The sequence below is a fragment of the Cibotium barometz genome, chromosome 23, assembly GCF_041138505.1.
Source record: "Cibotium barometz isolate CiBa-2024 chromosome 23, ASM4113850v1, whole genome shotgun sequence".
NCBI lineage: Eukaryota > Viridiplantae > Streptophyta > Polypodiopsida > Cyatheales > Cibotiaceae > Cibotium > Cibotium barometz.
Window position 1 is genome coordinate 38,671,287 of NC_141068.1, and position 72,089 is coordinate 38,743,375.

Below are 72,089 nucleotides of genomic sequence, written 5' to 3' on the forward strand. Positions count from 1 at the left end.
GCTATGCATAAACTATTCATACCCTATGTATAAGGCATATTGTATAGCCTATGCACATAAACCCTATGCATAAACCTTTTGCATAGCCTATGCATAAGGCAACTCATAGAGCCCTATTGCATAAACTCTATGCATAATGCTATGCGTAAACATATTGCATAGGGCTTATGCACATAAGCCCTATGCATGTCCTATTGCAAGAGGCCTATTGCATAAGGCCTATGCTTAGCCTGTGCATAGCCTATGCATAAGCCCTATGCATAAGGCTATGCATAAAGCCTATTGCCTATTGACCTAACCCTAATCCTTGGCATCCAAGGGTGAAAAAATACAAAGACAAGAAGCATAACTGTATGAGAGGCTATGCCCAAACTCTTGCTCACTTGAATAAACTTACAAAAAAGAAACATAATAAATAAATAATTTAGTCCTCACATTAACACATTAGTAAGCAAGAAGAACAAGAGAAAAAAGAGGTGAGTACCCTAAACCCTACTCTTAATGCATAAAAGTGAATGAAAAAATAAGTTTATGTTAAGCCTAAACCCTAGCTCTATGCATAGAATGCTTAATAGAAAGCTTTGATGGTGGAGAGCTCTCCATCAAAGCTCTCTATTAGAGCTCTATGCTTTAGGCTAGGGTTAGGAAAAGGAAAGGGACAAAGGGGAAGGAAAGAGAGAGGAAGGGGAAGAAAAGCTCACATTGAGCTATGTCCAAGTTTTCCATGAAAGCTTGGAAGAAGACAAAGATTGAAGAAAACCATGAAAGCTTGAAGAAAGCAAGAAAGGGCTTACCTTGGAGAGGGATACTTGATTGATGCAAAACCCTTCAGAGAAGTGGTGTGGTGGGAGAAATAGTCGGGCTGCTGGGGAGGTGTAGGCTGTGCATGTGTAAGATAGGGGGGTAGGTAGGTATTGACACCCATCGCTAGCGATTTAGGAGGGAGTCATAGCTCGCAGGTCACTGCTTACCATTGAAATTTCGCTACTAGCTCATCGCTGTTGAGCAGGGGATTTCTGCTGCTCGGCAATGAAAAAATGCTGTTGTAGTCGTTTTGTAGCAACGAAACCCTAGGTAATTTTTTGTTTGCAATTTTGGATGTTGTTTTGTGTTTTGTATGAACCCTAATTTATTAATTTTGGCCAGGTTAAAGATGTCTAACAACGATCATCAAGGGCTGGAAGTTGGTTCTGAGGCATGGTTGAGAGAAACAATTTGATGTGTGTGTGATTGATGCAAGGGCCATTATATACGACAATGTTGTATAATAATTAAGCATTTCCGAACATATGATCTTCATGAGGCACTAACATGACCAAGCGCGGATGATGACATGGAGGAGAACCATAGGAGAGTGCTAGGTAACATGCCACATCATTCGGTGCCATTGGGTAGAGTGCCGAAGGTGGCAAGACTTCATATGGCAAACATGGCTGAGACTCATCTTACCAGTTATAGGATACCTATTCTTAATGAAAGCCTTCTTCAAATACGAGTAATCCACACACATTAAAAAGGATCCATTCTTCTTCTTCACAAGAAGCACCGGCGATGCAAAAGGTGATTGATTTGGTTCCACCCATTCCATTTCCATCAGTTCTTGCACTTGTTTCACCACCTCATCTCTCTCCACTTTGGACAATCTATATGGTAGCTTGATGAGACGAGCCCAGCATTAGGCTGAAGCTGTATCCCATGATCAATGTATCTTTTTGGTGGTAAACATTTAGGCATTTTAAATACATCCTTTTATTCATCCAACAACTTTTGCATGCCCTTGTGCACTTCCTTCTTGATGGAATCATTGCTCTCATCCTTGCAAAGCTGTAATACATATGCATAACCCATCTTCTTGAGCTCTCTCTTAAGTTGTGCTTTCGTCCTGACGAAACACAACCTAAAAAAAAGAACCACAAAATATTTAAAAGAAAAAATATATAATACCTTCCTTCTATCTATAGATTCATCAAAATTGAAAATCAAGTGTACACATGTTCACAATGTTGTGGTAGAATGTATGTGTCTCTTGAATCTTGCCATAATTTAGTTAAGTCAATTGCAAAAAATCCACTTTGATGCTTTTTGACAGTTGCCTGAGTACCTCTATATACCACTTTGAACTACTTAGCATCAAAGATGAACACTTTGAAAGATCTAAATTCAAACTCTAATATGTCTTGATTATTCCACAATGTTCAAGTTTCTCTGCTATAGTATTGTTTTCTCTTTTAGTAGCTCAACTTTCTTGAAAAAAACTTGTAATTGCACCACAATCATATGTGAATCTCTTGGAGTCCACACGTTGAGTGTGGAAATGTCGACCTTCTGACCACATTGCATTATCCAATTTGGTATTCAACATTATATATCTTAGCAAAATATCTTTACTTACATGGTAGTCGCATCCCCTTGCATACTCCTATTATTCTCTTGTAATCTCTTCTCCCGTCCTTTTGGCTTTCTCTGGGGAAGATCTAAGCCATTCAATATTGCAATCCTTTGGAGAGCCTTAAGGTTTGGTGGGTATGCCATGTGAGTTTGTGTTGATCTCTTAAATGCTCATCTATTAGGAACTCAATGGAGTCTTTTTGGGCCCTTTAATTTGCCATGAGGTTATGGAAACGTTTAACTTTTTGACAAATAGGAGCCCGCCATGTAAGCAAAAACCATGGGTTTGTAAGAGAGGTGTAAGAGTGGTCAAAGGGTGCACTTTTCTCCCCAAAAAGGGGAGAGGGCAATTTTACAATTTTCGGACCTCCATAACTTCTACATAAAAGCTCCGATTTGAGCGGAGATTATAGATCCGTGATCTACGCATCAAGAGCTTTCCATAGATATGTTACATGATATGGTTTTATCCGCTAGATTTTAAATTTCATTTTTTCCCCAAAATTTAAATTCGAATAAAGTAGCCGTTTTGAAGCTTCAAATTAGAAAACGTTTCTTCTTAAGAGAAAAGGTTTGACTCCCTTAAACTGCCAAATAAAAGGGCCCAAGAAGACTCCATTGAGTTCCTAATGCTCTCCTCTATCCTTATCTTTATTGCATATTCATAATTTTCAATCCACTTTTCCATCAGAGAAGTGTTAAGAAGACAAAATATAATGAAATTTTTGTGCATAGACTACTCATCCATCTTTCGAATGCATCCTTTTCCATGTGGCGAATGTGACATCGTTCGTTCATCCTTATTGTTATACATGAATCTAGGCATAGATAGATAAATTTGTTTCAAAATTTCAGAGATGTATATATACGAGGTATTCTTGCACCAACCATCTCTCTACCACACTTCCTTCTCGCCTTTCCCTTTTCCTCACAAATCCCTTCAAGGTTTTCATGAAGTGCTCAAGAAAGAACATCAACTGGCTATGAACAATGCCACATATAGCTATCTCATCCACCAAATGTACTAGAAGGTGCAATCGAGTTGTGAGTATGCGTCTTGGAAAGCTTTCTTCAACTATACACACTGCCTCAATTGACTCAACTCGAGCCTTATTAATGGAATCTAGATGAATATCCTTGGACACTATCCACCTATTCAACAAAGGAAGAAAGGATAAATTAAAGAAGAATATATAATTTCAAAGCTACATGTTATATCTAATTCACAAATCTATAGTTTTGATTGGACTTCACCTTACCAATCCACCCAATTTATAGATGGTATTCCAAGCTTTCTCTTCTCCACACCCACAAATTGATATTGGAAGTATAAACTAGTGAAATTAATTTTTGAAAATAATAAACGATCAATATAGAGTCCACACAACATAAACCTAGGGGTGTCCAAAAAATAGATATATTTATGTACGTACCTGCATCATCTTATACATATCATGTGATTTGAGACCATACAATTGATGCTCACCATTCTCTTTTGTTATTGTAAATGCATCCTTTAATGGGTGCATTACACCGATTGGTTAACAAAAAGATGAAATTTGATTCTTGGAGTTCTTTTCATCTTGCCTTGTCAACCTCCATGGTTCCTTTGGTAAAACCACCTTGTCATTGACTACCCTTGGTCATGCATTTTCCATGCGTCCAATATCCTTTAGGTTATCCCTTATTGCTGCATGAGTGTCTTTTTTACCAAGTAGATGGTCCAAATCATTGATATCACATTCTAAAAAATGTGCATTGGATCCAAAAAATGATTTGTTCTTAACTCTTTCCAATATGGTAGATGATACAAGATTGAGTACCTTTTCATGCCCGCCGCGAGTGCTATGATGGGAGTCACCCTACATCTCTCGTCCCACTCTCCATCTTTCCACCTTCCTGCCCCAATGGCATTGTAGGAGGTGAATGCCACATGGCTTCCCAATCTACCCCTCTTACCATATAATTAGGGTGGTTTGGAGGAATATGGTGATCATACATCACTTTCTTTAGTGCATGTGCTTGTTTGGATACAAGTCATGGACCACAAATTGGACATGCATTATATCTTATAGTTGTGACACCTAAAAAATTGGCATGTAAGAATTGAAAGTTAATAGACATTACAATACATTAGAGTTATAAATAAATCATTTGTGCATGCTTAGATAAGAATAAAATTATGAGTACAATGTACTTGAGCACTCGGTATAGCTCAAAAAATCATGCATAGTCCACATCAAGATAACCTTTACCATTGCATTGTGGCATAAAATTGGACGAGAAACATCATGCACCCTTATGCCTCTCCATAATTACTGGAGCTCATCAATCAAGGGCTCAAGGTATACATCCATATTCTTTACCTTGTGCTTACCGGGCACAAGAATTACAAGCATCACATGACCCTTCTTGATGGACATCCATGGAGGAATATTGTAATTCACAAAAACAATGGGCCATGTGGACCATGATGTAGACCTCAATCCAAATGGGTTCACCCCATCCATACCCAATCCAAGCAATAAATTATAGGGCTCATCTTTGAACTCTGGCCATCAATCTTCAATGTGAGCCCAATCCGGTGAGTTGGTGGGAATCCTCATCATGCCATCGGTTGAACGATGGTTCACATAACATGTCATTAACTCCGCAAATGGATTGACACCAGAAAATATGTTGAATGCAAGGTATAATAGGAAAGTGCCTCTATACCTTTTGTGGAATTTTTGCACGATGTATATCCTTCCTGTAATGATCCTCTCCACAAATTGGACATTTCATGACATTGGCAAAGGCACCTAGAGAATAGTACACAATCATTTTACGACGTGAATGAATTCGAGTGCAATTCATACTAATCTTGGTAATTATTTTTTGAGCATCACTTCTTGCACAAGCATTAAATTGTTTGTTGGGAGCATCTTCTTTAATAACCCAAGTAGGTTATTCACACTATTATAGCTCCATCCATATGTTGTTTTTTGCAAGTTGAGAATTTCCAAACATGCCTGCAAAGTTGAGTATTTTGCACCCTCCTACAATAGTGTGTTAGCCTCCTTGTGTAACACATCCTCTCTTTCAAAAGTTTCAAAGTTAGAAGTCTCTTTCTCACCCTTGATTTGAAAAAAGTGTGTGATCATCTCCTCCCTGATATCCTCTTCATCTATCTCATGTGGAGAAAATCTTGGGTCTTTCCAAGTTCTCCTTTTTACGACGTTTGTACTCCTTCATCAATTTTCCACCGATGATGATAGAATAATGAGGCATACTATGAAGTACTTGTGCATAAATGTCCATTCCCTTCTCATTGTTGAGATTTCAATCTCAACATGAGCTGAGACGACTCACAAGGCACATGCATGATCGTTCGATATTTACATCACTTATGAGTTTGGTAGCTGGCACCGACATATCTTCGCCAAAGATTCTACAGCTGGGCTACACCGAATAGTCCACATCTACCCACTCCTCTTAGCGTGTTCACATTATGGACCGCTTGTATATACTCTATTATGTGAGTCACTTTTTCTTTGTAGACCTTTTTTGTTGTGTGAAGAAGGAGAAGAATTTTCAACCTCTCACCTTGTGTGTTCTCTTCTAGGGTTTGTGTAAGTGTGTATGTGCTTGTAAGAGCTCAAGCTCTCTTCTCCCGTGCATCTTTTCATGGTATTAAAGCTTGGTTCATGTTAAGGGTTGAGCGGCAAGTAGGAGAAGCACAGGAAGTGGTACAAGGGTAAGAGTCTCATCTACTCTTCTCCCTTTGTGTTAGCTACTACACCCTTGCCGGGAGCTCTTCCGGAGGCATCGGCAAACAAACTTTGATTGAGGAGATTTCTTCATGAGAGGAGAGCTAAAGGGTAACTATATTGTTTGTTGGATACTATTTTTTGGGTCAAAAATGCGTTTCGGGTGCATCTGGACCTCTGTTTTTTCAGTTCATCGACATTCAATAAGTTTCAATTCTCTATAGAACTCTATTGTTAGCAGTACAGGAAGGGTGATTGGTTATGCAAAAAACGTGTGTGCTGCAAAGCGGTCTTAAAGTTGCCATTGGGTGTATGTATACAAATTGAGGTCACTGGTTGTGATAGTTTGGGTGCAGTAGAGTACCGCCGCCTACTACAGAGAATACAACAGTTTGTGTAGGTCAAACAAGAGTGTTATTTTTTGGTAAATTTGTGATGTAGACAAGATGTCAAATGATGGAATTAACCACATTGTTGCACAAAAATTTGACAAGAACAAATTCCATGCTTAGAGGTTTAAATTGACCAATTTTTCGATGGAGAAAGGTTACTGGGACTACATTGAAGGTGAACATGAGGAGGCACCAGAGATGCCAAAGATTAATCCAAATGCTGTAGATATAAAAGAATTCAAGGATTGGAATCAAGGAGCAAGGAAAGTCATGTAGTGGCTTTCTATCAACATATACAAGACACTATGATTGGGCATATATAGGATGCCAAGTCACCTAAGGAGGCATGGGACACCTTGGTGAAGCTCTATAAAACTAACACCAAGGCACGAAAGATTCAGTTGAAGAATGAGATTCATACTATGGAGAAGAAAAATATGTCTGTGAATGATTACGCTTTGAAGATCAAGGGTATTGTGGAATCCTTTGCATCAGTTAAGGTTTCTGTTGATGATAATGAGATAGGTGGAAGTGTGTCTATATGGTCTCGGGCCACAATACAAGGTATTCAAGACGTCTATTCAGACTCGGGAGAACATTCCCAACTTCACAAATTTGGTGTCAAAGAGCTAATCATTGAAGAGAAGAATTTGGGTGAAGATCAACAGTCTTCACAAAACAAAAACAGTTTAGAGCAGTAAGCCTTCTACTACACAACTTCAGGTAGAGGAAGAGGTAGAGGTAATGGATGTGGCCAAGGTGGTGGCGGAACAAGTAATCAAAATTATGGTCAGCAGCATCAGCAAACAGTCCTAGGATTCAAAACAATAACGCACATCTGGAAGAGGCCAGCTTAGAGGCAAGGGGAGTCAAAGAGGTCATGGTAATTAGTAAAGAAAGCATAATGATACACGAGGTTATTTTTATTGTGGTAAGCCTGGACATGTGTAGGTGTTTAGACTCAAGTTCAATTAGGTTACAAGATGGAAACTTGTACTTATAAAAAGACTTGAGATGTTGTGCTTGTATTCAAATGCTTCAAATGCCCTCCTTTTATATGAGGAAAGTACAACAAAGCTATGATAACTCATTTGGAATAACTTGGCTAGGTGACTTGGCACTCTAGCATCACTCATTTCAAAATCCCCCCTTTATGCTAGATTGGGTACAATTTTTTAGGCTTTCACTCTTCCTCTCTCTCCCCTTGCGCTAGGCTAATTTGCCCTTTATACTACTTTGGCATTATAGCTACTTTGGCTAATGAATTTTAGCTTGAGCGCATCATATGGCCTCAGAGGGTGATTACATCACACTTTTTGTAGAGACAAGAGGGGTGAAAAGTACAATGGTTCTTTCTCTAGAAGAGCATGTCTTCAGCTGAGGGATAGCTTTGGCCTTGATGTAATTTGCCTACTTCATTTTTTGATAGCAATCTTCTTCTAGGTGATCATTTTTTCCACAAAAGTCACAAACAATCTTTGGTTTATCTTTATTGCGACATTCATTCTTGGTATGACCAAGTTTTCCACAGTGATAGCATCTTGGAAGTTGAGATGTTGATTGATTTCTCCTTTGAAATCTCCCACCCTTTGTATGCAGTGCTTACCTCACTTGAATGTGATTTTAATGACTCTTTTTCTTTGAATTTGGATTCTTGTTCAAGTAGAGATAATTCTACATCTTGAAGTTTAGTGTTGGGTACATTTTTAAGTGTAGCAATAATTGATTCATAGGGTTCTTTCTCAACACTTTTTAGCAATACAACAATAGATTCATCTTCCTCAATGAATTTCTTTAATGCACTAATTTGTTGCTTGATACCTTTGAATTTATTGATGTGTTGTGCCATGGTCTCTGTCTCCTTCTTTTCGAGCTTGTAGAACTGCATGAGAAGGTTGATCTTTGAGCTCTTTGAGTCGGTGCTGAAAATCTTGTTAAGTTCCTGCCATGCTTAGCATCCTTGATTCCAATAATATGACTAATCACATCATCACCAAGAATTTGAGGGATGAGGCCCAATGCTTTGTTGCTTTGAAGTGGCTCAACCACCACTTCTTCATCCTCAATAAGGTGCCAAAGCCCCTTACACATAAGAAAATACATGGTCTTGCTTTGCCATGTGAAAAAAACCATCACCATTAAATCTTGAGATGACTTTTACATGCTCCATGGTTGGAAGGGGGTTTTACCTTGAGTCTTGATTTTAGTGTTCATGCGCAGTGTCTAACCCTTTTACAAGTGATTGTAAATTATATGCTAGAGATAAACTCAATGCGGTGCAAAAATCACTTAAGTTGAGAAATGCAAGTGGTTAAGATGGATTTTGATACAACATAGAGTTTTCCACAATGGAATAGCACTCTAATCTTTCAATTTTGAATTTTGGTTGGCCCAATTTCTACTAATATTACACTAATGATAATGATTAGTACTTGATCACAATGATAAAGAGAGCTGAAATTTGGAGCCTTCAATTGAGCACGAGGAAGCAAGCATTGAAGGGGATTTTTACTTTAGCTCTTTTCCCTTGATGAGAAGATAAGAAGCACAAGGAAAATCCAGCTCAAAAAACCAACAAAATAGGTGGATTTATGCTTCTTCTTTCGACTGGTTTTTTGCTTGATTTGGCTTAACTCGTGGTCGATTCGGGCCCATATTTGAACTATGGCTAGCTTACGCTATGTCTAATCTTTCCCCTAAGATTGCTTGACTCAATTTGGATTAGGTGTAATGAATTCGTCAAAAGACCAATCGTCCAACTGCAGTGCATATTTCGGGTTGCAGAGATCAAAATCATCGAATTTCTTTGAACTGTAGACGCACCTAGGGTTGGATAACTTGTTCCTAAAATTTCAAGGGAAATGTTGGCTTGGTGGAGGAGAACAAGCTCTTGTAATTTTGGACCACGAGAAGGGAGAAGTGGATAAGATTGATATAAGTGGATAATTAGATGAGTAATAGTGGGATTAAGCAAAAAGGAGATTAGATAAGTCTAGAGCTAAGCTAAAGAGGAGATTAAACCAAGCTCTGATACCATGATGAAATTCATGGATTAAGCTTCCTAATGACAATCAATGAACAATACTCATGGTGATGAGTGTGTGCTAATTAAGTTTAGACTCAAGTTCAGTTAGATTACAAGATGGAAACTTGTACTCATAAAAAAACTTGATATGTTGTGCTTGTATTCTAATGCTTCAAATGTCCTCCTTTTATATGAGGAAAGTACAACAAAGCTATGATAGCTCATGTGGGATAACTTGGCTAGGTGAACTGGCACTCTAGCATCACTCATTTCAATAAAAACCAGCAAAAAGACCAAGATCAACAAGTGGGGCAACAAAAAGAAGATTCCTTTAAAGATCTAGAACATGCAAAACTCCTCGCAATATTCTGGTAGAGGAAAGGGTGCCAAGATATAGATCACAACCACCCATGACTTGACAAGTAATGTCATCAGAAGATACACCAATTTCTTAATTGGAAGAGCATGATAATTATGAAGCCATTGAGATCGGTAAGTCATATTACCAGTAGCACCAGGATTAATAATAAAAAGAGAACCATCCTGAATAAGAAGTACTCTTCCATGAGAAATATCATGATGAACACAGTTTACCTCCTTATGATTATGTTCATCACTACTTGTATGTTGAGCAACATATGCGCGATTGCAATCTTGATCATCACCTTTTGAAACAATGATCAGATGGATGATCTGTACGACCACAATAGTCACAAGGAGTACAATTTTTGGAGGAATTCGAATGAGGTTGGTTGGTGGTAATGCCATGTTCCTTATCATATTGAGGTTCCCAACAATCAAAGATAGTATGACCATTCTTATCACAATAGGAGCAATGTTTATTGCAATAGGAAAGTTGAGAAGAATTTCCCCAAGAAGTAAATCCGAGCACAAGATGTGTACAATAAAGAGTAAAAAACCTTAGAGAAATTGGAAAAACCTTGATGACGAAATGGAAACCAAAAGCAAAGGCAACAAGAGAAAAACCAAAGTCAACGAGAAGTTTGAGAAGGCAAAAAAGACAGAAAGACATGGTGGACAAGGAGGTACCAAAATTGGCATGCAAATAACAAAGTAAAAGAGAAGAAGGTGATTAAGGGAGAACAAGAGAAGATCAAGAATGCCATAAAGAGAAGAAGAGATGTTGGACAAGGAGGTACTGAAATTAGCACGCAAGCAAACAAAGAAAAAGAGGTAAAAAGAGGAAGAGGTTGGGCATAAAAAGGAGGAGGAGGCAAAAGAGGTGGATGAGGAGGAGGAAGTGAAGGGAAACATTTTTTAAAACCTCTAAAAACTTGAAAATTCTTAAATGTGCTTGTAATTCTCTAAGAAGAAGATGAAACTAAGCAAGTTTCGTGAATATAATGAAGCGCTTATCCATGAAAAGAAAGGAAATGGAGATAATTAATTTAAACCATCATGGGATTTAAGGCAAACTTAGAGAGGTCCTCTTTGTTAAGTGAGGAAGAAGAGAATAAGAGAAAAATGTATTTTGTTCATATATAATTTTCTCCTTGAAAAGAACTTACACTGGAAGAGATGACTAGTGGCCTTGCAATACTAGACATACTAATGACCTTTAGAGTTTGCATTACCTGCTTCCCTTAAATGGAAATAAGAGGGTTCCTTTCGTACATTGAACGTTCCCTCTCCTTGTTAACAATTTAAAAATGATATAAGAAACTCTTTTTAATAGTCTCCTATATTGCCTTTTAAGATTTGGCTTATATGTTAAGACAAGATATAAATTAAGGCGAGAATCCCTTGTCCTTTAAGCACCCTTGTACAACTTATGACAAGATTCTCTTGTCCTTCGAGTACTCTCAAGATTCTCTTGTTATTCAATCATCAGTTTCCTATTGAATTCAAAAAACAATATTTGAAAAAAGCCACAATTCTATGTCGATTGTAACAAGGCTTCACTTTTAAACAAACCAAAAATCACCCATACTGGACTTTTAGAAGGATTTTGGGTTTCTTTATGTTCAACACATGCATATGATTTTTTAAAAAATTATTTTTTAAGACATGTGAGTATGGACCCATTTCAAGTAGATGAGCCAATTGTTGACGTCCCTTTTCCATTGTAAGCTATTCTATACCCATAACCATGGTATTTACAATGTTGCATTCCACACTCACTAGTCTAAGCATCTCTATTAAATTTTTGATTATAAAATCCTTCATGAAAAATACATATCAATTAATGCTACTATTTTGTGTTTGTATACATACACATATAGATATGCATATATGTACACGTGTGTGAGAGAGAGAGAGAGAGAGGGGGAGGGGGGAAAGAAGCCTCTAAAGTTAGAAGCTCTTAAAGAGCTATCAATCCCATGATTCATCTATGGAGAAGGAATATTAGTTCTTCTTTGACTATATTAAGCTTGTGTAAAATCTCTTTTAAGACTTTGAAGCTACTTGTAAGGGCCTTTACACACCGTCCAATCTCACCAAATTCGTGCTTATGGTCTGGGCATGAGTTGGTAGTCTTCAATGGGCAAGGGGTTTACACACCGCCCAAGCCAGAAAAGGCTAGTATTCAATGCATTATTGATAAAAGACTACAATTGTACTTGAATTTGATTGGTGGGATAAGTGGGTGCCCAAGTTTGGGCAGCCAATTTGCGCTTATCATGGGCGCCAATCAGCGCCCACCTCACCTTTTGAAGTCTGCCCAAGTTTGATTGTATGTAACAAGGGTGCGCCCATCCAGCCCAATTTAAGCATCCGATTGACTCCCAGCATTAACGGTGGGCAGGCAAACCTTGGTGTGTAAAAGCCAGCCGTTAGTTTTGATACCACCATTATGTTCTATCTTTCAATGGTGTTTGGCCGTGTGTTGGAGCTTGTTCGGTCACCTACTTGTTCTATGTTCATAGTTGAAGCTTGTCCGGTCACTCGTCCAGTTATGTTTATGTTTATGACAGAATCTAAATACGAGCTTTTTGTACAGAGTTTTTTCAGTGCGTCACGAGCATCTTGAGCTGAGCGCAATCTCGTGAGTCGTGAGTATGGGATCTTATAGTAAGCCCGTGAGTGGTCCTTGCTCTGCAACAGAAACATTAAACATATTAAGCTCAAGGTGCAGGGGGCACTGGCTAAGAAGAGCCCTAAGAAATCGCTCACTGCATACATAATTGAGCCCTAAGGCCACGCTCTCTGCATATATAAGAAGCATATGGCGGTAACGCGCAGGAAAAAAATTGTACACAAACAGCGAATGCTATCGAAGGCCTCGGCAAGTCTATAAATGGGCTGCATGTACGCAGCAGCTAGAATGCAAAAAGTCTGCTCCTCTTGCACTGTTTGATCGAGAATTACAAGCGCCTAGACAGCTTAACGAGTTTGAGTGAGCATTGCCTCAGGAGCAGGCTTTTTGTATTGCTAGCTGCTGCAAACCACGCACTTTCTTTCTCCTTCAATCTACGCCAGGCTTTGGAACTTATTGTTTAATTCGTCTCCCAACTATATTTCCTTAATCACCTTTGGCTTGGTTGTTCAATGGAAAGCAAAAGGCTAAGGCTGCAGGTCATCTAGCTAGTGAAGACTAATCCTTGTGGCAGGTACACTTCCTAGAAAGAACCCCATCTCCCTCTTCCTCTTCTTCAATGCGTCCCTAGAGATTCACTAAATCATCTACAAAATGGTATTCCTTTCTTTCTTCTTCTTTTTTAATGGTTAAATTAGAGAAAGATAATTATGTCTCTTGAGGTTTATAAAGCTAGGCCTTATTTACTTGATTCCATGTTTGAGAATAGCCATATGGCTAGTTATAGGGACAGTAGATAAGACAGTTTTTCATCTTCTTGGTGGAGAAAATTAATCTTTTTGTTTTGAAGGTGCGAGTCAATATGGTTATTTTTCTACATTCTCAAAAATTATAGTATGTAAATATGGGGCCCAAAATTTTATACATCCTCAAAAATTATAGTATGCAAGTATCTAAATATGCCTTAGAGCTCCGCCGCAGCCAAAACAAACGGAAAGGAGCGCACAGACGGAGAGGAGCGCACCCAAAAAAAAAAAAAAAAAGAGACAGAGCAGGCGATTTCTCTCTCAGCGAAACGAGCGCAAACAGATTTTTGTTTTTTTTCTCTCTGCAATCGCAGTCGCTCTCTCCTTCAGACGATTTCAGGTTATAAGTATGTTCGCATCTCTCTCTAGGCTTCGCCCCACACCCAACATGCTTAGAATCTTCCTCAAATTTAAAATTTAAGAATTTTTATTTTTTTAAAGGCTCCCCTCCCAATACCTTTCATTTTCAAAACCTAAGGTTCAAACGACAAACTAATTAATTAATGTGCAAACAAAAATTTGGCCCCATATTATGTTGGATTTTTGGGTTATTGAAGTCCTAAGGCTCACATATAGGTAAATTCGACCCGACGCCCATTGTGGGTAGGGCAATTCCTCTCCGAAAACCCGCCGCGTTTGCAGAGTTTTTAGTGGGTGAGCCTAACGGCAAGTCTCACAGTACCAAGGCTCCTTAGGGAGTTCTTGGTCGCTGTCGTGCCCAGTTTTTGAGTCTTCCGAGGTCATGCCTTAAAGAAGTAGCGAAACCATCCTCACGACCGAGATGACGAAGCTAATGACAAAAGCGTTTCTCTTCTCGAGTCTCAGAGATGAGCATGCTCGTCTCTGACCCCGGCTCGAAAAACAAAAATATATAGGTAAAATTAATCTATGAGAAACATTTATGATTTCTTTACTTGAGTTTGTGAGAAAAATACCTATAAACTGCTTACTATGAACTATTTCGAACTTAAGACTAGGTCTTCTTCTGAAAAAAATGCAGGTCGGGATTGTAAAGTCAAATTTTAGACTTAGATTTATCTAAGCCTAGAGTAGTATGTTAATATATTATAGTCTTAATGAGTATGACATGGTCATAGTCTAGTTTCATTTTGAATTGGTTTAGCATAAAGAATGCATTTAATTTTGCTCCAAATTAAGTCTTTAAATTTGCATATGTTAGAGAATGTGAGTTGGTATAAAATAATATTCTTATCTATAGTTTCATGATTTTTTATGGATCCTTTTATAAATATCTTTGTTTGACTAAAATCTTACACATTCATGTATGTAGTTGAAACAAGTAAATGAATTTTTTAGTTCAATGATTTTTTATGGATTCTTTTATAAATATCTTTGTTTGACTAAAGTCTTACACATTCATATATGTAGTAATTGAAAGAAATAAATGAATGCTGATACTTAGGAGTTTTGAAGATTTTATCCAAGATTAGTGAAGAAAGTGAACCGTGTGCATATGTCCATTGTTGTTCAATTTCTTAGTGAAGTTCTTTGGGGAGTAGGGCAATGAAATGAAACCAAACTTAGACATTAGTGACTATCTTTGGGGAGCAGCCAGATGAACCCAAACTTAGACATGTGCGCTAGTTCTAAGATTACTCAATGAATTGAACCATGTGCATGTGTCCATTGTTCAATGTCTTAGTGAAGATATTTAGGGAGTAGAGCAATGAAATCAACCCAAGCTTAAATATTTGCACTAGTTCCTAGACATAGACATGAGACTTTAGCTCCTTGAAAATTATTTCTCAAATCAAATTAAGGGTTTCTCTAAGGAATATTCTTTTCTTGTAAGGAACCTAAAGATTTATAATGAAGACTTTGTCTCGCAAGGATGGATCCCCAAATAAATTTGGGAATATTCTTTTCTTGTAAGGAACCTAAAGATTTATAATGAAGACTTTGTCTCGCAAGGATGGATCCCCAAATAAATTAAAGATGTAGAAAAATAATAAAGGAATGGTTTAAGATTATGATTTGAATTGCATTGTTTATATTCTCGAATGAAGTATCCAATGGATGGGCACCACTGTCCATGTGTAATTGTGACCCAAATTGAATACCTCTAACTTAGACAAGATGACAAGAAGAGGGGTCATGGCATGATTCCCTCCGTGGGTCCCTACTATACGGACCAGGTCTTAATGATGTTGGACCATGAAATAGTTGTGACCCATGACCCATAGAAGAGTCTGAAAGTGGAATAATTAGAAATATGAGGAAAATTTTGGGTATTGGACCCACATAGATGTACCAAGGTCGTAAACTCAAGTATATGGAGATGAGATCCAATATTGGGCAACCAACAATCTACACAACAATGAGTATTATGCCTTAAAGTGTAGGAATTCCAACAACATAAATTGAATTTTGAAATGGCTGCTTGAAATGTTTTGCCTTTTCCTTTACAATGGGAAATGAATGTAAAGGAAAAATAAATAAATCCATCCATAGGGACCAAGTGGTAGGTGGTGGCTTAACTATATGGGAAGGTCAAATCCAAACTTGAGTCTCCTCCCTCATTTCACCAATGGAAGTGGTAGGCTTTAGGATTTAGATGTTTTATTCCATTGCTTAATAAAAGTGTTAATTTGACCATGATTGTGTTAAAATCTCTTGGGTTTGAAGAAAATAAATGTATGGATGCCAAGAAAGTCTCACTGAGTTCGCAATGAGATTGGTGCCAATAGGAGGGAACTAGGCAGGGACACACAATTGGTATTAGAGCAGCATATCTTATTGCTAAATTAAGGAGAAACTAAAGTCTATAGCTAGATGTTTATGTTAATCTCTTATAAGGCACAAACAGAAAGCTATGTATAGCTCTATTTATGTTCTAATGATCAGAGAGTTATGCATGCTCCGTTTGTGCATACGTAGAGCGTACATATCTCTACACATGCACACATAGACATTCCATAGTATGCATAGATCAATGCATGCATAAATTAATCTCCACTACGTACAAGACAAACAACATGGAGAAAGATGTTACATGCGAAGGATGAGTTTACATATGGGACATAGATGATAAATAACATGTAGCAAGATGTTACATGTACAAAAGAAGTAGGTATCCCTGTAGTCTTTATAAATTATATTACCTCAAAGTATATTTTATCTTTTAAGATAAAACCATCATCTTAAAACAATTAAAGATTAATATTCATTTGAATGTATGCATGAAGCTTAGTCCCCTACATAGCATGAATATGATTGGAATTACAACGAGGTTCAGAAGCTCTCTCTAAAAGAGTGCACTAAAGAAAAATGGATTACTATTTATGAAGGATGACATACTTGAAAAGCATGGCAGTAACTCCTAAACCTATAACCTCTTTGTTATTCTAAATTGTGTTTCACTTATGCTGGTTTTATTATGTTTTAGGATCATGTTACTACAAACCATGGCCATGTATAACTGTAAAGTAATGGAAATGTTCCACCTCAAAATGATAGAAATGTTAGGGTTCAGGATAAAACAGTAAACAAGGGAGGGAAATAAATCAATATCTGTGAGAAGAGAAAGGAATTAGAAGAGTGTGATCAATAGTGTTGATATTATTCTCTCCTAGTGTGTAGCTTGTCATTTGGTAATCTTAGATAATATTATATTTTTGTCAACATGTTTTACGGTTTTAAGTAAAATTTTTATGGTATTATGCTATTTTATTCTATTTTTATGCTTATGCTATATGATTAGAATCGAGAAGTAAACTTTGCATCTCTATCCCTCACAATTGTAGGAGGTAATCCATGTAAACAAAATATCTCTTGCAAGAATATCCTCACAGTATATCTGAGGCAGTGAAGGTCTTCTTTACTAGGATAGGATGTGCAGCCTTGGTGAGTCTATAAATAACTATGAATATGGAATCATATCAGAAACTAGAAGGATATATGGTGATAAAATCCATAGTAATGCACTCCCATTTAATCGTTAGAATATCCAAAGGATGTAGTTTCCTATGTAATTTGACACTTTTGGCCTTAATCTTTGACAAATAAGGTATTGGACATAATTCAATACATCCTTTTTCATTCATGGCCAAAGAAGCTCTCCTTGATTGTTTAAAAAAAGGTATTCAAATAACCAAGATGTCCTACAATTGGGCTATCATGAGTCTCAACTAAGATATGATTCTTGAAATTCCCATTGTTTGGGATGACACATAAGTGACTGTTGTAGTATGGGCATCCATCTTTAAGTTTGTATCCTTATACTTTGTTTATTTCTTGAATAGTTTTACTTTGATATATCAACAAGGCAATAACTAGAGCAAAGAATACATATGTCCTAATCTTCTCCTAAATTTTTATAAAGATTGGATTTGGTATAACCATTATGGCAAGTAAGGATACTTTCGAACTAAGGAAATTTGTAGCAACATTTTCTTTTCCAAACTTGTACTCGATTTTAGAATTAATCTCTTACAATATTTGCATCCATCTCCTTCACACATATTTAGGTCTTTCTATGTAAATATTCACTTCAAACATCTATAACCTGTTACCAAAGTAATGTTGGAGCTCTATATATGGCTCACTCTACCTAACTTGGTCTCACCTATATATATGTATCTTGTCCTCAATATGAATCAGTCTTTGGGAGTGTACATGATGTGTCTCTTGTCTCGTCTCTTTCTCTCTACATTTCAACATGGTATCAGAGCATCTATAAGGGAAGCATCTATGTCTTCTTGTTAAATTCATGATTATAATTTCATGTCTTACAAGATTGTTCTTTGATTATGTGTTGTCTACATGATTTTATAGCTTAACTTGTTGTAATTAGAGTTGTTTCTTAATCGCGTCTTTAAATCGGTGCAGGTGCGTAGATTGTATTGTGCTGGTGAATCCTATCAAAAAAGTTTGTCAAACGGAGTTGTGAGTCAAAAGTTATGATAGTTCAGGCAAACTGCATCTGTAACAGCAGCAAAATAGGTTCTTTGAATAAGCAAACAGGTTCTTTGTGTGAGCACATAGGTTTCGTCTTCGTCAAGCGTCTTTGTGAGCACACAAGCGTCTTTAGCAAACCGCCCATGTGTGTGATGATGAATCTTCTTCTATAGAGTAACTTTCCTCTTCACAACCATCTAAAGAGCAACTTTCCTCTTCACAACCATTGATTCTGAATGCTATCATTGATGATGTTGACATGGAAGCAATGGCAAGAGGCTATGGAAGCAGAGTATGATTCTCTTATCTCTAAAGGTACATGGATACTCACTGAGCTGCCTCCTGGCCGTACTGCCATTAAGTGTAAGTGGGTATATAAGACAAAATTTAAAGCAGATGGATCCTTTGACAAATTCAAGGCACGTTTAGTTGCCAAAGGTTATTCTCAAGTTGCTGGCATTGATTATCATGAAACCTTTTCACCAGTTGTTCGCATTACTAGTATTCGGGTTTTATTGGCATTTGTTGTTCAATTTGACTTAGAAATTCATCAGATGGACGTGCGCACAGCTTTCTTGAATGGAGATTTGAATGAAGAAATTTACATGGAACAGCCAGAAGGATTTGTTATTGCAGGTAAGGAAGATCTTGCTGCTCATCTTCATAGGGCTTTATATGGTCTTAAACAAGCTTCACGGGCCTGGTACATCAAGTTTGATCTTTTTCTTACCTCCCATGGCTTTCTCTCTTGCTCTTCTGATCCCAACTAATTTACCAAACACCAAAATGGTAGTTTTGTAATCCTTGCCCTTTATGTGGATGATACAATCCTTGTTTCCAATGATTTGGGATTTCTACACCAAAGTAAGCAGTTGTTATCTTCGACATTTGATATGGTGGATCTTGGAGAGCTTCACTCGTGTCTTGGCATTCAGATTCAAAGGAATCGCAGCAAAGGTATTTTATTACTTCGACAGTCAAAGTTTATTGAAGATACTATTAAGAAGTTTGGTTTGGAATCTGTACATTCAGCAACTACTCCTTGTCTTGCGAGCTCCATGAAAAACACTTCTGATGGATGTGGCCAGCTTGTTACAAATCAACCATATGCTAATTTGGTTGGATGTCTTTAAGTTGTTGGTTTGAACACTGGTCCTGACATTTTGTTTATTACTAACTATCTCGGGCAACACCTTGCATGTCCTTCTCTTAAGCATTGGTCTTCAGCAAAGCGCGTGTTGAAATACTTGAAAGGCACTGCAGATTATGGTTTGGTTTATCAACGACAATTCACATCCGACTCCATTCCATCTCTTTCTCTTTTGGGTTACACAGATGCAAATTGGGCCAGCTCACATTTATCTATGCGATCTACTAGTGGCAATTGTTTCTTCATTAATGGTTGTCTTATTTCTTGGACCAGCAAGAAACAACGTTGTGTTGCAGTTTCTACAACCGAATCTGAATATGTTGCGGCATCACTTGCAGCTCGTGAACTCATTTGGCTTCGACAAGTGTTGACAGATATTGGCCATTCTCCTCTTTCTAGTACACCCTTGCCGTGTGATAATCAGAGTACTATTAGTCTTGCAAAAGACTATGTCCAACATAACAAGTCAAAACATATTACTCTGCATTACCATTATGTTCGATACGAAGTACGCAAAGGCACTATCATGATTGAACATTGTCCAAGTGACTAGATGATTGCAGATATTCTTACCAAAGGTCTCAATGAGTCACGCTTCATTCTCTTACGCTCAGAGCTTGGAGTTGCCTCGGGCTCACTCTTTCTAGATTAGGCTCTTTACTCTTATGGTAGCTTTGTACATATATCGTTGTAATCTTCTAGACACCATGCACTTTGCACATTTCACAATTGCACACTATGACCTCTTGGTCCTTTTGTATATTTGTACATAGATGCACAATGCACTTTCACATCATTACTTTTGGTTCATATTTTCACATTTGTATAGGGGCTTGGGTTTTTCCCTTGTACTCCCCAAGGGTTTTTTCATCCATAGCTAGAGACCCTTGTTTGAGTGGGGGTGTTGGAGCTCTATATATGGCTCACTCTACCTAACTTGGTCTCACCTATATATATGTATCTTGTCCTCAATATGAATCAGTCTTTGGGAGCGTACATGATGTGTCTCTTGTCTCGTCTCTTTCTCTCTACATTTCAACAAGTAAACCTCTATCCAAGAAGATAATGTGAGTGACTACTAAAAGTTCCAAGTTATATACTACATAATTCCGCTCATATTGAGATCAATTGGTGTAAATATCCACTTTAAACTTTTATGGTCTATTACAAAAGTAAAACTCTTTCCAAGAGGATAATGCCTCCATACCTTTAATGCATGAGTGATTGCTGAAAGTTATTGAAAAGAAGGGAGGGAGAGGAGACTCATTTACATGGAGTCTACAGACATGTAGACATCGTTTATGTGAGATCCTTGTTCCCACTGCGCAACGGATTCGGGGTACTAGCAGCGGAAGTAGCACTTCTTGTGCGAGGCAGGGTCCCACACTCGGGGCCTCGTCCACGGATATCCGGACAAAAGACTAATCCGTCGGTTTCTCCAAAACTGAACCCGAAAAAAACTTCCCTTATTCGGAAAGCACGGGCGATTCCTCCAGGATAACTTTTTACTCTAACGTAGTCAAGACCATTAGTGATCAAACTGATCCGACTGCACCTATAAAGATACTCGGTCAGATCAAGGAAGAAACTTACACTTGGATCATTGGGATCAATGCTTTTTTCCCCATCAAGAGGCACAGCCGTTGATTCCTATCCATAGAACAATTACTATCCGGGACTTACTTCATCTATCGTAATAATCAGAAATTGAGTCTCAATTTACGGATCCATCAGTCCAGCCGCCTAACCCCATCTGATCCCATGGGTTAGCCAACCGCCCAACCACTGTAGTGATGGAATCCAATTTAGAATTTGATTTTTGTCCCGGGTACCAGGGAAAAGAGTTCCCAGGCCCCCTAGCCGGATGTTCATGCAAAAATAAAACTAGTCACACCACTTACACACCCAATATGAAATTGCCTTTTTCACAAATTCAACCAGTTTTAAAACAATCCTTTAATACAACCATAGTGTCACTGATCACAATCTTCCAAATTATCCGGTTGATTCTTAATTTCCCATCATTCCTTCATCAGAGTATCTATGGCATCATTGGCAACCAGAACGCTCACCACCTGTCTAGTCAGGGGCCTTTTCAATAGTTCCTAGCCCATAATACTGGGCAATATAATCACTTATAAAAATCAAGATGGACTCTCGTTGAAGATCAGCAAGATCAACCAACAGATCCATATAAAGAGCCATGGACTCATCCATTGAAGACCAGCAAGGTCAATCAACCAGATCCATGCCCGGTTTCACAAACAACTCTTACTCCTTGTTCCAATATCTTCCTCGACGCACGCGTGGGTATCCTAGGCGACCCCCAGAGCCCAAGCACCGTATGGTCAGCACCCTTTAGGATCCTTCGCAGGTGACCTAGCGCTTCACTCATAGGCCGCTTCCTTGGTCCCTCATCCACCGTACCGGAAGCTCACCATTTTAATCGAACCGAGGCTGGTCAAGACCTCGGCCAACCTTGCTACGCGAGACGTCCTCCATTGACTCTCCGTCAGTAGTTGCAACTTTAACAGTTAGGTCTTCATGACATTAATCCACAAGATGGTCAAAATGCTTCCCCAGCATTCTTGACATAAAATAGTCATTTACAAACAGTCACAAAATACAGTTTCTAAATCGAACTCTCCTCTTTCCACATTATCCCTCCTTAGTCCACATTACTTATTCCACATTCCATTCAATGTGTACTCATTCTCATCCATTTCCTCATATCGACGACACATTAATTCACATACACATTCACATTCACATCCATACATCCTCATCTACATGCATACATCCATTTTCACATCTTCATTTATACATCCACATCCCATATCCACATTCATACATACACATCCATATCCACATCCATACATCCACATCCACATCCACATTCACATTCATACATCCACATCCACATTCCCATTCACATCTATACATCCACATCTACATCCACATACATACATACATCCACATCCGTATCTACATCCATACATCCACATCCACATTCACATTCACATCCATATATCCACATCTACATGCATACATCCATTATCACGTCCTCATTCAAATATCCACATCCACATACATACATACATCCACATCCACATTCCCATTCACATCTATACATTCACATCTACATCCACATACATACATACATCCACATCCGCATTCCCATTCACATCTATACATCCACACACATACATACATCCACATCTATATCCACATTCACATCTACGCATATACATCTTCATGCATACATCCATTTTCACATTCATACATCCACACTCCCATCTCCACATTCACACATCCACATACATACATCCATTTCCACATTCCCATTCATATATCCCCATATGCCTTCACATCTAATCTTTTACATCACATCCATTCTTTCCCTATCACGACCCATATACATCTTATCCTATCACATACACTTCTTACCTCATCTCATACACATCTTATCACATCTTAATTCATCTTATCACCTGCTAACTTATTTCATAAGCATCTTATCATCTCTTATCACATCTTATTCACCTCTTATCACATCCTATCACATCTCATATCTATTTATAGAATACAAGAGAATTCTTATATTTGATATAAGATTTCTTTACACATTTAAGGAGATTAATACTTTCGAAGTAAAAATCAATCTTTTATGCATCTTCCTATGCATAAATTCATTTTAAATGAAAATGACACTTTTGAATTAAAATTCAATCTTTTATGCATCTTCCTATGCATGAATTCAATTTAGATGAGAATGACACTTTTGAATCAATCTTTTATGCATCTTCCTATGCATAAATTCAATTTGGTAGGAATTACACTTTTAGAATAAAAGAATTTCTCTTATGCATCTAAGTTATGCATAAAATTCCTCTATGATGAAAATCACACTTTTAGTATAAAAAGAATATCTTTTATGTATACTTCTATGCATGAAATCCAAATATGATAAAAGTAACACTTTTATAATAAAATAATCAACTCTTATGCATACTTCTATGCATGAAATTCAATTGTGATATAAGTAATACTTTTATAATAAAATAATCAACTTTTATGCATACCTCTATGCATGAAATTCAATTGTGATAAAAGTAACACTTTTATAATAAAATAATCAACTTTTATGCATACCTCTATGCATGAAATCCAATTATGATAAAAGTAACACTTTTATGTTAAAATAATAATCTTTTATGCATACCTCTATGCATGAAAATCAATTATGCATAATATAAAAATCAATTTCTCTATAATTACAATGAATATCTTTCAATTAATCTAGGATGATAATTTCTAGAATATGGTAGGAAGTCCTCTTTTCATGATTTGAATGAAATTATTTTATGTGTAATTTTTATAAAAATTTTACCATAGCTCCGCTGTTATGACTGATAAATCTCAAATTATTTTGAAGGATAAATCTTATCATTAACGGAATGATTAGAATGATAACTAATTGGATCATTAACCCATAATGGATTGAATCATCAATATTCAAGAAATACATGAACTAAAAGCATAGGAAAAAAAAGCCATTAATTTGGCCTCAAGCATAGATTAATCTTAAATTAGGGAAGAGCTTTATGAAAAGCTTCACTTGGATTGAGAATAGGTCATGAGAATGACCATTCTTTGAGTGAGAGAGAGAAATTACATAAAAACCATTAGAATTAAGCATAAATGAAAATTTATGAAATTCTTTACTATCTTTCATCAATTAACTTCAATAACATTCATCAATTTATGTAATTCAAGTACTACCATTCATCAATTAACTTTAATAGCATTCAAAAACCATTCCAATTAAGCTTCTCAAGCTTGAGAGGGGTTGAGAAGAGAGAAACGTTGAGAAATTATAGAAAATGATCAAAATTTACTAATTACCTTACAAATTACTTGATTCTTTGTTCACGGTAGAGGCCCCCAACCAATCAATTGGTTTAGTATGTTGATGGAGCCACCAATGGGGATTGAAGAAAGAGGGAAGTATCAAAAACTAGTGAATTATTAATGAATTCACAGTTCTTGGCTTAGGTGAAGTAGAGTAACAATGCATTAAACATTGTTGAGTTTCAACAAAGGGGAAGGCCTCTATTTATAGGAAAAAGTGAGCTCCTAACCAAACAAACTGATTCTAGAATTTTCCAACTCAGTTTGGTCAATTCTTGACCATTTTTAGGTCAGTTGAGCTAACTTTTTGCAACTAGACTTGAATTAGGAGAGAGGAGAGATGAAATATCTCAATTTTTATGAGTTTAAAACTCATTCAAGCATGTGAAATATGCACCTCCTTTAATGGACTCCCCTTCCTTACATATGTGTCAAAATGGAATCATTATACCCAAAATATCTCATATTTTTAATATTGCTCATAGTTTTTTTACTAATAAACCTTGTACATTTTTAACTCTTCATCTTATGTGAGTATTTACTCATTTTTGGATATCCAAAATATCTCATATTTTTAATATTGCTCATAGTTTTTTACTAATAAACCTTCTACATTTTCAACTCTTCATCTTATGTGAGCATTCACTCATTTTTGGATACCCAAAATATCTCATATTTTTAATATTGCTCATAGTTTCTTACTAATAAACCTTGTACATTTTCAACTCTTCATCTTATGTGAGTATTGAAGGGACTCCCCTTCCTTACATATGTGTCAAAATGAAATCATTATACCCAAATATCTCATACTATTAAAATTACTCATAGTTTCTTACTAATAAACTTTGTACATAGTCAACTCTTCATCTTATGTGAGCATTTACTCTTTTTTTGGGTATCTTCTTTTACAAAATTGGATTTATCTCCTTCCCACACATGGATTGATGCTATTGGTCCATAGGAACCTTAATTGGACCATAATCCAAAAATTTCTGAAAATCTAGACCCTTAGACTAAGGTTCTTTATACCCATTTCTAATTAATTCCAATTGCACATTGGAAAGTTCTTTTTGAATTTTTGTTTCAGGGGATTCATTTTAATAAGATGAGATATTTTTCTATTCAAAAATATTAAAATTTTAAATATTCTCTCTCTAGAATATTTTCTCTCTCTATGTCAAAATAGGCAGAGACAAGATCTTTTATATTTCTGAAGAGGGGATTGATTACAGGGGAAGATGCTGGACATCTTGAGAGGCTGGGGAGGAATCTTACATTCTCTCCCACTTGAAAAACGCGAGATGCCCTCATCTCGCAAACTGGGGGTAATTTCGCAAGATGCACGAATATGAGACTGAGAGAAAATTTTTAATTAAGATTAACCACCAAGAAAAGTCTCAAAGAGATCAAGACTCAAGACAAGAACAAAGATTTCAACTTTATTCATTCTTGTAACATATACAGTAAAGATAGAAGAACTTTTTACACTTCCATAAGCTCGTCCATCATATGGTCACAAAAGCAGCACTCACAAGCTGCACACGTATAAGGTAATTCATCTATGGGAACAATTCGACCGGTTATTGCAGCACCTATCTCATTGGTATGAGGTGACCTATTAAAAGGACCTCTGAGAGGCAAGCCAAAAACGGGATAAAGGCATATCTTCTGGTGAGAAAGAAAACATGCTAGTAAGAAGACCCGCTCAGAAAATCCACCATGCCTTGATCTCATCACGCAGTAGTATCAGGGTCCCAAACCCAAAGCTTCAATAACCATAGCCAAGCGAACATTGTTACGAAAGTGCTGTTGACCCCACGGTGTTACCCTAGTTATGTCTTGATAGGTCCGCCATTTGGTCTGAGCTACAGAAGTTCCCAAGTGAGGGAAAAGTGAGCGCTCATACAGTTCTATAAAATCCTTCTTCACAGACTCACTTGCGTCTTGAAGGTGAGAAATCATCATGGATAAAACTAATTCCTGTTGCCAAGCCATGAAGGAGATTAAGAAAGAAAGGAAATCGATGGGTGTAAGATTACTGCGAGCGGCAAGTAAAAGTTACGACTTATATAAAGGAAGGAGCTAGCGTAACTTAGAAGCCAACGGTATCTTGTCACTGAAGTTTTACCGTCTTTCCATGATTTGGGTTTGGCACATATTTCTATAGAAATTTCACATGAAATACATTATGAACTTTGAGATGATGAGGTAGAAAAAGCTCGTAGGCTAAGTCACCTACTTTCATTGAAATCCGATATGGCCCACAATATCTGGGGGATAACTTCTTATACTTCCTAAGAGATAAAGAACATCTTTTGGGCCGTATTCGAATGAAGACCATATCTGCTTCTTTGAATTCTCTGACTGTCCTCTTTTTATCTGCATACTGCTTCTGTCGATCTTGGGCAGTCTTTTAATTGATGACCAAAACCTTGGCATCTAAAACACCGGTTCTCACTTCCGAACTCATCGTTCATAATCCTTAAAACAGGTGGGACTTTTGAGAAGTACGGGAAAAGATCTTCCTTTTTTAAACAGAATCTTTCTTTTATTTAGAGAGGGAATAAATTATAAAATCAGAAAGGGAGGTTCTTACTCCTGCATACCTCGAAGGCTGGGGAGAAATCTTACATTCTACCCCACTTAAAAAGTGCGAGATGTCCTCATCTCGTAAAGTAGAGGACAACTCTTTTTCTTAAGATCCAATTTATTCTGGGGTTCCTTATATTCTGGTCAACCCAAGAGAATACGGGAATAAATATCCCTTATATAGAACTCATCATTAAATAACAATTCATTCAGATCATATCATTCATATCTTTAACACGATAATGGTCCATTAGACCGAAAAATTTTCCTTCTGAACATTCCTCCACGAGAATTTCAGTCAAGCAAGTTCTCAATTTGTCATCCCTTAATTTGATCTACCGTGACAAGTGTTAACAGTAGCAATTTGACAGCACAATCCACTAATCTCATAGTGATTTGCTGAAATCATTATCATCATTCTAGTTATGAGTATCATCATAGGGACTCGTCCCATTCATCCTCATTGTGGTTTCGCTCAGGTTATTATATTTCAACTAAATTTTAGAAATCATCATTTTTCAATCAGAATCCAAATCAATTCATCAATTCTCAAACAGAATTAAAAATCATATCAACCTTATTCGAATTCATCAACTGGATCGTATTAATGCTTATAATTTCAAGTCTTAGATTTACTCGTATATACTGCCGGTAAAGAGCTGCAGTTATACCCTCGGTATATATGGGTAGTCATGATACTTGGAACTATAAGGTAAATACCATCATGTCTAGGCCTCAAGCAAGTCAGGGTTCCATACAATTGCAGTACTTCCATTTGAAGACCCAATTACTAATTTACGAATTTTTAGTTTGAATATCAATTTGTATGAATTATATCACACAATTACAACCTTTTTGTGATTCTAGATAAATTTTTGATATATTTGGCTTCTCGGTTGATCCTCATTCACCAAATGTTCTGATACCAACTGTGAGATCCTTGTTCCCACCGCGCAACGGATTCGGGGTACTAGCAGCGGAAGTAGCACTTCTTGCGGGAGGCAGGGTCCCACACTCGGGGCCTCGTCCACGGATATCCAGACAAAAGACTAATCCGTCGGTTTCTCCAAAACCGAACCTGGAAAAAACTTTCCTTATCCGGAAAGCACGGGCGATTCCTCCAGGATAACTTTTTACTCTAACGTAGTCAAGACCATTAGTGATCAAACTGATCCGAATGCACCTATAAAGATACTCGGTCAGATCAAGGAAGAAACTTGTACTTGGATAATTGGGATCAATGCTTTTTCCCCCATCAAGAGGCACAGCCGTTGATTCCTATCCATACAACAATTACTATTCGGGACCTACTTCATCTATCGTAATATTCAGAAATTGAGTCTCAATTTACGGATCCATCAGTCCAGCCTAACCCCATCCGATCCCATGGGTTAGCCAACCGCCCAACCACTGTAGTGATGGAATTCAATTTAGAATTTGATTTCTGTCTCGGGTACCAAGGAAAAGAGTTCCCAGGCCCCCTAGCCGGATGTTCATGCAAAAATAAAACTAGTCACACCACTTACACACCCAATATGAAATTGCCTTTTTCACAAATTCAACCAGTTTTAAAACAATCCTTTAATACAACCATAGTATCACTAATCACAATCTTCCAAATTATCCAGTTGATTCTTAATTTTCCATCATTCCTTCATTAGAGTATCTATGGCATCACTGGCAACCAGAATGCTCACCACCTGTCTACTCAGGGGCCTTTTCAATAGTTCCTAGCCCATAATACTCGGCAATATAATCACTTATAAAAATCAAGTTGGACTCTTGTTGAAGATCAGCAAGATCAACCAACAGATCCATATAAAGAGCCATGGACTCATCCATTGAAGACCAGCAAGGTCAATCAACCAGGTCCATGCCCAGTTTCACAAACAACTCTTACTCCTTGTTCCAATATCTTCCTCGACGCACGCGTGGGTATCCTAGGCGACCCCCAGAGCCCGAGCACTGTATGGTCAGCACCCTCTAGGATCCTTCGCAGGTGACCTAGCACTTCACTCATAGGCCCCTTCCTTGGTCCCTCATCCACTGTACCGGAAGCTCACCATTTTAATCGAACCGAGGCTGGTCAAGACCTCGGTCGACCTTGCTACGCGAGACATCCTCCATTGACTCCCCGTCAGCAGTTGCAACTTTAACAATTAGGTCTTCATGACCTTAATCCACAAGATGGTCAAAATGCTTCCCCAGCATTCTTGACATAAAATAGTCATTTACAAACAGTCACAAAATACAGTTTCTAAATCGAACTCTCGTCTTTCCACATTATCCCTCCTTAGTCCACATTACTTATTCCACATTCCATTAAATGTGTCCTCATTCTCATCCATTTCCTCATATCGACGACACATTAATTCACATACACATTCACATTCACATCCATACATCCTCATCTACATGTATACATCCATTTTCACATCTTCATTTATACATACATACACATCCATATCCACATCCATACATCCACATCCACATCCACACCACATCCACATTCACATTCATACATCCACATCCACATTCCCATTCACATCTATACATCCACATCTACATCCACATACATACATACATCCACATCCGTATCTACATCCATACATCCACATCCACATCCACATCCACATTCACGTTCACATCCATATATCCACATCTACATGCATACATCCATTATCACGTCCTCATTCATATATCCACATCCACATTTCCATTCACATCTATACATTCACATCTACATCCACATACATACATACATCCACATCCGCATTTCCATTCACATCTATACATCCACACACATACATACATCCACATCTACATCCACATTCACATCTACGCATATACATCTTCATGCATACATCCATTTTCACATTCATACATCCACACTCCCATCTCCACATTCACACATCCACATACATACATCCATTTTTACATTCCCATTCATATATCCCCATATGCCTTCACATCTAATCTTTTACATCACATCCATTCTTTTCCTATCACGACCCATATACATCTTATCCTATCACATACACTTCTTACCTCATCTCATACACATCTTATCACATCTCAATTCATCTTATCACCTGCTAACTTATTTCATAAGCATCTTATCACCTCTTATCACCTCTTATCACATCCTATCACATCTCACATCTATTTATAGAATACAAGAGAATTCTTATATTTGATGTAAGATTTCTTTACACATTTAAGGAGATTAATACTTTCGAAGTAAAAATCAATCTTTTATGCATCTTCCTATGCATAAATTCATTTTAAATGAAAATGACACTTTTGAATTAAAATTCAATCTTTTATGCATCTTCCTATGCATGAATTCAATTTAGATGAGAATGACACTTTTAAATCAATCTTTTATGCATCTTCCTATGCATAAATTCAATTTGGTAGGAATTACACTTTTAGAATAAAAGAATTTCTCTTATGCATCTAAGTTATGCATAAAATCCCTTTATGATGAAAATCACACTTTTAGTATAAAAAGAATATCTTTTATGCATACTTCTATGCATGAAATCCAAATATGATAAAAGTAACACTTTTATAATAAAATAATCAACTCTTATGCATACTTCTATACATGAAATTCAATTGTGATATAAGTAACACTTTTATAATAAAATAATCAACTTTTATGCATACCTCTATGCATGAAATTCAATTGTGATAAAAGTAACACTTTTATAATAAAATAATCAACTTTTATTATAAAAGTAACACTTTTATAATAAAATAATCAACTTTTATGCATACCTCTATGCATGAAATTCAATTATGATAAAAGTAACAGTTTTATGTTAAAATAATAATCTTTTATACATACCTTTATGCATGAAAATCAATTATGCATAATATAAAAATCAATTTCTCTATAATTACAATGAATATCTTTTAATTAATCTAGGATGATAATTCCTAGAATATGGTAGGAAGTCCTCTTTTCATGATTTGAATGAAATTTTTATAAAAATTTTACCATAGCTCCGCTGCTATGACTGATAAATCTCAAATTATTTTGAAGGATAAATCTTATCATTAAGGGAATGATTAGAATGATCCCTAATTGGATCATTAACCCATAATGGATTGAATCATCAATATTCAAGAAATACATGAACTAAAAGCATAGAAAAAAAAGCCATTAATTTGGCCTCAAGCATAGATTAATCTTAAATTAGGGAAGAGCTTTATGAAAAGCTTCACTTGGATTGAGAATAGGTCATGAGAATGACCATTCTTTGAGTGAGAGAGAGAAATTACATAAAAACCATTAGAATTAAGCATAAATGAAAATTTATGTAATTCTTTACTATCTTTCATCAATTAACTTCAATAACATTCATCAATTTATGTAATTCAAGTACTACCATTCATCAATTAACTTTAATAGCATTCAAAAACCATTCCAATTAAGCTTCTCAAGCTTGAGAGGGGTTGAGAAGAGAGAAACATTGAGAAATTATAGAAAATGATCAAAATTCACTAATTACCTTACAAATTACTTGATTCTTTGTTCATGGTAGAGACCCCCAACCAATCAATTGGTTTAGTATGTTGATGGAGCCACCAATGGGGATTGAAGAAAGAGGGAAGTGTCAAAAACTAGTGAATTATTAATGAATTCACAGTTCTTGGCTTAGGTGAAGTAGAGTAACAATGCATTAAACATTGTTGAGTTTCAACAAAGAGGAAGGCGTCTATTTATAGGAAAAAGTGAGCTCCTAACCAAACAAACTGATTCTAGAATTTTCCAACTCAGTTTGGTCAATTTTTGACCCTTTTTAGGTCAGTTGAGCTAACTTTTTGCAACTAGACTTGAATTAGGAGAGAGGAGAGATGAAATATCTCAATTTTTATGAGTTTAAAACTCATTCAAGCATGTGAAATATGCACCTCCTTTAATGGACTCCCCTTCCTTACATATGTGTCAAAATGAAATCATTATACCCAAAATATCTCATATTTTTAATATTGCTCATAGTTTTTTTTACTAATAAACCTTGTACATTTTCAACTCTTCATCTTATGTGAGCATTTACTCATTTTTGGATACCCAAAATATCTCATATTTTTAATATTGCTCATAGTTTTTTACTAATAAACCTTGTACATTTTCAACTCTTCATCTTATGTGAGCATTTACTCATTTTTGGATACCCAAAATATCTCATATTTTTAATATTGCTCATAGTTTCTTCCTAATAAACCTTGTACATTTTCAACTCTTCATCTTATGTGAGTATTGAAGGGACTCCCCTTCCTTACATATGTGTCAAAATGAAATAATTATACCCAAATATCTCATACTATTAAAATTACTCATAGTTTCTTACTAATAAACTTTGTACATAGTCAACTCTTCATCTTATGTGAGCATTTACTCATTTTTGGGTATCGTCTTTTACAAAATTGGATTTATCTCCTTCCCACACATGGATTGATGCTATTGGCCCATAGGAACCTTAATTGGACCATAATCCAAAAATTTCTGAAAATCTAGACCCTTAGACTAAGGTTCTTTATACCCATTTCTAATTAATTCCAGTTGCACATTGGAAAGTTCTTTTTGAATTTCTGTTTCAGGGGAATTCATTTTAATAAGATGAGATATTTTTCTATCCAAAAATATTAAAAATCTGAATATTCTCTCTCTAGAATATTTTCTCTCTCTATGTCAAAATAGGCAGAGACAAGATCTTTTATATTTCTGAAGAGGGGATTGATTACAGGGGAAGATGCTGGACATCTTGAGAGGTTGGGGAGGAATCTTACAGTTTACATGGAGTCAAAGTTACAGATAAGGTCTCCATGAAATATTTCAAACCAGGACATGATAAGTATTGACACTACAAGAGCTTGAGGGCATACCGACGCTAAAATACCGACGCAAATGTCGAACGTCGGTATGTCCGTCGTAATGTTGGAGGAGACAAGTAGGGCGGGGTTTTTTCAAATTTTCGTGTCCCGTCGCGTATACCGACGCCTATACCGACGCACATTCCGACGTATATACCGACGCACATTCCGTAGCATATACCGACATATATTTCGACGTATATTCCGTAGCATATACCGGCACTCGTAAGTTTTTCACAGCCGAGAGCCTATTTTCTGGTTTTTTCGCAGAGAAGGCGCGTTACAGGTCAAGAAGGTCTCTTTCTCTCCCTCTTCTCTTTCTCTCCCTCTCCTCTTTTTTCCTCTCTCCTCTTTTCTCCTTCTTTCTTCTTTTCTCCTCTTCTCCTTCTCCTAATATGTTCTTGCAATTGCTTTTACTTTTTAATTTAAGAATTAGCACGTTTAGGGTTTTGTGTTTTTTTGGCTCTCTATGCATGTTGAGAGCTCTCTATGTATGCATAGATCTCCTAATGCATGCATAGAGATTTTAGGGTTTTGTATTAGTTCTTTTTCTTGTGTTTAATTTACTAATTAGTTTGTTTAATATTTTGTTTTGCAGCTCTTTCACCTCACCAATCTTTCACCAATCCTCTCCTTCAGCTTTGCAAAAAAGAGGTAGATCCTCTTTCGATTTTTCTTGTTTATGCTATTTTCTATGAATTATTGCATCCCTGTTTTATGGTTTAGGGTTAGTTTTGGGTTCTTGTAAGCTTACACATAGGATTAATTTAATATCTATGCATAAAACCTATAATAAGCTTGCAATCTCTATGCATAGCCTTCTTGCAAGCGTTATGCATAAGCTCTATTCATAGAGCTTGTGAGCTTGTGAAATCTCTATGCATAAGCTCTATGCATAGGCTTTATGCATAGAGTTTGCAAGCTTATAAAATCTCTATGCATAGGTTTCTTACAAGCTTATAAAATCTCTATGCATAGGTTTCTTGAAAGCTTGCATGGACATTGTACATAGAGCTTGCGTAGCCTTCTTGTTGAAAGCTTTTTGAATGTTTTTACTCTCTTATACATATAACATATAAGTCTTATGCTCTGTTTTTCTATGCATAAGGTATTCTCTTTATTCATAGAGTTTATATATGTTATCAAGGTAAGATCTATTATCCATGTAAAACAAGATCATGTTTATTACACCATTGGGTGATGGGATTAAGGGTTAGCACAGTGCATAAGGCATATAGCATAGAGCTTATGCATAGAGCTTATGCATAAGTCTTGCATAGAGCGTATGCATAAGACTTATGCATAGAGCGTATGCATAAGACTTATGCATATGGCTTATGCATAGAGCTTATGCATATGGCTTATGCATAGAGCGTACGCATAAGACTTATGCATATGGCTTATGCATAAGGCTTATGCATAGAGCTTATGCATAAGGCTTATGCATAGAGCGTGTGCATATGGCTTATGCATAGAGCGTGTGCATAAGGCTTATGCATAGAGCGTAATTGCATAGAGCGTGTGCATAAGACTTATGTGAAAGGGATTGTTGGAATGCAATTGCAAATGCCTTGATTGTGGTTAACAAATGCTTATGCAAATGCCATGGTGAGGGCATTGTGAATTGTTGGTTTGTGTTGGAGCTTTTGGATGATGGATTGAGGCATGAGTCCATGCTTTATTGATAAGGTGAAGAACATGGATGTATATTTGGCACCACTTATTGATGAGTTACGCACCTTGTGGAACGGAATTGAAGTGAAGGACATGTCAAAGCAGCAGAGTGGCCAAAGACTTACAACTGTGCAAGGTATTCTCATGTGGACAATGCATGATTGGCCTGGCTATGGAGAATGCTCAGGTTTGTCTATATCGGGTTACAATGCATGTCCTGTATGTGGTCCTCGACTTGATTCAAGATACTCAAAAGCATTACGAAAGAATGTCTACCAAGGACATGTTAGGTATCTTCCAGAAAATCATGAATTGCGGGATGGTAATCTAGGAAGACCTCCTCCAAGTGCATTGAAGGCAAGTGATTGGAAGATCAAATGGGAGGAATGTGGCAACTTGGCATGTCCTGGGATGAAGAGGCTCTCTATCTTTCACCAACTCCCCTATTGGGGTGATCTCCTTATAAACCATTTGCTTGACCCGATGCATATTTTCAAGAATGTAGCTGACATTCTGTGGAAGACCATGACAGGAAAAAAGGATACTAAAGGCCAAAGGGATGACTTGGAAGAGATTGGTTGCATGCAAGAGTTGTGGGCTCGCACTAGACCCAATGGAAAGGTGCTACTTCTAAGAGCCCCATGGGTTTTTAACAAGATGGAGGAACAACAAGTCAAGAGGACAATTTCAGAGTTTCGGACTCCTACAGGTTGTATGCATTGCTTGAAAAGTGCATTTACAAAGGATGATGATCTTAGTGGTCTCAAGAGTCATGATTGGCACAAGTTTCTACAATTTGTGCTACCCATAGCAATAAAAGATTGCCTCACTGAAGACATTAGAGCTACTATCTATAAGATTGGCACATTGGTGCGCTGGATTTCTTCAAAAGAGATAAAGAGAGACACTTTGGAGACAGCGCGTTTAAACTCCATAGAGGCAGTCTGCATGGTAGAGAAGTTTTTCCCTACAAGTTTATTAACAATCCAGATGCATCTGCTAGTTCATGTTGTAGATGAGGTTGCAGTTGCTGGAACAGTCCATTCAAGATGGATGTTCTTTTTGGAGAGGTTTATGAAGACATCAAAGGGATTTGTTCGCCAAATGGCTCGCCCAGAGGGTAGTATGTCAGAAGGGTGGCTGATACAAGAGTCCCTTGTTTACATCACTGAATATTTAAGTTCCTCAGATCCAGAGATACCTCAACTATGGTCTCAAGAGTCCAACAGGCAAGTCATTGGTGAGGAACCTCAAGGCCAAGGCATTAAGAGAAAGATGGATAACACTTTGAGGGAAAAAATCAACAAATTTTGCATCTTGAACTCTCATGTAATGGAGAAGTGGATTGAGACATATGAAGCTCTCAAGCGACAGCGAGTACAAGATCGTTTAAGTTTCAGAAGGAATCGTACTACAAGAAATCTCCCATATCCAGAAGGTATGCAAGCTCTTTCGGACTTTCCCACAGGTAGATGGCTAGAAGCTACAATTTTAGAAGCCAAACGTGCTGGTTTACCTATAACAGAGGAGGAGGAGGAGCTTACAAAAGGATGCGATTGGCATGTAAGTGTTTAAGTTCTACATGTCTCTCTTTTTTTTCTCTACATGTCTCAGTGTTTGATTCTCCATCAACAAACTTTTTGTGCTATTTGTAGTATCACAAATATGGGGCGTTTTGGTCACATGGACGTCATTTTCGAGTAGAACGAATAGACCAAAGAAGAGCAACCTTTGATTGTGGTGTCACAGCACAGTTTGTTCAAGAAAGTCGTGCAAGTGCAAGTGATGATAACACAATTACTGGAATGCTTGATTACTTTGGAACTATTCAAGATATATTAAAGGTTGGCTTCAGAAGTTTTGAGTTGTTTATCTTTGATGTGAAGTGGTTCAAGGTAATCATGAATGGGCCACATGCAACTGTACGTAGAGACAAGAGTGGCCTCATCCAAGTGGACTCCACAAAGGTATGGACCGATCAGCAAGATACTTTTGTGCGCCCAGAGCATTGTGAGCAGGTTGTCTTTAAAGCGGATCCAAAAGATCCACGCTGGCTGTTTGTGGTTCAAGTCGCCCCCCGCAGGTAAGCAAATTTTTGAAGAATTTGAGCTACAACAAGGTGATGTGGATGCACAGGGTAATGGAGAGCAGCAAGAACAAGCCGATATCAACAATGAAGAGGAGCAAGCAAATGAAGAGGAGCAACTAGAGCAAGATCCAAATGAAGAGGTGCAAACCAAGGAAGCTGAAAAACAAGTTGAGGAAGAAGACATAGATGATGAAGACATCCTTCATCAAGGGACCATTAGGAACTCAATGGAGTCTTTTTGGGCCCTTTAATTTGCCATGAGGTTATGGAATTGTTTAACTTTTTGATAAATAGGAGCCCGCCATGTAAGCAAAAACCAATGGTTTGTAAGAGAGGTGTAAGAGTGGTCAAAGGGTGCACTTTTTCCCCCAAAAAGGGGAGGGGGTAATTTTACAATTTTCGGACCTCCATAACTTCTACATACAAGCTCCGATTTGAGCGGAGATTATAGATCCGTGATCTACGCATCAAGAGCTTTCCATAGATATGTTACATGATATGGTTTTATCCGCTAGATTTTAAATTCCATTTTCCCCCAAAATTCAAATTCGAATAAAGTAGCCGTTTTGAAGCTTCAAATTAGAAAACGTTTCTTCTTAAGAGAAAAGGTTTGACTCCCTTAAACTGCCAAATAAAAGGGCCCAAGAAGACTCCATTGAGTTCCTAATGTTTTAATGATGAGGATGCTGAAATGTACATAGACATAGATCTCTTTGGGGCTACTGATCTTAATGAGGATGATAGAATAGATAATGATTTTTAAAATGATGTATCTTAATGATTGTGCAAATAGTTATGACATATTTGTAATGGTTTTATGACATTGAAGGTCCTTTCATTGTTTACCATTGTTAATGTTTACCATCATAATCACTACTGTAGGAGCAAGTTGATATAGTTTTACCAATGTTGTTTATCATTGTTAATGTTTGTCTTATGGTTCTTTCATTCATTGTTTACCGTGTAATTTTCATTTCGCACAAGTTTGTCATATGGTTTTTTGTCCAACAGGCCATGGGTGACTCACCGCCCTACGACTACAGTCCAGATTTCTCATTTAATCCTACACCGCAGGGCATGAGTCCCCAGCAGTTATATGGTTTTCTTTCGTCCATGACTCCAGAGCAGAGAGCCATGGCTCAGAGTTATTGGGGTTCTGGAGCAGGGACATCTGCCTCACCATCTGGCTTCCCGACGCTAGTTCCCACACCCGTGGGTACGACAGCAGCTCCCACACCTCATACCACACAGCCTTCCACTCCTCTTACAGCTCGATCTACCACCTCTTCACATAGACGGCGCTCACGTAGTAGGTCTTCAGGGAGAGGTTGTTGTGGTGGTAGTGCCACAGATGCTGTGACACCACCACCACGTGAGCGTCGTCCTTCGCTCTCATCTGTTGATAGCACACCCATAGGGTCACCTTCCACTACCTGGGGTGCACATGACCATGACAACAGCAAGATTTACACAATTAGGGATGGGGCACCAATAATGGATAGTGCAGGGAAGGCAATGAAGACACGCATTCGACAATTGTGCACTATACAGTTTCATGACTCTGTCATGACTAAATGGGATCACCAAGACAAGGGGAAGAAAAATTATATAAACACAAAGATAAAGCAAGAGTGCCAGCCATCTGACCCTATGAATGTCGTCTCTAATGAGTGGATACAGTATACAGCTCGCATTTTGATAGGGCATCGTAGGTCAGAGGCGAGGGACGCATTTAGAGAGGGGAAGGAGAAACCTGTTTGGCTAGATGACAGGGAGTGGGCAGCCATTGCTCAGGAGCTCACCGAGACACCAGACAGGTTTCAACAACAAAGAGAGGCGGCAAGGGCAAGACTCCAAACAGTAGGGGCTTCTCATCTCGGGAGTGGTGGTTACGAAACCATGCGCCATGAATTCGTAAGTGTTTGTAGCAATTTTATTTATTTAAATGTATGTATGTGGGCTAAATGTTGATTTCCAAAAGTTATAATTGTTAATCGTGTGTGCAGGAGTTGGCCATGAATCGCCCACCAAGTAGGCGAGAGGAGAAGTACGCTCACAAACATGGCCTTGTGGCCTTGTTTGAGATGCTTGAAGAAGAAGGAGAGACCGTCAATTGGGAGGCATTACCATGATGTAAGATGATCTTCAAACTAATGAAATATGATCAAAACATTCTTGAGTATTAATGTTTAATTTAATTTCTTGTTTGTCGATCAGGAAAATATGCAAATGAGCACGGTTGTTTTTGTGCTCTATTTTAGACAGAATGGTGCTGTCTGTTTGCTGTTGTTGATCCTGCTCATTGCAAGCAGCTAGGCAACAGCCAGGCAGCACTATTCTGTCCCAAAATTTTTTTTTTGCTACAGCGTCGGTATATACCCCGGTACTGACGTCGGTATATACAGTGGTATTTTTCTCAGTATTAAAGTCGGTATACACCCCGGTATTGACCCCGGTATATAACACGGTATATGCACCGGTATAGACGCCGGTTTATGCGTCGATATTACCCCCGGTGAGCGTCGGTATATTAACCGGTATAGGCGCCGGTATTACCACCCGACGCTTATACTGACGCTACTGTTCCGGTGCTTATACCGGCGCTTATACCGATGACGAGGCTTTTTTAGACCCCGTTAAATAGCGCGGGTATAAGCCCCGGTATTAGGCTAACATGTAGTAGTGTGATAAAAATGATTATGAGAATTTTTTTTAACATTTAAACTTATAATTACCTTATATACCTATGCCCCTATTCACACTTGTGTTATATGCACATTATGTGTGCATATACTAGGAGGCTAACCCACATTAGGCTTGTGAGTATGGGAGCATGGGAACAAGCTCTAGTGGAGCATGGGTTAGGACTAACCTTAAGGGTTAAGGTTAGGGTCAGGCATCCAAGGATCACACATAGGAAATGGAGAGTCAAGAGTCACTTGAGGGCCCTCCTATATAATAGGGGCATGGGGCACACTCAAGGGAGGCTTGGAGGCTTAGGCTATGGTCTCTTGTAGAGGATCATATCTACTCACCTACCATCTCATACTATAGCTACATAATATTGGATTGCAGTTATACCTCTTGATGGTATGGGACATCAAGGTAGAGGTATGATGTATTTCATTTATAATTCAAGTGTGCATCCCTTAGGCTCGGGGGTGGTTGGGTGGATGAGTTTATGCCTGATTTATGCATGTTTATGCAAAAAAATTATCTAGAGAGATCTTAGGGTTTTAACAATGGTATCTGAGCAATCTCTAGTTCATTGTTGTTGATTTTTCTTTTTTATTGTAATTTTTAGCTTTTTTTAAAAGTAAATTTTAATATTTACTAATAAAAATGTTATTTTGTTGATTTGTGTTGATGATTTGCATGTGGATGGTCGATATGGCGATTGGAACATGTGTTACTACTATTCAATGGACAAATCGACATTGTGGAAAAATTCTGTGAGTTTAATGCTATTTTTTCTATTTTGTGGTTTAAAATAAACATTAATGGAAATTTTTACAAAAATATCACATATTTTACTGTGGATGTTTTTGGTAGAATGGATTCTCTAAATTTTTAGAATTTTCTAGGAATTTTTTCATAATTTTTTAGAAATTCTTTGAGCATTTTTATGGTTAAAAATGTATTTTTAATCCATTTTGCGGGTTTACCACGGGTATGTTTTTCGATTTTCTTCCAATTTTTTTGCTAAAAAGCAGTGTGGGGCAGTTAATTGATGCATTGGGTTCTCTGCCGTGCGCATAAAATTCTTCTCTTTCCCAAAATCAGGAGATTCTTTCTATTTCTCTCTCCCGCGTTGTGAATGCCTCTTGCTAGGCACAATTGATTAAGCTTAATCATAATTAAAATATAATTATGATTATAAAAGTTTAATTAAAGTTAATTAAATGCTAATCTCCCTCTCAGTTAACAGAGAGAAGAGAGAAGGAAGAAGTGTGAGAGTAGGATTGAATGTGAAGAAGGGGAGGAGTGAGGAGAGGGGAGGGACCTCTCCCTCTCCACCACCATGGAAATTCTATGCGCTAGCGCGTGCCGGGGGGGGGGGGGGGGGGAGGGGGGGCTGCATTGCAGCCCACCGGGCGAAAATCTCCCCCCCTTAAAAAAAAATTTCATAAGTTTTTAAAAAAGCTTATTAAGGTTTGGTTTTTTTTATTTTTTTAAATGAGTTTTTTTAATTTAAAAAAAAGAGTTTTTGAAATCTATTCAAAAAGCTTGGAAAAAAGCTTGAAAAAGATGAGAAAATATGAGAATTGAGAAAAAAAAACTCTAGAATGTTCTCAAAATTTTTTCTTGAAACCTTTTGGGTTTACGCATTCCCGAGAAACCTTTTGGCTTTCTGAATTCAGGAAAATCTTTTGACCTTTCCGATTTCGGAAACTTTTGACCTTTCACATTCCGATTTTTTTTGTCTTTTCATTTTCCCGAAACTGTTGGCTTTCCATATTCTGGGAAAACTGTTGGGATTCCGAAAATTTTTGATAGTTCGTATGCTAAATGCGTTTGGGGTTAATTAAAAATTTCAAAAAATTCTTGAAAATTAGTGGAAAATTAAACAAAGGTTATTTTTAATTTTTGAAAAATGTGGGGTTGGTGTTTGGCATGTGGTGTGTCCATTCAGGCGCCCGTGACCATTCAAATTCCTTTTAAAAAATATTTTTTGGCCTAGAAAATTAGAAAATCCATTAAAATTATAAATTTTCATTGGATTTGAGAATTGTTGGGCGGAATTGGAAATTTTGTGAACGATGGGATTCTTAGGAAAAAAATAGGAATATTCTAGAAATTATTTTTAGAAATCCTAGAAATTGGTATTTTTTAAATATGAATGGTATTTTGGCAAATCTAATTACTAAAATTTTTTTGGAAAAATATAGGTTTGGAATGCCATAAGATAGGTTTGGTGGAATTCAAAATTATTGTATTTTGAGGCCCTATAAAATTAGGAAAAATTAGGAAAAAAATCATGATAATTCTTTTTTTAGAGAATTTAATATTTTCGAGGGTTATTTAGTGTTGAAGTACGTATTCACGCGCTGACATTAGATAGATGCAGGTTATTCACATATTATTAATATAATTGTACCTCGTATTAGTATTTATTTATGTTTAGATTAATATAATTGTACCTCGTATTAGTATTTATTTATGTTTGGATTAATTCTAAACGATGTTTTCATGATTTTTTACCATTGTTTAGCCATTCTTTTTTGACATGTTCCTTAAGTTTTTCAATGATTGCTTAGAATTTGCATTCAAAGTGTGTTTCACCTTTGACACTTTTCCATGATAATTTATTTTGCACTTGTTTAAGTGTGGTCTCTAATTAATTTCTTAAGCCTAAGATGAATTCTATCATGGGTTAGTTGATCGGTTTGTTTTGGTGGATTTTATTGGATGTTTTCCAAGTTTTATTTGGACTCATTAGGTTCTGCCTAGATCACTTGTGTCTAGAGGTTTTTTATTGAGTGTTACACACATGTGTTTCACTTGCTTACTGTGGAGTTTTGCTTGAACGACACCATGGAGTCATAAACTCCAGATTGATGAGTTAGCCACCAGTTTTAATGCTTCTTTTGGCATGATTAATGACCATTAGATGGCATGCATTGGTTGTTATGATCAACTATGGTTTTCATGGATTCGAGGAGCTTCTATGCTTTTATCCATGGTTTTATAAGGATCTTTTAATCTTTTGGATAATTTCATGTGCTTTGAGGGTAGCATTCGCCTTCGTGTTTTGCACATAATTTTGGACCATGTTCCTTGTACTACATATTCCAACTCGGATACCTAGTTGTTTATGTATCTAGGTGAGTTATTTTTCTACCCTAAATTTATGGTGTTTTGAGTAGTTATCATTAGAAAGGTGCCAATAATTCAATTTTTTTTTCTAATGTACTCGGAAAGAGTTATTCCTTGATGTGGTCTCAAGAATATAGTGACATGTTTTAGTATGTGAAAGTCTAGGATAAGGACATTTTATTCCTTTTATACATGATTTTATTCATATTTCCTAGACGGCATACTAGGGAGTTTCAAATTGGTAAGGTATGTATGGGTGGTATCATGGTGGTATGGGACACTACTGATCCCTCACATATACACATATATTATCTTATGGGATAATTTGGGCTTAAGATTGTTGCTTTGCTTATATCACTTAGCATGTTGACCTCAACATTCAAAGACAATCTCATTTTCTAAATTCACTAGAAGTTATAATGTAGGCATTCTCTCTAGATAAACTTATTTTATCTATAGCTTGCATGTATTGATGAGTGTAATCTCGTCGGCATTTTCACTTGTTGAAATCTCTTTCTTTAGAGTTTAACGAGTTTATCTTGTTTTGTTCGGATTAAGGAAATTTGGATTCTTCCTTTGTTGGCATTTCTTTCTGTAGTTTCGTACTTTAGGTGATTTATATAGTCAACCTGATGCTTTACGGATGGACATATGTGACTCATCGAGACACTAATGACTCTCTATGTTGATATGGGTAACTCGGGACATCCATTATTGCATGAGAAGATGTGGGTACGTTGTGGGGCGCTGATGAATCCCTGGTTCCTACTGTTATAATGCCATGTTTTCCTACTTTATTCCGAATGGTTTACAATGAGGAAATTACTTTGGGGTATGAATTCTTATGATCATCCGTAGTCTCATGGGCAAACAGAGCATATGAGGGTATATGCATGAATAAGTGGTACACTAGCTACCAGATTTTAGGGTTGGGAGCTGGGAGGTAGCTAGCCATAGGAATGTTGGGAATTTTAAAAGACTTCAACAAGTTTTTTATTTTATTCAATTCAGGGTGCAAAGGAGTGGGGGCATTACCTTTGCATGTCTCACAACCATCATGAGGAGTGGACGTCGGTTGCAGCAGTAGGGGCCCTCGTCTGGGGGGGAAGCCTGCCAGCATGGAAATTTCAGGAGTGCTCGTCGGTTGCAGCAGCAGGGGCCCTCGTCTGGGAGGGAAGATTTCCAGCGTGGAAATGCTAGAAGCTTGAGAGCAACAAGAAAGAAGCTTGAGAGCAACAAGAAAGCAGCCGAGAGGGAGGTCAGACACCAGGACACACAGGGAAAATGCTGCAGGCAGAACTTCCTCTCCCACTTCTTCTCCTGCTCCCTCAGGCTTTGAATCTTCTCCAGAGCCATCCCCAGCCAGGAAATCTCGCAGGGTGCAAGCTTCCTCCTCTCCTTCCTCAGCTGCTGCAACAAAGGCCAAAGGAGCTATAAGAAAGGGGCATTATCCTCTTTCACCCAAATCACCTACTACACCAAGCAAGAAGTTGAACATGCATCTGGGCTCAGATGCCACTCCAAGCACAGAGGTGAGCATCTTTACACATGTTGTTGTGTAGCCAATATTTGTTCAGGTGCTTGGCTTGTGTGAATTTTTCTAGAGGTGTGTTGCACATGCATGCTAGGGTATTACTATGCTGTTCCAGGGGGTAATGGAGTGAGTGTGCTCACAATCTCATCCATGAAACAATGTCCCTATTGAATACCTTACAAAATAAATTTTTTGCTTCAATGATGACTCCTCACTTGTCGTTCATTGTAATAAGTGTGTTGCATACCAAAACATCCCTAGAAAAATTCAACTTGTGGGGGCAATAGTGCTTTATTGAGTTTTAGTGACACTACATTGCATATTGCATGCTGACAACACATTTTCTACACCTTTGATACTCCCACACTTTCTATACATGTGCACAAGCATTGTTAACATAAGCATACTTGTAGCCTCATGCATATATATGGAAGGTGCATGTCCAAAGCAAGCACGTCATACATGAAAATATGTTAGTATAAATGTGTTGGACTGATTCTAGTTGTGCTATGGAATGTTGCAGGGCAAATCGCGTTGGTACCCTCCATATGTCCAGTTTGAAAGAAAGTCAGTTTTCTGTATGACCAAAGCCCAAGCACATGAAGTCTACGGTCTTTCAAATTCTGGAGTGGATGCGCGAACATTGGGTGAGGCTAATTTTACAGATGCAGATTGACTATCATGTTTTGATGAGGTGCCAAGAAGGGGCAGTAAAGTAAAATGCAGGACTTTGAAGCTAGAGTTGTGGCCCAGGTTCTACACCCTTTTTACTTCGGTATACCAGGAACCTCCCAGCAACTATGGGATGGAGGTGACCAAGGCATTTGCAAGAGGTTTTCTGCATGAGTGTACAAAAGGGCCAGTCGATTGGGCTTTATTTTTTGAGAGCATGATAGCGGCTATGGATGCAAAGAAACGAAAAGCAAAGAAGCACCAATGGTCTATTTTCCATGCTTCCTCTGCACCGCATACCTCCAGGTTTGAATAGGTGAAGCCTCTTGAGCAATCGGAGACAGTACAAAATATGCATGTGGACTCAGAGGCAATTGCTGTGTTGGACGGAATAATTGAGGTGCTTGAAAGGAAATATGCTCATGCCCTGGCAGAGCTCAACGAAGCTACGAGAAAAGTTGACAAGTACAAAGCGGATATGCATCGAGATGAAGGGGCACAGCTCCTGGTTTTAGTAGTTTGAGGAAGATGCACAATCTGAGTTGCAAAAGGTTGAAAATGCGTCAGACCCAGCAGATGCTGGGAAGTTACAGGAGCTGAGGATGAAAGTGGACAGATTGTCGTCGTCTGCTGACCATCCAAACTGTGGATGGAGTTGTTATGGGTACTGGTCCTGCTAGTGCGGGCTATGAAAGTCAAGAGTTTCTAAAAAATGCAAAACAAATAGAGATGCATGTGCGTGCTCAGGTGGATTTTGTGAATGACATTCAGGTAAGAAGGAACTAAGTGTTCCTATCCTTGCCAACACCTAAATTACCACATGCAGATCTGGGCTTATCGGCGGATGCGCACAATATTTGTTCTGCTTGTCGATTGGTCATGTATGATGCAGATGGTCTTTGCATGTTTATACTTCCTTATGGTCATGCTTATCATATTTATTGTTTTGCTCACCTTGCTACAAGCAAAGAGATTTGCATGGCTATGGGATGCACGCAAATGATCTGGCCTGCTACTACAAGGTCTTTGGTTGCTGATGCTTGGCCACATTGATGCCATCGGTTATGCAAGGGAGTCACGAAGCACAGTACCCTCCACGATTCCAAACACTGCTGCCAAATCGTGCTTTTCCCACGGTACGTACCATACCGTTATGCTCTCTAACCCTTGTCTTGATTACTGGTTTTTTTTGTGTACCTTTTTGAAAGGTGGGTGAGGGTAAGATGCATGTGGATAAATGGTACCACTTAGAGTTGTCATCTGTAGCATGGCAGCTGATTCTGGTAGCAAGGCAGCTATCTTATGCTGCTTGGGAGCTACTTAGATTCCTGGTAGCTACCTGGTAGCTACCTGGAAAGGCTGTCAGCTACCCTTAAAATCCTGATAGCTACCCTTTCAAGCCTGATAGCTACTCTTTGAAGACTGGTGTTAACCCTTGAAAGCTTGGTAGCTACCTTCAAAGCCTATCAGCTACCCTTAATATCCTAAAAGTTACATTTGGAATCGTGGTAGTTACCTGGTAGCTACCTTCCAACTTTTCAGCTACCCTTAAAAGCCTGAGAGCTTCCCCATGGAAGCCTGGTAGGTACCTGGTAACTATCCTTGAAGCCTCTCAACTATCCTTAAAAGCCTGATAGCTACCCTTTGAAGCCTGGTAGCTACCTTAGGAAGCCTAACAGCTACCTTGGAAGCTTGGTAGCTACCAAGGGATGCCTAAAAGCTACCAAGATATGCTTGAGTCTTCCATGCTAAAAGCTACCAAGGGATACCAAGATGTTAAGGCATGCTGAAAGCTACCAAGGCCTCCAGGCAAGCTGGGAGGTTTGAAGGTAAGTATGATAGCTTCTAGTATGTAACTTTTGTAGCTGGAATCGGTAGAGCTTGTGTTAAGTTGTGAGGGTTTACTTTAAATTTGGTATGGTTTACTATCTACTAAGGTGGGAAAATATTTTCTAATGATTGAATTTATTGCAGATAATGAGGATGCCAAAAACATTCAGCCAATGGATGAAGTTTTTTCAACACCAGGTTATAATGTAAAAAATTTACAGTTGGACACGGAACTTGAGACCGTGGCAGATTTCCTTGGAAAAAACAAGGAACCTGATCCAAAGGATGACACTATCAAGGAGAGAGAACTTGTGGACTTGGGTGTAGAAAGTCCTATAGATAGTGTCATGGACAAGGAGAATCATCAAGAAGAGAGTCCTTCACTGCTACAAGCCTTTAAAATGTTGAAAAGGGGAAGAAAGAGGAAAACGAAAGGTTGTGTTCACTTTTATAATTGAATGTACACTAATATGTTTTCACTTGCTAATGATTGTTTTCCATGCAGGAGGATCTTCTAGCCAGCGTCCTCCAACTTCAAGCAATAAGGACCTAGATAAAGCTTCCACTATAACAGATGATCAACCGGACAAGGAGGAACCTGCCAATATCTCTGAAGAATCGGGACGAAAAGGTGCTACTGTCAAAGTCAGAAAAAGATTGCAACCCTAAATTCTGCTAGTTCTCCCCATGAATGCATGTCAACCCCCTTTTTTGGGTTTGTCCCATCAATAGCCATTCTGGCTCTGTAACCAAATTGTTGACATTTTCTATTTAATGAATGAAAAGAGTCTGACTATTTTGTTTCTTATATATCTCTCATTGTTATGTATTTCATTCATTTCTTTTCCAATGTATGAAATTTATCATTGCAGACACTGTCAGTGTGGATGGACTAGCTGAAATATCTGGCAATGTCCTCACAAGCCAGAATGGTGATACACTGCAAGATAGTGATAAAGTGCATGATGGTGTAAATAAAGTGCAGGATGGTGATAAAAAGTAGGATGGTGGTGATAAAGTGCAGGATGATGGTAAAAAGTGCAGGATGGTGGTGATAAAGTGCAGGATGGTGATAAAAAGCAGGATGGTGGTGATAAAGTGCAGGATGATGGTGAAAAAGTGCAGGATGGTGGTGATAAAGTGCAGGATGGTGAAAAAGTGCAGGATGTTGATACAGTGCAGGATGGTAATAAAGTCACAGAGGAGGATAATGATGTCTGGGAAAAGGCGGGTTTTTGGTGTTTTGTCCAGACATCATGCCTTGCAGCCATAGTACAGAATGCAAGGAAAACACAGGATTGTGGTGTTCCTGTGAACAATGCTGCTGACATGCTAAGATAGATTAAAGCACAGGCTGTTAGTTTTTATGATGCATTTCAGGGGAAAAGTGAGGTAAAAGGTGAATGTGGGACTGAAAAGGACAGCTCTTAGAGCTCAGAAAATGAACCAGCAAAGAACTATGTGTTCAAGGAGCATTATGAGGCACAAGACACAGCTTCAGTGGAGGGTGATGTAAGTGCCCATATTGCTATTGATCAGAAAGCATCAGAGTTGTTTGAAAAGCATGAGAGTAATCAGAGAACTGAACTGAGAGATGATATCGAATCGATTGCAGGTGGTAGTGTGAGACATCCTAATGCTGCAAAGATGTATCGTGCTTGGGAGGATCCAACCAGCCCTTCATTTCAATTACGGCCAGCTTTAATTTTGGATCTCAATGGGGTGCTACTCACAACGGTTGACTGCAGATATGCACAAACCCCCCTATTGGAATATGCTTAAAGTGACAGATATGGGTGGCAAGAAGCTGTTAGGGCAAAAGCATGATGCTGAGAGGTTTGTGCATTGGTGCTTGGAATGCTTTGATGTCTTTATATGGACTTGTGCTAACAAGGTCAATGCAAACAGAATTTTGAGGTGCTTTATACCTTTTCACTTCCACTGGTTCAAAGGCGTGCTTACGCAAGAGTTCTGCACAAAGGAGACTAAGTTCCAGAGAATTACCAAGAAACCAGTGTTTTATAAGAAGTTGATTGTGTTTTGGGAGGCTTATCCTCAGTATTTACCAACAAACACTATCATGGTGGATGATAGCGAGTACAAAACTTTATGGAATCCTCAAGGAACTGCATGTATAGTAAAGAAAATGGAAGATCAAGACCCTGGGGAAATGCAGGATTACCTTATGACAGTCCTCAGAGGCTGGCTTGATACATGGCTAGGTGTCGAGGATCGCGTCACCTATACTATAGATACGCCGCTACCAATCATGAAAGATGATGACAACATAGCTGTGCGAAGGAGGTGGATGGATGAACATATGAACGAACTGTAGTATAGCGAGACTTGTGATCAGCCCATTATGTTCCCAACAAACTAAATGTAGGTGGATGAACATATGAACGAACTGTAGTATAGCGAGACTTGTGATCAGCCCATGAAAGATGATGACAACATAGCTGTGCGAAGGAGGTGGATGAACATATGAACGAACTGTAGTATAGCGAGACTTGTGATCAGCCCATTATGTTCCCAACAAACTAAATGTAAATTTTATTATATGGAGTCCACTTTGGAACCTTGTATATGTTGTAGAAGTGTTCTAACTGACATAATGCGATGGCCGTTTTTGCACTCTTGCAAAGCTGTAGACTGGTATAATGTAAAGTTTTTCAATTTCTGCTATAATGTTTTTGCACTACTAAATTTGAAACACTAGTATAATCTGTAGACTGCTACCTTGGTGCTACCTAGGTGCTTGCAGGCTACTACCAAGTGCTACCAAGTTCCTGCTGCTAGGTACTGGTATACTGGTGGGTGATAGATTTATTTCCAGATGCTGCTAGGTTAGTATGCAGATGCTTGGTTTATTCCCAGGTGCTGCCAGGCTAGTATGCAGGTGCTACCATACTACTACCTGCTTGATACCATATCACTATCTTCTGCTATGTTGGTGCTACCTAGATGCTTGTAGCCTACTACCAAGGTCTTCGTGCTAGGTAGTACTGGTATAGTGGTATACTTTAGAAGCTCATTAATTGTGCATCTTGAGCAATATGGTCATGCCACTTCATAAGACCCATAGTGTAAAAGAATACCTTGACATGTATGGAATGTGCCTAGTAAGATTTACCATGTACCACAATTTGAGTATCCCTAAGAAAGATCAGGCAAGTTTAATTATCATTCACAGACACCCACAAGCCTGGTGTGGCTCTTGGTGACCCTTGCCTGCAAGAGATCAGCATGAGTAGACAAGGATCCAAAAAAAACAAGTATGTCCAAAAGAAATAGCTAGGGATCTCATAAACGTGTTCACAAATTCGTGATCACGTTAACAAAATGTGTTATTAACATTCTAAAACATGTGATCACAACATATATTCACAAGACTTGATCTCTTACCGGCCAAAACTTACTATTCCTATAAACCCACCGGGATTCTTTGTTTCTCGGCGGGCCCCATCGGGAAACAAAGAATCTCGACGGGCATATTTCTTATTAATAAAAGGCGCCTGACACCCTTCAGCCGGCTTTTTGGAAAGATTGTCCTTGTTTTGGGGGCGTCACATCTTTCCTTGAAGTGCTTATAGAGCTCCCGGTTGGCTAGGAGCGTCCTCTAGGGAAGAACGTCCTTATCTTAGGGGCTATTATCTTTCCTTGTTTGCACTCCTAAGGCTACTGAGCCACTAGTCCTCAATTCTTTGAATTGTGGGCAGAGTGTGGTTCTCGTAGCTAATACTCGTGGAGATTTAGGGACAAAGTTGGAGTCACTTCAACTTTGCATTCGAGCAGTGCAGGTAGTCTACCTTATTCTGCTCTATAAATGGTTTGATGGAGCCAAGAGTCCTCCTTAGGGGCTTGTATTGGCTCTTGATATTTGATATAGTCTTTATTAGACAAGGGTCTATTGTCCTATACTAGAGTGTTGGGCCAACATAGATCTTTGATTTGCTTTGTCAATGTTAGAGTCTTAGAGAAGGTCTTTTGTCCTATACTAGAGTATTGGGCAATCATAGATCTTTGATTTGTTTAAAGTATCCTTAATTGGGTACGAAAGACATCCTTCATCGGGGGTGCAATGTGCATTGTATGCATGCTGTCAATTACATGTATCTTAATCTTAGAGTACACATTTATGCATTCGTCTTGTCTTGTCGTGATGCTAAAAGTCTAGCAAAAATTAATATCTACGGTTCTGTAAGCTGAAAAATAAAATTCCTACAGGCAAAAAACTTTCAGTCATCCTTTGCAGTTAGCATGAATCGTCATGGATGTCTTTCTCTTTTAAAATAAAAACAATAAACAACATATATGACGATCTTTTATTTTTGTCAAAATAGATTCAAACTAGTTTCATATTTTTGCTTGGCTACATTTTAGCTTTTCAGTAATCACTTGGTTTTTTAAGGCTTCTATGTGTCTGTGGTGATATATGTTTTGTAATATGTGAGTGGCTTTGTTGTTACTTCGTTTGTGTATTCATTATTGTATGCTTGCTTGAATAGGTTATTTGAGATGGAAGAAAACGTTGGACCTAGCGATACTTCTAATAGAGCCCAAATTCAGAATAGCAGAAAAAAAAAGGCACCTAGGATAGAGTGGCAATATGCAATTAACATCGGTGACCGATTCATAGATTGGGAGTGTAAGCTATGCCACACAGTAAAATCAGGTGGGGCGCCTCGATTAAGAGAACACTTTTTAGGTGGAGTGAAGAAAAAAGGCCGAGGATGTACCCACCCCTCTACACCTGCAGTGGCCAAACGTTTAAGAGACAAAATGTAGAAGAAAGATGCAAGGAAACTGTTCTTATCTACTGCCAGTGTATCGAGGCAGGAAGAACATTGTGGTTCTAATCATCAAACTTCGAAAGCATCGCCGGCTTGTACTTCGAACTTTAATGTTCAACCATAAAGTAATCTACCCAGTGCATCTTCTTACAATCGTCACTTTAACATACCCATGCGTCAAACTTCATTGCAGGAAAGTTTACGTAACAATCTGCTCGATGATGCACAGCTCGCCCTTGCTGAAGCGATCTACTTTTCAGGGAGTGCTATGGTGATGGTGGAGAGTGAGCATTGGAAGAGAGCATGGAAGAAAATCGGTGAATTTGGATCAGGGTTTTCACCGCCTTCGTATCATGCTATGCGAAATGATCTATTGGAGAAATGCTATGCTCAAGTGAAAGAACGTGTACATAGAATAATTTTTAGCAACATAGAGCTTTCTAGATGTTGTATAGTCAACCGATGGATGGTCCAATGTACAAAGAAAACCATTAATTAATATAATGGTTGTTTCACCTAGAGGTGAGACTTTGATGCATGCCGTGGATTCGGCTGGTGCAATAAAATCTGGGGCGTATATTGCTGGTATCATTGCCTCTGTGTGATAGAAGAAGTGGGACAATGCAAAAAATTGCAAGAATGCATCCAAAATCTTAAAGCGGCAGTATCCACATGTTTTCCCGTCTGGCTGCAATACTCATAGTTTGTGAACATTTACATGTATGGCATTTCATGATTGGGAGAGCACTCAGACTGAAAGAGTGAAAGAGAAAATCAAAGTCTTAAAGATGGCGGTGACCCCGGTGGTTTGTATTCATTAGCCATACCGAACATAGCATAAATACCACGGTTAATTGCTATGCCGCACAATGCACATGTGGACACATTCTGCATCTGTCTCACCAAGCATATCAAGTGATAGTAGTGGCCACATGGTAGAACATAGTGGCCGCTCCAACCATCGAATGGTTTGTAGCACACAATACGTTGCGAGGTGGAGGAACTAGTAGCACCGCTAGCAGTCCCCACAAGCTCAGGATGCATCAAAAAATGTGAAATATGATTCCCTTGACGCATAGGATTTAAACGTGCAAATAGTCCTTGCACATCTTGGCTAAGCCGGGTGAGCTGCTCTTGAACCTCTCTGTTGGCCGGGGGGGGAGTTTGGGCCTGTGACAATCTCACTGCTTCTTGCTCCTTCATTGTGAGCTTTGCCCCTAGGTTGTCTTTGACTGCGTTCTCCAGCCCCTTCCACCATGAGAGCAAGCTCCTCTCTTGTGAAGGTCATCGTCTCTTCAGGCAAATCGTGGGTGTTGACAATGACCTCTCTAGAAGCGAAGTCCACAGGCGTTTGCAGGACAAATTGGGCATACAGCATCTTGGCAAAATACAGTGGGGCATCTGCATTGTGGAGAGGACGACCGTACACTTCTAAGAATATTCATTCGGCATTATTTCTGATGTCGTCTTGATTGCACCGTGACACCTTCCACCTTCCCTTCTTGATCTCGCCATCTGGGCATGGCCATATCTGTGGTTATTTGTTTGTTGATGTCTTTCCATTGGGCATAAGAAGGGTTTGCCCATTTTGACAACCGGCACGCCGTTCTAGTCGCTTCACGAGCATCAATCCATGTGCAAGGGATTTCATGCGCTCGTACGACTTCTTAGCCAGCTCGTGGCGCTCGTTTGCTTGTGCGTCTCCCATGTCTGCACGAATAGAGGACAAATAAAGATGACTTTAGGCTTTTAATGAACTATAAAATAAAACGTACGACAAATTCATCATTATCCTCAAAAACTTAATTTTAAACACCACGGGATGAAAGATGAAATGCAAAGACTCGGAAAGTATCCACTTAACATAAAAATACTTCAAAACATTGCACACACTAGAAAACATTGCACACACTCGGAAAGTATCCACTTAACATAAAAATACTTCAAAACATTGCACACACTAGAAAACATTGGTCATTCTTCAAAGTAAGGCGGACACCATGTTCAATTACATAATAGGATTAAATGATACAAAAAGCTCCACCAGCGGACGTTGCGCCCTTGCTGGTTCAGTCTTAAGTGATCTAAAAAATTCTGCTACTTGTAAGAGAGATTTTCTCTCATCACTCACGATTTCTGACTTTATATATAATTGCGTCCATGGTGGCTTTGTCGTGAGTACTGCCGCCCATCCACAACTCCTGCACTTTCCTCCAAAAGTCATATAACACCTCTAATAAATATCCCAAGGCGAAAACATCGCTTGCAGGAGTGTATGCATCTTCCAAGAGAGGATCAAAAATCTCTGGAGCTATCCATGGTCGCTTATTCCGCTCCCTGCCGGCATAAGCTTGAGCCTCTGCCACCTTTTTTGGATTTTTACTGGCTTCGAATATAAAATTGAGCGATACTCGCTTTTTGGGCGCTCTCAGCAGAAGGCCCCAGTCAATGATACCAATGCGTGCTTTTAAATCCTTTGTAAAATCTAGCACAACATTGAAGGGATGTAGGTCAGTGTGAATGATGCTAGCCATGTGTGCGGCTGCTAGGCCATCCACCAGGGCATGCATAATGTGAGGCATATTCAAAGCCACCTCCTTTATCTGAGCGAGCTGCACCCCACCTGGCTTAATTGTATGTCAGCAGGCGGGGGCTTTTTCCATCCCTGATCCAAGCGATACATCGCTCTGGTAAACTCACTGTATCTGAAAGAAATCTTCAAGAGCGTGTCACCCAGGGAGCCACTATTATATAACGAAAAAATAGTGATCCACGGCGATTCCTTGGTGAAGGCTATGCATCGCACGATGGACGGGTGTAGAACCTGCATGCCCTGCTCTGCCTAAAAGCTCTCAAATCTTGAGCTACCTTCTCCCTTGTAAAGCTTTCCGCCAAAAGTAACGTGCTCTAGAAGAAATGAGATGCCCTGGACCTTATACTCCTTCACTGTGCCAAAAGCTCCTGACCCTATTGTTTGCCCCTCGATCAAGGCCTCGTGCGAAACGCCGATAAGGTGTGTACATCGCTCGTTGAAAATGGTACGCATGATTGCGCCCGTCCCTGTCACATCCGGTGGTCCGAACGGTGCAGCGGCTATATCTTGGGCGATGCACACTCTTTTGGGAAGTGTGTCTGCAGAAAGAACTCTCATACGTTTGCTCTTCACCTTCTGCTCATTCCATGTTGCGTCCCACAGTTGTAGACGGCGTAAGTCGGCAAAAGGTGGTGCGGCATCTTTGAGATCCTCGTATGCCGAACGTATACTCCCCAAGATAGTGCGTATCCTGTGCTGGTAGTCAAAGTCGACTAACTTCCGTCTTTCACACAATTCAGCGTTGCCTTCGCATCTGAGACGACGCTGTGCATTTTCCCAAATCTGCACGACGAGGTCTCTCATGAGGATATCTGACTCATTAGTCTTTCTGACAGCTTCTTCTGAACATTGTGACACTATGATAACTGCCTCTGTGTGAATGGCTCGCAGGATGATCTTTCGCTCTTCGGTGGAGAGCATGGTGGCCATCGTCACAAATCTAGCAAATATCTTTAGATACAGAACAAAAATAGAATATCAAACAATAGTATTCAAAACAACATCAAGCAATACATCAACATGTTATCCATTTACGCTTTACACTAAAACAGGTAAAACAACCGTAACAAGTGTGTCACATTAATTATCATTGATCAAACAAAAGAAGCATCCATTGTTGCACATTCACTGAACTGCTACCACCAATCAAGTAGATCAAGAGAAATATATGAGAGAGAGAGAGAGAGAGAGAGAGAGTATCAAGACACCGATAGAGAGGAAAGGCACGGAACAGTCAGGCTAAATATTCATTGTCATATATACATATCCTTCTAGCCATAATCACGTGAATCGAGGGAGAGATAGATCGAGATCGAGAGAGAGAGAGAGAGAGAGAGAGAGAGAGAGAGAGAGAGAGAGAGATTAAAATTGTTTTATATTCACTGTCTAGCCAAAATCACCTAAGTCAAGACAGTGGAAGGAGGAGAGAAATAGATGGAAAGAGAGATTATATTAGATGGCATTTTGAATAATTTCAGTAATGTTTAAAGATAGTTTCCTAAATGGTTTCATAAATTCTTAAAGACAGTGCAAAACAATGTTTATAATCCCTTTATGGCATTTTAAATAATTTTAAAAAATTTCAAAGATGACATTTTAAATGGTTTTATAAATTCTTAAAGATAATGCAAAACAATGTATATGATTGTTTTATATTCATTGTGATCTATACATGAAAATCTAACCATAATCACCTAGTCAAGACAGAGATAAGAGAAGGAAAATAGAGAGAGAGATAGATATATAGAGAGAGAGAGTGAATAGTAGAAGACATTTTGAATGATTTCGTAAATTCTCCAAGATAGACTAAAATAGTGTGTAGAATTGTTTTGTTCACATTGTCATCTTTGCATGGACGTTTAGCCATAATCACCCAAGTAAAGATAAAGGTAGGAGAGCGAGTGAGAGAGAGAGAGAGAGAGAGAGAGAGAGAGAGAGAGAGAATGAGAGAGAGAGAATATCATCTATTTTTTAGTGTTATTTCGGTTATTATTTTGCTACTTTGATTTTACTATTTCATGAAATGAGACTTGTAGACAATATGATTTAAACTATGACCCATGTGATACTCAGGCCGCGTTACCGACCAAGTATCGCATGTATCACATGCAATAAAAACAACACAGGCCGCGTTACCGGCAAACCAAACAAATTTACGATATTTTTCGACCGCGTTACCGATCAAATGCTGCAATATGCAATCAAAGCATATGCACTAGCGAACGACACCATTTTGCTGCGTTACCAACAAGGTGCCACCCGAATCTATGGGAATTGGATACGGACATAAATTAGCCGCGTTACTGACCACATGCCCGCATTTGATAAAGGGAAGGGAAGGTGACATCGTCATAATGATACTATGCTTGCCGCGTTACCGAACGACTAGTACCATTACAACGTGCCATACTTACCATAGGACACAACTCGGCCGCGTTACCGACCATGTGCCCCATGATAAGCACCATTCCGAAGAATGGCCTTACACACACAAGCATCTCTCGTGTGGCAGACCACCCACATCTAGTTGCGCACTACGATTGTGGGCGGCTGCCCGCACAAGTACTCACACACCCACACTACCCACATGCAGATAAGACATTACTTTTGTGTGTAAACAGCTGTCAAGTAATAAATCCCCAAGGGGCCCCGCGGCTTCATATATATAGAAATATGTTGCCCGGCGGGAATTCTGACGGCCCCGGTGGTTCCCGTTGGGTTTTTTTTATACTCGGTGGGCTCGTCGGGTTTTTTCTGAATCCCGGCGGGATTTTGGCCGGTTACCAGGTAAACAGCAACCTGCTATTTTGTGAACGTGTAATCATGTAAACATGTTATTAACATGTTCACATGTGTTATTAACAAGAAAAAACTTGTGATCACGTGAATATTAAATCCCTGGAAACAGCTTGAATTATTTTCAGCAAGCTATACATCAAAGGGAGTGGTATTGTAAATAGCCTCATATGCTTATGGGGAAATCAAAAATCTCATCCCATGTCCTTGAACCTTTTCCATTGGGAGCTTGATGGATCTTACAAGGTGGGATGGCGAAATAGCTTCAGGCTTGTGCCGTAATAGCTTATACTCATAGGGATTTCCTTTTGCTTGTTTGTACCATATTCCCTTGACAACAAATGAACCAGCAAGGCAAACATTCCCCCAGCCATCTGTTAGCTTAGTATCAAATTTTTGCTTATGAGCTGTGCATTTCAAGACATAAAAATCTGCAAGCTCCTCATTGTCATGAGGAGCTATGACAGCAAAATTGTCACCAATGCAAAGTGCATCACTCAAAGCATCATGGTGTCCTTCGTATGCAAAATCTTCAACTTCATTAGCATCTCTGACATCTTCTGAAGGTTCAAGGGTAACATACTCCCACTTCTTGACATGTGACTTCCTAGAGCACCTCCTCCAAAGGCCTTGCATACAAGAATTGCAAAAGCATGATAGCTGCATGCATCTGAGAGCTTTTCCATTTGTTAAAGAGTAACCTGAGACACAATGTATCCCACGAGTGCCATCCATAGATTTGCAGTCCCACTTCTTGCTTCTATCCACGTCGCCTTCCTTAACTTCCCAAAACACCCTCGTAACTGGTCTTACTTTGGATGCATATGTGGCACCAGTCCCATCACACATGGTTTGTCTTAAAAAGGCAACCACATTCTCTGCACATTGCAATTTTCTACAGTCTGGCTTAAGCTGCTCTTGAGTCAAATGTCTTTTGATAACAGCACCTTCACCATCATGTTCACCCTTCCCATGACCAGATCCCGAGAAATGATGTGTCATCTTTAACCCTGTGAGAGTCCCATACCGGGCAACAAAGTAGAATGACCTCTTTGCCTTAAACTGCGAGGCTGCCCCGTCTGACCACACCCAATGCTCCTTGAGGGATAAGCCTAGCTCTTTCAACCATCCATGATGGAGCATGAAGCAATGTTGAACAAAAAGAGTATCATGAGTTTTATCATCAGAAATGTAAAAATTGAAAAGATGCAGGGGGGAAGAGAGCTTGAGCTCTTGCAAGCACACACACACTCACAAAACCCTAATAGAGAACACACAAGGTGAGAGGCTGTAAATCTCCTTTATCTTCACTCAACACTCAACACACCATATACAAAGATAAGAGTACACATAATATGAAAGGTACTCAACCAATACATACACGGGTTCTCTATAGTGTGAACCCAACTAAATGAGCTGGCGCTATAACTATGCCAGTCTCTAGAATGGCTGTCACACAGCCTGTCATCCCACTAGCTGCATATCACCCAAGATCTCACCAACCATGCCAGTGGTGTAAGTGTGGAGCCTATCCCCCAGGCGGGTCATCAGTGTCCACCGCCTCACTAGACGAGCTCGATATCTCAACACTCCCCCTCGAGCTCAACTCCATCTCATGTACACCAAGCGAAGCCCTGAATCTGCGAGCTTCTCTGTACCCAATGCTTTGGTGAAGATGTCAGCTACCTGATCCTCTGTGCTGACATAAACAAGGTCAAGGTCTCCTGCCAAGACCTTCTCTCTGACAAAATGGTAGTGGACCTCTATATGCTTCGTACGAGCATGAAAGACTGGGTTCCTGGCCAACTGTATACTGCTAATGTTGTCACAAAAAATGACAACTTGTCTATCCACTGATAGACCCAAATCTGTAAGTAGCTTTCTCAACCAAGCTACTCACATGCTGCCATAGCAGCTTCTCTGTACTTGGTCTCTGTACTGGATAGAGCAACCGTAGGCTGCTTCTTGCTGCTCCAAGTCACAGCAACACTCCCTAAAGAAAACATGAATCCACTGGTAGATCTTCTATCTGAGATACTACCAGCCCAATCAGCATCTGTGTACCCATGTACACATATCTCTGTCCCAGTCTCATAGAATAGTCCACAATGCAAAGTAGACCTCACATACCTCAGTATGCGTCTCACTGCATCCAAATGCGGTTTCTGTGGAACCTGCATAAACTGACTCACCAACCCAACAACATAGCTCAAATCTGGTCTGGTGATCGTCATATAGATCAAGCTTTCCACTATGCACCTATACATAGTAGGATCCTCCAAGATCTCTCCTGAATGTGCACTCAACTTGCCATTCTGATCCAATGGCACGGAAATAGGCTTACAGCCTATCATACCATACTTGGACAACATGTCCAAGCCATACTGTCTCTGCAGTAATCCAATACCATGTGGTGACCTAATCACCTCACTTCCCAAGAAATATCTGAGCTCCCCTGGATCCTTCATCTCAAACTTTTGTCTAAGCAAGATCTTTACATCAAAGATCTCTGCATCATGGTCCCCCGTAATGATCAAGTCATCTACATAGATGACAACAAGCACAACCCCTCTATCACCATGTCTCACATACAGCGAGAAATCTGCATTGGCTACATGAAAGCCAATAGTGACAAGATATTCAGAAATCTTGTCAGACCATGCTCTTGGTGCTTGCTTTAAGCCATACAAGGCTTTCTTCAACCTGCAAACATGCTCGGGGTGACCCACATCCTCATAACCAGGTGGCTGCAACATATACACCTTTTCTTGCAAATCCCCATGCAAGAATGCATTCTTTACATCCATCTGATGTAAAGACCATTGTTTTGACGTAGCTACTGCTATCACAACTCTCACTGTTGCCATCTTGGCAACTGGGCTGAAAGTCTCCTCATAATCAATGCCATATGTCTGCGCATATCCTTTGGCTACCAATCTAGCCTTGTACCTGTTTATGCTTCCATCACTGTTATGTTTTACTTTGTACACCCACTTGCATCCAATGGCTTTCTTGCCTTCAGGCAATTGCACTAAGTCCCAAGTTTCATTTCCATATAAATAGTGCATTCATCTCCTCATCCATAGCTTTCTCCCAACACACATTTCCAATAGCCTCATCAATGCATGTGGGCTCAACAACCTACACAACCTTTGCCATATATGCATAGTGATGTGCCACATAACCATCATAGGTAAATCTCTGCACAAGATTTTTCACTCTCCCAGATCTTCGCAGCTTTTCATTCATGGCTTCCATAGCCTTCTTTACACCAGGTGTTCTCATAGCTGGGATCCCAAGCTCCTCATCAAGGCTCATATCTGAGCCACTAGACTCTCCATCAACATGAGAATGCCCTGCAGAAATGTCAAGCATACCAAGGGGCTCAACCACTTTCTCTTTTCCTTTACGTGATGTACTAATCACATTTGCAGGATTGGTATTATGATGCAGCCTGCCACTCCATGGCCTATCAACAGATCCACTAGATGAGGACTCTCCTGGTCCACTCAAAGACTGTGATTGCTGACCTGCATTCTGTGCAACCACACTTACACTCACATCAGCCCCAATAGCTTCTTTTTCAGTAGCATACCAGCTGCTCATCTCATCAAAGACAACATCCCTACTTACCCTCAACTCACGTGTAGCAGGATTATAACACCTGTATCCCTTTTGCTCAAGGGAATATCCAATAAACACACATTTTTCAGCTTTTGGATCCAGCTTAGTTCTCAGCTCATCTGGCACATGCACATATGCAATGCATCCAAAAACTTTCAGATGAGACAAATCAGGTTTTCTGCCAGTTAACCTCTCCTCTGGAGTTACATCATGTATGGGTGTAGTTGGAGTCCTGTTCATGATGTATACTACTGTAGAAACAGCCTCAGCCCAATAGCTATGCGGCATATTCTTCTCTTCCATCAATGCTCGCGCAATCTCAGCAATGTGCCTGTTTTTCTGCTCAGCAACTCCTTTTTGCTGCGGAGTGTATCTGCATGTAAACTGTGTCCGAATACCATTCTTCTTCAAAAATTCAGAGAACTCATTGGAGAAGTACTCTCCCCCTCCATCTGACCTTAGGCACTTTACATATTTTCCTGTTTGCTTTTCAACCAAAACTCTGAAATTCTGGAAGTGAGTGAACACCTCACTCTTCTCCTTCATGAAATATACCCACACTTTCCTTGTGTGGTCATCAATGAAAGTCACATAATACCTGTAGCCTCCCATAGACATGGTCTTCGTAGGATCCCATACATCTGAATGCACAACATCTAGTGCGTTTCTACTCACATATCTGTTGCGTGGAAATACATGCTTTGTTTGCTTCCCAAATTGGCATGCTTCACATATTCTCTGCATACCTTCCACTTTAAATTTTGGCAGCCCTGTCACAATTCCTTTAGTCTGCATAGACTTCATTCGCTGCACATTCACATGTCCAATTCTTTTATGCCAAATGTCTGTGTGTGCAACAATTCCTGAACCATCTGTAAACATCGCAGCACTCATTTCAGGCATGTCTACATTCAACGTAAACATTCTGCCCACTCTGTTGCCTTTTGCAACCAACTTGCACTTGTCTTTAAAGTCTTCAACATAACAACCATCAGGGTTAAACCGAACCTGCAAACCCTGCTCAATCATCTGGCCAACTGAAACCAAATTCTTTGTTATGTTCGGAACGTGAAGTACATCTGTAAGGTACTTCACTTTGCCATCCTGCATAGACAATGGCACATCTCCAACATGGGCAATTGGATGAGCAGTGTCATCCCCTGTTTCCACAAAACCTGGCCTTTCCGGGTTTTTCATCTCCTTGAACCACTCCCCACCATGACTTGTCATGTGGTTCGAAGCACCTGAATCCACATACCACACATCATCTTTTTGTGCTGCTTCAACATTTTCAAACATGGCATTTACGACATGCTGCATAACAAACAACCTTTCATTGTCCTCATTATTTCTGCTTGAGGATGCATAGTTGTTTTGCTGCACTTTCCCATTTTGCATGTCAGCCTGCTTCTTATAACATTCTGCCTGCACATGTCCAGGCTTACCACAATAATAGCATTCACGTGCATCATTATATTGCCTTTGCTAATTTCCACGATCTCTTTGACTCCCCCTGCCTCTGAATTTGCCTCTTCCACCTGCGTGTTGTTGTTGTTGTTGTTGTGTATTCTGGGACTGTTGTTGTTGCTGCTGGCCATAATTCTGATTACCTGTTCGGCCACCTCCTTGACTGCGTCCATGGCCTCCTCTTCCTCGTCCTCTTCCTGAACTTGTGTAGAAGGCATGTTGCTCCGAACTGTTTTTGGTTTGTGAAGACTGTTGGTCTTCACCCAAGCTCTTCTCTTCTATAATCAGCATAGACACCAAATCTGTAAAGTTGGGAATGTTTTCCTGAGTCTGAATAGACGTCTTGAACGCCTTGTATTGTGGCCCGAGACCACGTAGACAGACTTCCACCTTGTCATCATCATCTACTACTGACACACCAATAGATGCAAGGGATTCCACAATACCCTTTATCTTCAATGCATAGTCATTCACAGACATGCTCTTTTTCTCCACAGTATGAAGTTCATTCTTCAACTGTATCTTACGTGCCTTGGTAATTGTTTCATAGAGCTTTACCAAGGTGTCCCACGCCTCCTTGGGGGACTTGGCATCCTGAATGTGCCCAATCATGGTGTCCTATATACTAATGGAAAGCCAATACATAACTTTCCTGGCTCCTTGGTTCCAGTCTTTAAACTCTTTCACATCTGCAGCAATCGGATTTAATATGTCCGGTATCTCTGGTGCCTCTTCATGCTCACCTTCTATGTAGTCCCAATAGCCCTTTCCCATCAGGAAATTTGCAACCTGAACCTCCAAGCATGGAAGTTATTCTTATCAAGCTTCTCAGCCACAATCTGGGTTATCCCATCATTTGACATCTTACCAAACACACAATTTTACCAGAAACAGCACTCTGGTTTGTTCTGCACAAACTGCTGTATTTTCTGTAGCGGTACTGCAGTACACTCAAATGTCACAACCAGTGACCTCAATGTGCATACATACACCCCAATGGCAACTGTTGACCTCTTTGCAGCACCCACAGTGTGTGCACAGCCAATCTGTCTTCCTGTAGTTCTTAAAACAGAGTTCTGCAGAGAATCGATGACTTATCTGTAGTGCTCGAAATCGCTTGATTTCTGAAAAATGGAGGTCCAGACGCGCCCGAAACGCGTTTTCGGCCCGAAAATTGTAGTCCGATAGGACTGTATAGTTGCCCTATAGCTTTACTCCCGCGAAGAAAGCTCCTCAATCAGAGATCGTTTGCCGGTGCCTCCTGTAGAGCTCCCAACAAGGGTGTAGTCACCAATACAAATAGGGAAGAGTAGTTGAAGCTCTTACCCTCGTACCGCTTCTTGTGGTTCTCTTGGTTGCAGCTCAGCCCTTAGCATGAACCAGGCTTTGATACCATGAAAAGATGTAGGGGGGAAGAGAGCTTGAGCTCTTGCAAGCACACACACACTCACAAAACCCTAATAGAGAACACACAAGGTGAGAGGCTGTAAATCTCCTTTATCTTCACTCAACACTCAACACACCATATACAAAGATAAGAGTACACATAATATGAAAGGTACTCAACCAATACATACACGGGTTCTCTATAGTGTGAACCCAATTAAATGAGCTGGCGCTATAACTATGCCAGTCTCTAGAATGGCTGTCACACAGCCTGTCATCCCACTGGCCGCATATCACCCAAGATCTCACCAACCATGCCAGTGGTGTAAGTGTGAGGCCTATCCCCCAGGCGGGTCATCAGTGTCCACTGCCTCACTAGACGAGCTCGATATCTCAACAAAAATGATAATACTTTTGAGAAGACTTCCTGTAATCTGCACATATGTGATATGGACAAATATTGTAACTTGGCAAGAAAACCAATGCATTGATTGAATCTCATTTTGTTCTTTGAATGTATAATTTTCAGCAAAGTCTACAACTGAAACAACCACATCGTCAGGAAATACATGTAGACACTCTTTAAATTGCTCAGCTTGCCATCTGTAGATAAAGTTGTGCTTTATGAACTTTTGTAAGTGATCCCTAAAGAGGTCAAATAATTCCCCAGGTTGCATCTCCTTGCGGGAGAGAACTTTTCTTTTCTTTTTCTTGCCAGAATCTGTTTCACCAACTTGAATGTCTTCAAAAATCTTCACCTTTATTGTGCGTACGCTACTTGATTCCTCCATAGGACACGTCGAAAGCTTCTTTGAGGGTCCACAAGATGGGCACTCTCCCATCAAACACTTCAAAGCAAAGAAGTCTGAATTGCTAGGCTTCAAACACAATACTGATTCCCACAAATTTGTAAGGCTTGAGTAAGTTTGTGTGTGAGCTATGCATTTTTCTCCAACACCACAAATGTTACATTGGCAAACACAATACTGATTCCCACAAATTTGTAAGGCTTGAGTAAGTTTGTGTGTGAGCTGTGCATTTTTCTCCAACACCACAAATGTTACATTGGCATATACACTCTTTTCCATGCACACCTGGACCAGCTTGGCGTAAATGGTTGATAGCATCTCGTAAGAATGACATCTGGACATGTGTGATGCAACAACGTGTACTGATTGTTGAAATGTAGAGAGAAAGAGACGAGACAAGAGACACATCATGTATGCTCCCAAAGACTGATTCATATTGAGGACAAGATACATATATATAGGTGAGACCAAGTTAGGTAGAGTGAGCCATATATAGAGCTCCAACACCCCCACTCAAACAAGGGTCTCTAGCTATGGATGAAAAAACCCTTGGGGAGTACAAGGGAAAAACCCAAGTCCCTATACAAATGTGAAAATATGAACCAGAAGTAATGATGTGAAAGTGCATTGTGCATCTATGTACAAATATACAAAAGGACCAAGAGGTCATAGTGTGCAATTGTGAAATGTGCAAAGTACGTGGTGTCTAGAAGATTACAATGATATATGTACAAAGCTACCATAAGAGTAAAGAGCCTAATCTAGAAAGAGTGAGCCCGAGGCAACTCCAAGCTCTGAGCGTAAGAGAATGAAGCGTGACTCATTGAGACCTTTGGTAAGAATATCTGCAATCATTTGGTCACTTGGACAATGTTCAATCATGATAGTGCCTTTGCGTACTTCGTATCGAACATAATGGTAATGCACAGCAATATTTTTTGGCTTGTTATGTTGGACATAGTCTTTTGCAAGACTAATAGCACTCTGATTATCACACCGCAAGGGTGTACTAGAAAGAGAAGAATGGCCAATATCTGTCAACACTTGTCGAAGCCAAATGAGTTCACGAGCTGCAAGTGATGCCGCAACATATTCAGATTCGGTTGTAGAAACTGCAATACAACGTTGTTTCTTGCTAGTCCAAGAAATAAGACAACCATTAATGAAGAAACAATTGCCACTAGTAGATCGCATAGATAAATGTGAGCTGGCCCAATCTGCATCTGTGTAACCCAAAAGAGAAAGAGATGGAATGGAGTCGGATGTGAATTGTCGTTGATAAACCAAACCATAATCTGCAGTGCCTTTCAAGTATTTCAACACGCGCTTTGCTGAAGACCAATGCTTAAGAGAAGGACATGCAAGATGTTGCCTGAGATAGTTAGCAATAAACAAAATGTCAGGAGGACGAGTGTTCAAACCAACAACTTGAAGACATCCAACCAAATTAGCATATGGTTGATTTGTAACAAGCTGGCCACCACCATCAGAAGTGTTTTTCATGGAACTCGCAAGACCAGGAGTAGTTGCTGAATGTGCAGACTCCAAACCAAACTTCTTAATAGTATCTTCAATAAACTTTGACTGTCAAAGTAATAAAATACCTTTGCTGTGATCCCTTTGAATCTGAATGCCAAGACACGAGTGAAGCTCTCCAAGATCCACCATATCAAATGCCGAAGATAACAACTGCTTAATTTGGTGTAGAAATTCCAAATCATTGGAAACAAGGATTGTATCATCCACATAAACCACATAAAGGGCAAGGATTACAAAACTACCATTTTGGTGTTTGGTAAATAAGTTGGGATAAAAAGACCAAGAGAGAAAGCCATGGGAGGTAAGAAAAAGATCAAACTTGATGTACCAGGCCCGTGAAGCTTGTTTAAGACCATATAAAGCCCTATGAAGATGAGCAACAAGATCTTCCTTACCTACAATAACCAATCCTTCTGGCTGCTCCATGTAAGTTTCTTCATTCAAATCTCCATTCAAGAAAGCTGTGCGCAGGTCCATCTGATGAATTTCTAAGTCAAATTGAACAACAAATGCCAATAAAACCTGAATACTAGTAATGCGAACAACTGGTGAAAGGTTTCATGATAATCAACGCTAGCAACTTGAGAATAACCTTTGGCAACTAAACGTGCCTTGAATTTGTCAAAGGATCCATTTGCTTTAAATTTTGTCTTATATACCCACTTACACTTAATGGCAGTACGGCCAGGAGACAGCTCAATGAGTATCCATGTACCTTTAGAGATAAGAGAATCGTACTCTGCTTCCATAGCCTCTTGCCATTGATCCTTTTGTGGAGAACATATAGCATCACTATAAGTGGCATGATCTTTAGAAGTAGAGAAAACATTAGCATCAAAATCTTCATCATAAACATGACAAGAACCATGCTCAAAATCAATAGGCAGATCAATAAAAATGTCAACATCATCAATGAGAGCATTCGGAATCAATGGTTGTGAAGAGGAAAGTTGCTCTTTAGATGGTTGTGAGAAGAGGAAAGTTGCTCTATAGAAGAAGATTCATCATCGCGCAAGAATGGAAAAGCTTGAAGCAAAGATTTAGTATCATCAGAATCATCCATGGACCATGTACCGCCCATAAGCTGTTCATTGAAAATAGCATCACGATTCACAAGCACTTTCTTAGAGGACGGGTCATAGAATTTGTAGCCTTTGGAAGTGTCAGAATACCCATAAAAATAACTTTAAGCCCAGGAGCATCAAGCTTTGCTTGTGTTTCTTTAGAAACATGAATATAAGCAATACATCCAAAGGTTCGAAAATGAGATACAGAAGGAATTTCACCTGTCCATGCTGTGATGGGTATCTTACCAAAAGGAGCAATAGTAGGAAGATGATTCTGAACAAAGACTACTGTCAAGAGAGCTTCACTCCAGAAAACACGAGATAACCCAGAATGAATCAGCATACATCGTATAGCATTGATGATAGTGCGATTCTTACGTTCAGCAACACCGTTCTGTTGAGGTGAATATGGAATAGTATGTTCATGATGAATACCATGGTCCGTACAATAACTCTCAAACTCACGAGACACATATTCTCCACCATTATCGCTGCGAAGTTTCTTGAGGCGACGACCAGTTTGAAGTTTGGCAGCCTTGTGAAATTGCTTAAAAATAGATAACACCTCAAATTTTTGTTGAAGCAAGAAAATAACTATATACCGTGATGAGTAATCATCAATAAACGTAATGAAATAACGATGTTGTGTTCTCGATGGAGGCAAAGGTCCACAAATGTCAGTATGAACAAGATCCAACAAATCATGAGAATGAACTGAATTCGAGAGAGGAAAGGGTTTACGATTGTGTTTGCCAAGAGCACAAAACTCACAGATTCCCATATGAGGATGAGCTTTAAGATCCATGCCACGTACAAGACCATTACGAGAAGTAGTTGCAATAATCTGTCCATCTTTCTCAATGCGGCATTTGGTGTGGTCGAATCCAACAAACAAACCAAGATCAACAAGTCTTGCAACTGAAAGAAGATTACATTGAAGTTTTGGGACATGTAAAACCCCTCGTAAAACTCGAGTTGAAGAAGATAAGGTGCCAAGATATAAATCTCCAATGCCCTTGACTTGACAAGTTGTATCATCAGCAAGATAAACAATACGCTTAATAGGTAAAGAATGATAGTTATGTAGTCACTTAGATTCATATGTCATATTTCCTATAGCACTCGTTGTAGCACCAGAATCAATAATGAAAAGTGAACCATCACGTACATGAAGTATTCTGTTTGGGGGAACTGAATATAAAACACAACTTGTTTTAGGCACAACATTATCATGATGCTCGGCTGCATATGCTCGATTTTGATCTACATCAAATCGACGCTTAAAGCACATGGAAGAGGGATGATAAGATTTTCCACAATAATCACAAGAATAAGAATCTCTAGATAAACGTGGTTGTTTTGTGGTAATGTTGTGTTCATCATATTGATGTGCCCAACAGTCATCTTCAGTATGACCATTCCTATTGCAGTAAGAACAATGCTTGTTTAGGAAATTTGAGACGAGAGAAACTACCACCACGACGACCACCTCTGCGGTTGCCTCATTGAAAAGGACGCCTTCGCACATAAAAGGCCCGTTCCAACTGTTGTGACTCAGGCTCCTCTTGTTGTGAAAACATAGCTGCATCATGACCAACACTACGTCGTTGTGTTGACGTTGAGAATACTCAATCAAAGATATGCAAGTTTGGTCAAAATCAAGACCGTCCTTGTTAGAAAGAATGGTAACAATGTTGTCATAAGACGGATCCTTTATCGTATCAAGAAGAATTGTAATAAGTTGCTTTCATGGAACAGGATCACCCGCAGCAGCAAGTTGATTAATAATAGATTTGAAAGAATCAATATGCCCCGTCATAGCAGTACCAACTTCATACTGTAACTTTGAAAGCAAACCTCTCAAATAAAGTGTTTCTGTAATAACAGACTTTTTCTGAAAATTTGCTATAAGATACTCCCATACGTCATGGGAAGTAGGAAAGTCATACACATCAAGCATGAGATGTACCGATGAGCTGCTTTATCACGCCTTTGCCAATCCATATAAGCAAGACGCCATGCATCAAAAACAGGGCCTTCCGTGATAAGAACGTTGTCAGAATCCGGATTAGTAGGCTGAGACGGACATAGAGAATCGCCAATAACAACATCTGAGAGCTCATCGCCTTCAAGAATTAACAACATCTTTGCTTTCCAACCGGGAAACCCTTGGCCTTGAAAAGAAGGAATAGAACATTGGCCAGAAGGAAAACCATTGACGAGAATAGTCATAGCCATATCTATCTGCTGCGAGAAGACGTATAAGATAAAATCACAAAATGTGCACACCATAGACAAGGACGATCGCAAGAGATAAGAGACGTCAATAAGAAAAGAGTCCTCAAAATACGTGGGACGCAAGATTCATTGATAGACGCTTGATGAAAAAGCTAGATTGGTCATTTTGCTAAAAATAGCAAAATAATACGAGACGCTTACGAAAAAGCTAGATTTGGCAGTTTGCTAAAAAATAGCAAAATAATAAAAGACGCTTGATGAAGACGAAACCTGTGTGCTCACAAAGACGCTTGACGAAGACGAAACCTGTGCGCTCACACAAAGAACCTGTTTGCTTATTCAAAGAACCTGTTTTGCTGTTACAAATGCAGTTTGCCTGAACTGTCATAACTTTTGACTCACAACTCCGTTTGACAAACTTTTTTGATAGGATTCACCAACACAATACAATCTACGCACCTGCACCAATTTAAAGACGCAATTAAGAAACAACTCTAATTACAACAAGTTAAGCTATAAAATCATGTAGACAACACATAATCAAAGAACAATCTTAAAGACATGAAATCATAATCATGAATTTAACAAGAAGACATAGATGCTTCCCTTATAGATACTCTGATACCATGTTGAAATGTAGAGAGAAAGAGACGAGACAAGAGACACATCATGTATGCTCCCAAAGATTGATTCATATTGAGGACAAGATACATATATATAGGTGAGACCAAGTTGGGTAGAGTGAGCCATATATAGAGCTCCAACACCGACCTCGAAGCTTGCGTACAAAATAAGGCTTCAGCTTTTCAAATGCTCTTTGGTGAATCTTTATCTCTGGATGACTCTGTTTGAAAGCAAGAAAGAATTCTACCTGCAATAAATCAGGACAATAAATCAGCCTATGAACAACATATATAGCTTATAGAAGTCAAAGAATTAGAACTAACTTGGTAATTTAGAAAATTTTCATGCCAGAAATAAACAATAGCTTTTAGGTTAAAGGTTTGGAACAATAGCTGCCGTGTTAAGAGTGGTAGCTATTTGGTTAGAGTGGATGCCACCAGGTAGATAAGGTAGCAACCATGTTAAGAGTGGAAGCTACTAGGTGAACAATGGTGGCTTCTAGGGACAGAAAGGTAACTACCAGCTTTGGAACAGTAGCTGCCGTGTTAACAGTGGTAGCTACCTATTTAGAGTGAAAGCCACCAGGTAGGTAAGGTAGCAATCATGTTAAGAGTGGAAGCTACCAGGTTGACAATAGTGGCTTTTAAAGACAGAAAGGTAACTACCAGCTTTGGAACAATAGCTGCCATGTTAACAGTGGTAGCTACCTGTATAGAGTGAGAGCCACCAGCTGGGTAAGGTAGCAACCATGTTAAGAGTGGAAGCTACCAGGTTGACAATGGTGGATTTTGAAGGCAGAAAGGTAACTATCAGGTTTGGAACAGTAGTTGCCATGTTAACAATGGTAGCTACCTGTATAGAGTGAAAGCCAGTAGGTAGGTAAGGTAGCAACCATCTTAAGAGTGGAAGCTACCAGGTTGACAATGGTGGATTTTAGGGATAGAAAGGTAACTACCAGCTTTGGAATAGTAGCTGCAATGTTAACAGTGGTGGCTACCACCACTCTTAGCATAGTACCTATCATCAAGATACCACCTGAATCACTCCCAGCCTCATGCCTATGAGCTCCAAGCTTGGTAACTGAGCTCCAAGCCTGGGAGACACGACTCTTAGCATAGTACCTACCATGAAGATACCACTCTTATAAGCTCCCAGGCTATTTATCTACAAGGGTTACCATGGTAGACTAGTATTACACACTATGAAGCTGGTGCCTAACTTCAGCCCTACACTACCGACCAATGTACAACCAAGAGGTAATTAGGGACATTTAAAAAGTATGGCATAACAAGGAAGACAAACCTGAGGTTGTTCAAGCAGATGCACGCGGATGCTTCTCACACAACTTTCGTCCAACACTCTTTCGACATACATCCTTTTTGTTCGGCAACACACGTGTATTGTTTGTCCAATATGCAATGACTAAATCTTTCACTTCCTCTGCGATTATACTTCTATCTGGTCGTTGTCGCTCACACAAATGCAATGGCAGCTGTGAGTCATGTTGCTTCATTTGAGATCTAGCTGCATAAAAATTCCTTCGATGAACTCCAAGTAGCCTTGATGCAGCTGCTTTATTTGGTTTTCTACGTGTGGAATTCATGACCATCATGATACTTGCCCGTTTAACAAACAATTCCCTAGAGCTTTTTGGTCTTTTGACAGCCTTGAGGGTATTGTGTAATCCATGGAGCAAGATCTTATGATCCTGTGTGGATTCCTCAGCTTTGTGATAATTAAGAGATGCACAATTAAATTGTACATCTCTTAAAGCTCGATGGTTGAGTATACTTGTGACGATCTCACCCTTTGCTTTATTGTCAAGACCCTGTGTGTAATCCGTGAAACACGTAATCACTTTTGAAGTAATCACCTTCTGTTTTGTGATGCTGAGCCTGACTTGTTTCACTGGTGACTTCCTTGACTTTAACTTCTCACGATAAGCACGCTTCCGGCCTGTTTCGTACTCCGTGATTAATTTTGATTTGCATGGTGCACACTTGAAGGAGCCAGCACATGTACATAAGCTGCTTTGAACATCTTCTGCTTGTGCAATTGGAACTATTTCCATGTTGAAAAAACTCCTTTTGATCAGTTCAACAAGTCGAATGTGCTCACTTTGTGGATAGCATGAGGCTCTTAAGAGAGTTAGACCTGTCCATCAAGACTTCGAAGACACTGTAAGATGAGATGAAGGTAGCTGTCCACAAGCCCCGTACGCAGCTACTGCAATGCTTCTAATTTCTGATAAGGGTTGCTTGTAACATTGTCTATTTTTTCAATCTGGCGGGCTGCGAGACTGGTGGCTTGGGCCGCCCTGGCTTGGCTGGTGCCTTGGCCGAGCCTTGGCTTGTTGGGCCCTCAGTTAAGAAATCCAGGAAACCTGCAATGCAAAAACACACACAGACGTGAAGTCACCGTGGAGGCTTGTTCAAAGCAAAGAGAGAGAGAGAGAGAGAGACAGATTCTTCTATAGAGGGGAAGTCTTACCACCAGCAATCACAAGACACACACACACACACACACATATGAAGTCGCCATCGAAGGTTGTTCACAGCAAAGAGAGAGAGAGAGAGAGAGAGAGAGAGAGAGAGAGAGAGAGAGAGAGAGAGAGAGATTCTACTATAGAGGGTAAGCCTTACCATCAATCACAAGACACACACAGACATGAAGTCGCCATGGAAGCTTGTGAGAGAGAGAGAGAGAGAGAGAGAGAGAGAGAGAGA